General features: G+C 39.3%; 2 protein-coding genes, 1 long non-coding RNA gene, 1 other non-coding gene and 1 pseudogene across 14 annotated transcripts; 2 read left to right on the top strand and 3 right to left on the bottom strand.

The window, feature by feature from the left end:
- Nucleotides 1-29,145: 29,145 nt before the first annotated feature.
- LOC138886945 (uncharacterized) lies at nucleotides 29,146-30,636 on the bottom strand. The gene is made up of 2 exons (XR_011405909.1): nucleotides 30,551-30,636; nucleotides 29,146-29,386 (listed from the first exon to the last, which is right to left on the bottom strand). It is a non-coding gene; the product is annotated as an uncharacterized lncRNA (long non-coding RNA).
- Nucleotides 30,637-32,833: 2,197 nt separating this feature from the next.
- LOC104227513 (uncharacterized) lies at nucleotides 32,834-34,443 on the top strand. Its single transcript, XM_009779774.2, has 2 exons — nucleotides 32,834-33,157; nucleotides 33,894-34,443. The coding sequence occupies exons 1-2, from the start codon at nucleotides 32,950-32,952 to the stop codon at nucleotides 34,076-34,078; spliced, it is 393 nt and encodes a 130-aa protein (XP_009778076.1). The 5' UTR covers nucleotides 32,834-32,949; the 3' UTR covers nucleotides 34,079-34,443.
- Nucleotides 34,444-36,311: 1,868 nt separating this feature from the next.
- On the top strand, nucleotides 36,312-39,471 carry LOC104227532 (uncharacterized; annotated as a pseudogene).
- Nucleotides 39,472-40,677: 1,206 nt separating this feature from the next.
- Nucleotides 40,678-48,209, bottom strand: LOC104227498 (uncharacterized). 11 transcript variants are annotated; one of them, XM_070171211.1, is made up of 8 exons: nucleotides 48,055-48,209; nucleotides 46,382-46,460; nucleotides 45,748-45,929; nucleotides 43,226-43,433; nucleotides 43,054-43,146; nucleotides 42,530-42,882; nucleotides 42,403-42,448; nucleotides 40,678-40,916 (listed from the first exon to the last, which is right to left on the bottom strand). In XM_070171211.1, exons 5-7 carry the CDS (start codon nucleotides 43,102-43,104, stop codon nucleotides 42,418-42,420), a joined length of 435 nt encoding a protein of 144 aa, XP_070027312.1. In that variant the 5' UTR covers nucleotides 43,105-43,146; nucleotides 43,226-43,433; nucleotides 45,748-45,929; nucleotides 46,382-46,460; nucleotides 48,055-48,209; the 3' UTR covers nucleotides 40,678-40,916; nucleotides 42,403-42,417. The 11 variants fall into 11 exon arrangements, 9 of the variants coding, with proteins under 9 accessions (XP_070027312.1, XP_070027311.1, XP_070027304.1 ...); XM_070171210.1 differs by having other exon boundaries at nucleotides 45,842-45,929; nucleotides 48,055-48,197; XM_070171203.1 differs by having other exon boundaries at nucleotides 45,842-45,929; nucleotides 47,482-48,195.
- An 8,526-nt stretch (nucleotides 48,210-56,735) lies between these two features.
- On the bottom strand, nucleotides 56,736-56,816 carry TRNAL-CAG (transfer RNA leucine (anticodon CAG)). Its single transcript has one exon. It is a non-coding gene; the product is annotated as a tRNA-Leu (tRNA).
- Nucleotides 56,817-72,089: the final 15,273 nt, after the last annotated feature.

Raw genomic sequence — 72,089 nt, 5'->3', positions numbered from 1 at the left:
AGAAAAGCATGATGATGTTGATGACTTGTGCGCCATGCTTTCTGAATGCAACCTGGTAGGAAACCCAAAGGAGTGGTGGATTGATTCTGGAGCCACTCGCCATGTTTGTGCTGTGAGGGAAGCATTTTCTACATATGCTTCTGCTGGACCCGAAGAGACGCTCTCTATGGGAAATGCTGCTACAGCAAACATTGAAGGATACGGTAAGATATTTCTCAAGATGACTTCTGGCAAGGTCATGACTTTGAACAACGTCCTTCATGTTCCCGAGATTAGGAAGAACTTAGTCTCTACTGGACTTCTTGTAAAGCACGGTTTCAAGTGCGTTTTTGTATCTGACAAGGTAGTGATTAGTAAGAATGAAATGTTTGTAGGAAAAGGTTACCTTACTGAGGGCCTTTTCAAGCTGAATGTAATAGTTGTTGAAACTAATAATAAAACTTCAGCTTCTTCTTACTTACTTGAGTCAAATGATTTATGGCATGTACGTTTGGGTCATGTCAATTATAAAACCTTGCGAAAAATGATTAACTTGGAAGTATTGCCTAAGTTTGAATGCGAAAAATCAAAATGTCAAATATGTGTGGAATCTAAGTATGTTAAACATCCTTATAAGTCGGTTGAAAGGAATTCAAATCCTTTAGACTTAATTCACACAGATATTTGTGACATGAAGTCAATACCATCTCGCGGTGGAAAGAAGTATTTCATAACTTTTATTGACGATAGTACTCGATATTGCTATGTTTACTTACTTAATAGTAAAGATGAAGCAATAGACGCATTCAAGCAATACAAAAATGAAGTTGAAACGCAACTTAACAAGAAAATCAAAATGATAAGAAGTGATAGGGGTGGTGAATATGAATCTCCTTTTGAACAAATATGTTTAGAATATGGAATTATTCATCAAACAACAGCCCCTTACACGCCCCAATCCAATGGGATTGCGGAAAAGAAAGAATCGTTCATTAAAGGAGATGGTGAACGCATTGTTGATAAGTTCTGGTTTGCCACAGAACTTGTGGGGGAAGCCGTTCTTACGGCCAGCCGAATACTAAATCGAGTACCCCATAGCAAAACACAATCCATTCCATATGAAAAATGGAAAGGAAGGAAGCCCAACTTGAATTATTTTAAAGTGTGGGGGTGTTTGGCAAAAGTGCAAGTTCCAAACCCAAAAGGGTAAAAATAGGACCGAAAACAGTTGATTGTGTTTTCATAGGATATGCGACTAATAGTAAAGCATATCGATTTCTGGTTCATAAATCAGAAAATCCCGACATTCATAATAATACGGTTATAGAATCAGATAATGCTGAGTTCTTTGAAAATATATATCCGTATAAAAAGGAATGCGAGTCGATTGGTGAAGGATCTAAACGACCTCGGGAAGAAACAAAAGAAAGTACATTTAATCAGGGGGATCCAAGACGTAGTAAACGTCAAAGAACGTCTACTTCGTTTGGACCAGATTTTGTGACTTTCTTATTGGAAAATGAGCCTCGAACATTTAAAGAAGCTATGTCTTCTTCGGAATCATTGTTCTGGAAAGAGGCAGTCAATAGTGAAATAGAATCCATATTGAACAACCATACATGGGAATTGGTTGATCTTCCTCCTGGAAATAAACCTTTGGGTTCTAAATGGATTTTTAAGAGAAAAATGAAAGATGATGGCACTATTGATAAATTCAAGGCAAGACTTGTTGTCAAAGGGTATAGACAACGAGAAGGTCTTGACTACTTTGATACATACTCCCCAGTTACAAGGATTACGTCCATACGGATGTTAGTAGCATTAGCTGCAGTGTATGGTCTTGAAATTCATCAAATGGATGTTAAAACGGCCTTCTTAAATGGAGAGTTGGAGGAAGAAATTTACATGGAACAACCTGAAGGGTTTGTGGTTCCAGGTAAAGAAAATAAGGTATGTAGACTTGTTAAGTCCCTTTACGGACTAAAACAAGCACCCAAACAATGGCATGCGAAATTTGACCAAACAATGTTGTCAAATGGTTTTAAGATAAATGAATGTGATAAATGTGTGTACATTAAAAATGTTCCAAATCACATAGTCATTGTTTGCCTATATGTGGATGATATGCTGATAATGAGTAATAACATTGCCAACATAAATGCTACTAAGCGTATGCTAACTAGCAAGTTTGATATGAAGGACTTGGGAATTGCGGATTTAATTCTGGGGATTAAGATCCAAAAGACTCCTCAAGGTCTGGCATTGTCACAATCTCATTATATTAAGACAGTACTTGAAAAATTCAAGCACTTGGGCTTTAAAGTTGCAAAGACTCCAATTGACGTAAATCTTGCACTAGCAAAGAATAAAGGCCAAAGCATATCACAATTGGATTATGCTCGTGTGTTGAGATGCTTAATGTACATCATGAATTGTACACGACCAGATATAGCTTGTGCTATAAGTAAACTAAGTTGATACACGAGCAATCCAGGTCAATCTCATTGGATGGCAAAGAAACGAGTTTTGGGATACTAAGAACATACCCAAAACTTTGATTTGCACTACAATAAATATCCTGCGGTGATTGAAGGATATTGTGATGCAAATTGGATCACCGGTTCAACTGATTCGAAGTCCACAAGTGGATATGTATTCACTATTAGTGGAGGAGTGGTATCTTGGAAGTCATCCAAACAAACAAGTATTGCCCGCTCTACAATGGAGGCTGAGTTCATAGCCTTAGATAAAGCCGGTGAAGAAGCTGAATGGCTCCGGAATTTCTTGGAAGACATTTCATTTTGGCCCAAACCGTTGGCACCAATATGCATACACTGTGATAGCCAAGCGGCAATTAGAAGGGCTGAGAGCATTATGTATAACGGTAAATCTCATCATATACGACGAAGACATAAAACCGTTAGGCAACTTCTTTCTAGAGGAATTATCACGATTGACTATGTAAAGTCAAATGATAATGTGTCAGATCCACTTACAAAAGGCCTAACTAGAGAGGTAGTTGAGAAATCATCGAGGGAAATGGGACTATGACCGAGAACAAGTCATTGTGGCGGTAACTCTACCTAGAAGACTGGAGATCCGAAGATCTAGGTTCAAGGAGATCAAACAAAGTCATTAATGACGGTTCAACATTGTCAACAAAAATTTTTAGTCCATTCTCGTGATGAGACAATGTTCAGTACCAAGGATAAAGTATTAAGGCTTTTTAATGATTTCTAAATTTTATACAGGGTATATTAAATAGTGTATCTACGGGATGACACGTTTAGGAATCACCTATGTAAGTGTGAAGTGTTAGCCGTTTCAAGGAGAATTTTGCAAGGCCAATTCTCTACGCACTTATGAAACTAGGCAGTGTTCATGGCTGAAACGAACACAATAATGAGAACTAAAGACGGTTAAGGGATTGATTGTGTAACTTATGGTTGTCTAGGTATACACTAAAGTTCGACGGTTCAAAGATATCAAATCTACCGATTGACCGAGTATATCCGACATAAGTTCACTACGGAAAGTTCAAAGGAAAACCTACTTATCCAGATACAATTAATTCTTGCTTGCAAATCACACAAGTTTTTCATGCATACTTCCGTGATATAGCTGTCACACCTCCTTTTTCCGCACCCGAGGGGGAACAAGGGAGTTTTTTCCAATTAAAGGACAATCATTTGCTTATTTATTTCAGAGTCGCCACTTGGGAGATTTAGGGTGTCCCAAGTCACCAATTTTAATCCCGCATCGAGGAAAATAATGACTCTATATTATAGTCTGCGTACCAGAAATCCGGATAAGAAATTCTGTTAACCCGGGAGAAGGTGTTAGGCATTCCCGAGTTCCGTGGTTCTAGCACGGTCGCTCAACTGTTATACTCGGCTTATTTATCTGATTTTAAATACAATTATGAGCCATGTGCAAATTTTATCTTTTACCGCTTTATTATCATTATTTTTTAGGAATGTGAACATCGCTTAAAACATATCTTTGGACTGTGTCACATGAAATGCACCCACAATCCGAAACATATTTTATTTGATGTTTTAGGATTTGGACTTGGGTCGCATGAAATACACACCCGAGTTTAAGAAAGTAGATTATTAAACGCGCGCCTAAAGAGACTAGCGTGTTGTTATTTTGGGAAGGCCGTGAAATTTGCTAAACGACCCATCCCGGAATCTAAGTATTTAATACATATATTTTGTGAGGGCCCCGCAATTTGTCCCTTTTATTTGGCGAGGCTCGTCACATTTTTTTTTTATTTATTATTATATATATTTTTTTTATATTTTAAAGGGATGCCATTTTTACGCCTTCAACCATACTAAACCTTACAGCTTCTTTACAACTAAAATCTCATAACTTGTTAGAAGTTTAATAAGAAGAGTTTTAGCGAATGAGTATTTCGGGAGTAGTAATAACATGTACTAATAATTTTGTCCGAATGAACTAAGCAAAGGACCCCGAACAAATTAACGTCAACTTGTGTCATAGAACAACCAGTCAAACTTAATTAAATGACATCAAATAAACAAGAATCATATAACGCAGAATGAGCAAAAATGCATACAATGAAAACATAAGCAGAAAATTATCATACCAATTTCTACATTGCATTTTCGAACATTTGACGTAACATTTTCTTATCTAATACTTGAGGTTTACTAACCTTTGTACCTCAGCAAACTCAGGGCGACAAACACGCTCCCGACGGGACTCAAGTCGAACCTCACTGCACGAGGAACAACGACGAAACCTCGGGACAAACTCGACGTACCGGACCTCGACGAACAACGACGACCTCAATGGAGGCGGAAAGCTCGGCAAAAACAATCAACGCAAGAGATGTTAGCTGCTGGATTTTCTCAACGCAGCATGTTGGCTCGAGAGAATGCAACAGGAGGGGTCGTTCAAGTATGAGGAAGAAGCAGGCTGCGGAAGGTCGTTTGGACAGTGGTCGATGGAGCTGAACGACGAGCAGCAGAGGCTGTTGGGGAGGCTTGGTGGTCGATGGAGCTGAACGACGAGCAGCAGAGGCTGTTGGGGAGGCTTGGTGGTCGACGGACTGGTGGAGCTGGAGTTCTGACGAGGGGGTGGCTGACGGGTCTGCTAGGTTTTTATAGGGTTTGATGGTGCTTTTACGGGAGGGGACTGTTTGTTGGTAGTAATGGAGGAGTGGTCGTTTGGTGGTGGTGTTTGGACAGTGACGGAGGTGGAGGGAGTTAGTAGTTGACGGACGCTTGGTGTGGCAATGTGGTCGTGAGGGAGTAGGGGTTTCGACCGGGGAAGTCACTGGTTTTGGTTCATTTCTGGGGCTCGAGGGGTCGTTTGGGCGGTGTCGATGGAGGCTTCTGGGTGGTGTGGTTGTTTGGTGGTCGTCTGGAACTGACGACGGGGGGGGGGGGGGGGGGGGCTGGTTGCTCGGTGGTTATGGCGTTTGTGAAGGGAGGGGACGGGTGGTCGTTTGGTGGTTTGGGTGAGGGTGGTCCTTGGACGTGGAAGGAGGGTGGTTTACCGGAGAGGTCGTGACGGAGGGGTTCAAGCGTGGGGGGGGGTCCGGTGGTTGAAGGGTTTTTTTTTTCTTTTACAGTAGGTTTTTTCGTTTTTTCAAAGGAGGAAGACGGAGGAACAGTGCTTTTCCAAAACAAAATTTTCAAAATCCCCCCTCTTTCAAAGTTTGTCCGTGTATTTGTATAGTCTTTGCCCAGAAAAATGAGCCCCACACGTGGTGGGGTTCAAGGTTTATGTCCCCCACGCGTGGTGGGGTTCCCCGTGTACGGTGGACTCGGTTTATTATGGGCTAGGTCCGAAAATTAGGCCTAAAACCGGGTAGTTTGAACCCGAATATTATTCTTTCGCCCGGATCCGAGAAATAGGAACACGTTGCTTAATTAGTCCTATGTAAGCAAAATAACTACCAAAAATAAGACTAGTATTTAAACAAAACTATATCTTTTTTTTTAAATATTTTTCAAGATTTAAAATAGCTACAAAATATTAATAAAACTATTTTTTGTAATTTTCGTTTTTATATAAAGATAAAATATAAAATAATACTTTTGCATTTTTTCCAAATTAAAATGACTACAAAACCTTAATAGAATTATATTTTTTTGTAATTTTCGAAATTATATAAAGTAAAAAAAATAAAGTGCAATTTTTTATTTTTTCAAGTTTATGAGGGATATATAAACTAAAATTTATATATTTTTTGTAATTTTTCTTTTGCGAGAAAAATAAAGTAAAAATAGTCAAAATAGCTATATTAGTCCTAAATTAAGTATTTAAGCTTAAGAACGTAAAATTCCCGGGGAGGGTCAAAAATCACGTGCTTACAGCTGCCCTTCTTTGACTGGAAACACGAAGAGTTTTCCGACAAAGAACGACTAGACGTGTTTTTGACCCGACCATTACTTGAACGGACTACACTAAGGAAAGGGAGGGAATGTGACCGAGCCCTGGCATCTGAGCTGCCTACATATCCTTGGTTATACAGGAATCAGGCCACGTGTAGTTTGGAAATGAGAGAGATGGTAGAGGGTACCGAGGTGAGGAGCCGATCGAGGTGTCGTTCCGTTGAGGTTCCGGTCCGCGGTCTTGTCATTACAACAAAAATGAAAACTGAAAAAAGACTAACTAAGCCTATCAGCTACTAGTTACAGGGATTCCTATCTGTAAGTCTTCTGAAACTTGGTCTTGAGTCTTGAATGGTGCTTCATACCGACTTCAGATTTGAACCTTGATACTGCTAGTTGTAGGTGCTAGTTCTTTGAGCGGACCACATCTGTTCTCCACTTCCGTACCTTGGGTTCTTTTCCCCTCTTGTTTCTTGTTGTCTTTTGTGACCAGCCTGCTGGGGATTTTATTGCTTCCTGCTGGAGATTCCTGTTGTATTCTTCTGCTTCACTGATTCTAAGTGTGCTCCTTCCTCATATGAGCGGGATTTTGACTTCAATACTTCAATTGTATTCCCTTATTCTCCAGGTGGGTTCCTGATTTCTATTTCTTTTATCCTTTCTCCAGGTGGATGCCTGATTTCTTCTTTTCTTTATCCTTGTTCTCCAGGTGGACGCCTGATTTCTTCCTTCCTTTGTCCTTATTCTCTAGGTGGACGCCTGATTACTTCTTTTCTTTGTCCTTGTTCTCCAGGTGGACGCCTGATTTCTTTTTTCTTTGTCCTTGTTCTCCAGGTGGACGCCTGATTTCTTATTTTCTTTGTCCTTATTCTCCAGGTGGACGCCTGATTACTTCTTTTCTTTGTCCTTGTTTTCCAGGTGGACGCCTGATTTCTATTTTTCTTTGTCCTTGTTCCCCAGGTGGACGCCTGATTTCTTCTTTTCTTTGTCTTTGTTCTCCAGGTGGACGCCTGATTTCTTCTTTTCTTTGTCCTTGTTCTCCAGGTGGACGCCTGATTTCTTCTTTTCTTTGTCTTTGTTCTCCAGGTGGATGCCTGATTTCTATTTTTCTTTGTCCTTGTTCTCCAGGTGGACGCCTGATTTCTATTTTTCTTTGTCCTACAACAAACTCCGTTCTACAGGCGGGTCTCCTATTGGTAAGATTAAACTTAGGAAGTGCGTCTCCTATGGTGAAACTAAACTGAGGAAGTGCGTCTCCTATTGGTAATGACATGCCTGCATTTATACTTGTGGGCGACCTAGAATATGGAATGAACAGACAAAATGTATTCCCGCATTATACTGGTGGGCGGCCTAGAACTTACAAGTATTCCCCGCATTATACTGGTGGGCGACCTAGAACTTAAATGTATTCCCGCATTTTACTGGTGGGCGACCTAGAACTTAAATGTATTCCCGCATTATACTGGTGGGCGACCTAGAACTTAAATGTATTCCCGCATTATACTGGTGGGCGACCTAGAACTTAAATGTATTCCCGCATTTTACTGGTGGGCGACCTAGAACTTAAATGTATTCCCGCATTTTACTGGTGGGCGACCTAGAACTTAAATGTATTCCCGCATTTTACTGGTGGGCGACCTAGAACTTAAATGTATTCCCGCATTTTACTGGTGGGCGACCTAGAACTTAAATGTATTCCCGCATTTTACTGGTGGGCGACCTAGAACTTAAATGTATTCCCGCATTTTACTGGTGGGCGACCTAGAACTTAAATGTATTCCCGCATTATACTGGTGGGCGACCTAGAACTTAAATGTATTCCCGCATTTTACTGGTGGGCGACCTAGAACTTAAATGTATTCCCGCATTATACTGGTGGGCGACCTAGAACTTAAATGTATTCCCGCATTATACTGGTGGGCGACCTAGAACTTAAATGTATTCCCGCATTATACTGGTGGGCGACCTAGAACTTAAATGTATTCCCGCATTTTACTGGTGGGCGACCTAGAACTTAAATGTATTCCCGCATTTTACTGGTGGGCGACCTAGAACTTAAATGTATTCCCGCATTATACTGGTGGGCGACCTAGAACTTAAAAGTATTCCCGCATTTTACTGGTGGGCGACCTAGAACTTAAATGTATTCCCGCATTTTACTGGTGGGCGACCTAGAACTTAAATGTATTCCCGCATTTTACTGGTGGGCGACCTAGAACTTAAATGTATTCCCGCATTATACTGGTGGGCGACCTAGAACTTAAATGTATTCCCGCATTTTACTGGTGGGCGACCTAGAACTTAAATGTATTCCCGCATTATACTGGTGGGCGACCTAGAACTTAAATGTATTCCCGCATTATACTGGTGGGCGACCTAGAACTTAAATGCATTCCCGCATTATACTGGTGGGCGACCTAGAACTTAAATGTATTCCCGCATTTTACTGGTGGGCGACCTAGAACTTAAATGTATTCCCGCATTTTACTGGTGGGCGACCTAGAACTTAAATGTATTCCCGCATTATACTGGTGGGCGACCTAGAACTTAAAAGTATTCCCGCATTTTACTGGTGGGCGACCTAGAACTTAAATGTATTCCCGCATTTTACTGGTGGGCGACCTAGAACTTAAATGTATTCCCGCATTATACTGGTGGGTGACCTAGAACTTAAAAGTATTCCCGCATTTTACTGGTGGGCGACCTAGAACTTAAAAGTATTCCCGCATTTTACTGGTGGGCGACCTAGAACTTAAATGTATTCCCGCATTATACTGGTGGGCGACCTAGAACTTAAAAGTATTCCCGCATTTTACTGGTGGGCGACCTAGAACTTAAATGTATTCCCGCATTATACTGGTGGGCGACCTAGAACTTAAAGTATTCCCGCATTATACTGGTGGGCGACCTAGAACTTAAATGTATTCCCGCATTTTACTGGTGAGCGACCTAGAACTTAAATGTATTCCCGCATTTTACTGGTGGGCGACCTAGAACTTAAATGTATTCCCGCATTATACTGGTGGGCGACCTAGAATTTAAAAGTATTCCCGCATTTTACTGGTGGGCGACCTAGAACTTAAATGTATTCCCGCATTTTACTGGTGGGCGACCTAGAACTTAAATGTATTCCCGCATTATACTGGTGGGCGACCTAGAACTTAAAAGTATTCCCGCATTTTACTGGTGGGCGACCTAGAACTTAAATGTATTCCCGCATTATACTGGTGGGCGACCTAGAACTTAAATGTATTCCCGCATTATACTGGTGGGCGACCTAGAACTTAAATGTATTCCCGCATTATACTGGTGGGCGACCTAGAACTTAAATGTATTCCCGCATTTTACTGGTGGGCGACCTAGAACTTAAATGTATTCCCGCATTATACTGGTGGGCGACCTAGAACTTAAATGTATTCCCGCATTATACTGGTGGGCGACCTAGAACTTAAATGTATTCCCGCATTATACTGGTGGGCGACCTAGAACTTAAATGTATTGAAATTGCTTCCCCGTTCTTCCGAGAAAATTTTCGATAATCGGCAGAAAATTTTCTGCCCCGTTTTTGGTGACTTCCCTGGCGTTGCCTCTTGCTGCCATCATCAATCCTTTGTTTTCCTGCAGCAGACAAAAGAATTTAATTAGTTTTAATTGTGGTGGTAGAGGGTGCCTTTCCGGCGGATGATTTTTCCTCTCTTCCCCTTTTCTTGCTTCTATGTCCCCATAATTGGTTAGTGGACAAAATTGCCTGCTGGGGGTCTCTAGCCTGCTGGGGATTGGCTTTCAATTAATCCCCTTTTCTGCTTTCTCTTTAAGCACATGCTGTGGGAGTCTGTTTTTAATTCCCGAAACCACTCCCTTTATGAGCTTACTTCCTCCAAAATTGCCGGGCACGATCACTGCATTGCCTGGGATCGGCCTTTAAGACTGTTTGTATTATCCTGCATTGGATGAATTCCCCTCCGGTTTCTGGTAGTAAGCTTTGAAAAATCCTTTCAAGACACATTTTAGGAAAAGAAATAAAAGATAGAAAAAGGAGAAAATCTTTCTGAACCAATATTTTGGTGGGAAGAAGAAACTCAAAAGAACTTATCTGGAGGACATGACTGGTCCCCGTGATCATGACGTGCACCACCGATTCCTGACCCAGTCTATTTGTATCAATCGATTTGCCCGATGGTTTGATTTGCTGGGGCTGATAAAGGAGTGTCCATTTCGAATGTTGTAGCTTTTGTTGATCTGTCTTGTCGCCTCATAGTGCCCTTCGAGGGGTTTTCACTAATGAGACTCTCTCTTTTCTCTCATCTCCCGGCGCCTTATGGTGCTTGTGAAGGTTTTCACCAATAAGACTCTCTCATTTCATGTCCCTCATCTTACATCGCCTCTCGGTGCCTGCGAAGGTTTTCACCGATAAGACTCTCTCATTTTATTTCTTTCGGGGAATCGGGGTGTTGTAGATACGACCCTCTTTTCTGGAGATTCCCTTGACCATCAATTCATTCCCAGTCTTACGATCCTCTTCCTTGCTTGGGATGTATCATTCTCGGCCTTATTTGCCGGACTTGGCATCTCTTGGACATTGATCGGGAGGTCTTTTGGACGTTGATGTTGGCACTGGTGTGGGGTTAAAGAAAGGCTATAAAAATGAAAATAATTTGATGGGTGATGTGCTACAACTTTTGGAATCAAACCTTTGTTGGAACTTAAAACATAACCTCTGCCCCAGTTTTCTTGCTTGGGGAATTTATTTTTTACACTTATGTTGCGCTATGTGCGTTACGCACACTGTGCCTATTATGCACACTATGTACATTATGCATCCTATATTCACTATGATGCATACTATGACCGAGCCGTGAGGCGCCTACGTATCCTCTTCGAGGAATCAGGTCAAACGTAATTCCCATCGGTTTTGTATTTTCTTATGATTTTATCTTCTTCTTTTTTTTTCTTTTTCTCTCTTTTTTCATGTCTTTTCCATTAGTGATTCCAAAAGAGGGGTATGAAAGAATTACTTAAGGCTCAAAGGGGGAAGCAAGGGTTAAAAGTGTTTGGATAGAAGAAAGAATTGCCTCCGTCATCTCATTATCCAACAAATGCCAAATACAAACAAATAAACCAAAAATTGCCATAATTAAAGAAATTACGCATAATATCTCTTGACTGCATCTGAATTGATAGCCATGTCGACACATCTACCCTCGACATCTGTCAAACACAAAGCACCGTTGGACAATACTCTGGTCACGATATAAGGCCCTTGCCAATTTGGGGCGAATTTGCCTTTTGCCTCGACCTGATGCGGGAGGATCTTCTTCAATACCTGCTGCCCTACTTCAAACTTCCTGGGGCGCACCTTCTTATTATATGTTCTTGCCATTCTCTTCTGGTACAGCTGACCATGACACACTGCTGCCAATCTTTTCTCATCTATCAGGCTCAACTGTTCCAATCGAGCTTTGACCCATTCATCATCATTAATCCCGGCTTCAGCGACAATTCGGAGGGACGGAATTTCGACCTCCGCTGGTATTACGGCCTCAGTTCCATACACCAACAAATAAGGAGTTGTGCCTATGGAAGTTCGGACGGTAGTGCGGTAACCCAACAAAGCAAAGGGTAATCTCTCGTGCCATTGTCTGGACCCTTCCACCATTTTTCGCAGTATCTTCTTGATATTCTTATTGGCTGCTTCGACTGCTCCATTCGCCTTGGGACGATATGGGGTGGAATTGCGGTGTGTAATCTTGAATTGTTGGCATACCTCTCTCATCAAGCTGCTATTAAGATTCGCACCGTTATCCGTGATGATCACTTTTGGGATCCCAAATCTGCAAATGATATGGGAGTGAACAAAGTCCACCACTGCCTTCTTGGTTACTGATTTGAAGGTTTTAGCCTCAACCCATTTGGTGAAGTAATCAATGGTCACTAGAATGAACCTATGACCGTTGGATGCTGCCGGCTCGATGGGCCCAATGACATCCATGCCCCATGCCACAAACGGCCAGGGTGCTGACATCGTATGTAACTCTGTTGGCGGAGAATGAATCAAATCTCCATGTATCTGGCACTGATGGCATTTCCTCACAAAAGTGATACAGTCGTGTTCCATGGTGAGCCAATAACACCCTGTTCGAAGGATCTTTCTTGCCAATACATATCCGCTCATGTGTGGCCCACAAACTCCAGCATGTACCTCTGCCATAACCGTCGTTGCTTGACTGGCATCTATGCATCTCAACAATCCCAAATCCGGGGTTCTTTTGTACAATACTCCTCCACTGAGGAAGAAACCATTCGACAAATGCCGAAGGGCTCTTTTTTGGTCTCTAGAGGCATGTTCTGGATATATCCCCATTCTGAGGTATTCCTTGATATCATGAAACCAGGGTTCGCCATCTGCTTCTTCTTCTATGGCATTGCAGTAGGCGTGCTGATCACGGACCTGGATGTGTAGAGGATCAACATACATTTTGTCAGGGTGGTGCAACATTGATGCTAAGGTGGCCAAGGCATCCGCAACCTCATTGTGAACTCTCGGGATGTGTTTGAACTTCACCGATCGAAATTGCTTGCTCAGATCATGCAAGCATTGTCGGTATGGTATGAGCTTTAGATCTCGTGTTTCCCATTCACCCTGAATTTGATGTACCAAGAGGTCCGAGTCTCCCAAGACCAAGACGTCTTGGACATCCATGTCAGCAGCCAAGCGCAGACCCAGAATGCAAGCCTCATACTCGGCCATATTGTTGGTGCAATAGAAGCGTAGTTGAGCCGTAACAGGATAATGCCGTCCTGTTTCAGAAATGAGTACTGCTCCTATTCCAACCCCTTTCGCGTTTGCAGCTCCATCGAAGAAAAGCTTCCAACCCGGTTCCTCAGGCAATTCCAACTCATTTGTATGCATTACCTCTTCGTCAGGAAAATACGTTCTTAAGGGCTCGTATTTTTCATCAACGGGATTCTCTGCCAAATGGTCTGCCAGCGCCTGGGCTTTCATGGCCGTCCTCGTTACATAGACGATATCAAACTCTGTGAGCAGAATTTGCCATTTTGCCAACCTTCCCGTGGGCATAGGTTTCTGAAAGATATACTTCAATGGGTCCAAACGGGATATGAGATAAGTAGTATACGAAGACAGGTAGTGTTTCAACTTCTGAGCTACCCAAGTTAGGGCGCAACATGTTTTCTCGAGTTGAGTGTACTTGACCTCATGTACTGTGAATTTCTTGCTAAGATAGTAGATGGCTTGCTCCTTCCTTCCTGTGTCATCATGTTGCCCCAATACACAACCAAATGAATTTTCCAAGACCGTCAGGTAAAGAATTAGGGGCTTCCCGGGCTTAGGCGGGACCAATACGGGTGGATTAGACAGATACCCTTTGATTTGGTCGAAAGCCTCCTGACACTCTGCCGTCCAACCTACCGCAGCATCCTTTCTCAGCAGCCGAAATATGGGCTCACAAGTTGCTGTGAGTTGAGCGATGAACCTGCTGATGTAATTGAGTCTACCCAGCAAACTCATTACCTCTGTTTTGTTCCTTGGCGGTGGCAAATCTCGGATGGATTCAATTTTGGATGGGTCTAACTCAATCCCCCGTCGACTGACGATGAATCCTAGCAACTTTCCTGATGGAACCCCGAATGCGCATTTGGCCGGGTTAAGCTTGATATCATACCTTCGGAGTCTTTGGAAAAATCTCCTTAGGTCTGCCACATGGTCCTCCTGACGCCAAGATTTGATGATCACATCATCGACGTACACCTCGATTTCTTTGTGTATCATGTCATGAAACACGGCAGTCATTGCTCGCATGTACGTTGCCCCGGCGTTCTTTAACCCGAACGGCATTACCCGATAGCAGTAGGTTCCCCATGGCGTAATAAACGCTGTCTTCTCAGCATCCTCTTCGTCCATTAGGATCTGATGATAACCCGCATAGCAATCCACAAAGGATCCGATCTCGCGCCCAGCGCAATTATCGATCAGGATATGAATGTTGGGTAACGGAAAATTGTCCTTGGGACTTGCTTTGTTGAGGTTGCGGTAGTCGACGCACACCCTGATTTTTCCATCCTTCTTTGGGACTGGTACCACATTGGCCAACCACTCGGGATATCGAGTGACCCGAATGACCTTTGCCTGCAACTGCTTAATCACCTCTTCTTTGATTTTTACACTCATTTCTGTTTTAAATTTCCTTAGTTTTTGCTTGACCGGAGGGTATGCCGGGTCAGTGGGCAATTTGTGAACCACTAAATTGGTGCTTAATCCAGGCATATCGTCATATGACCATGCAAAAACATCTTTGAATTCCATGAGGGTTTTGATCAATTCTTCTCTGACATTCGGCTCAATGTGGATACTAATTTTGGTCTCTTGGACGTTATCAGCGTCTCCTAGATTCACAGCCTCGGTGTCATTTAGGTTAGGCTTGGGTTTCTCTTCAAATTGGCACAGTTCTCGGTTTATCTCTTCGAAGGCTTCCCCTTCGTCACATTCAGATTCATCGTCACAAACGACCTCTTGCATCATTGAGTCAGATTCAGATTGATTTATTAGACTAGGTCGAAGATCCGCTGTGCACGCCATGTCATTAGAACCAGTAAAAAGAGAACTGTTCAGAAAGACAAAAGAACGAAACAAAATTAAAATGTGCAAAAGAAGAGAAGTTTATTAAACTTGCGGGATAAAAGGGTTCACACTTTTACAAAAACGAAAGTAAAATTTGGATTACACCCTGGGATAATCCGAACAAAACAAAACACACAAAACATAAATCAAAGCCTACTACCAAGACTCCCCTCGGACAGGAAGAGGAGCAACTGTCCAATTGTTGGTCTTGGCCTCAGGTCCCACAAACTGTATCTCTATTCTGCTGGAACCTTCCCCAGCTTCTACCACGCTGACATCAGCGAAGAGCCTCTCAAAACTCTGATTCAGGTCTTCATTTATACCGATCAAAGTTCCTAGAATCTTTGGGACCGGTGACCCCTTGGCACTTGCTTTGACAAAAGACCTTGAGAGGCGTGGCACTGGTTTAGGCAGAAACCAGACCATCTTCTTCATTTTTCGCGCTTGCTTCCTGTCTGCTGCGGTTGGTTTGAACCCCAATCCGAAAGTTTCCAGATTTTTAGGAAGGGAGACAGGTTGGACAATCCCTTGAAGCTCGACTCCCAGGCCTTTTCCCGGCACAAATCCATTACCCAGCATTTCTGAGACCATCATGACTGTTGCGGCAGCTACCCTAGGGTGCGGGATGATTTCTCCTTCAGAAATTTTGTTGGCCGACCCTGTATCGAAAATCTGGTAGACCCAAGGACCTTTGTCATCAGCGGTCTCTATGAAAGGTACAATGGTTCCGCCCATGGTGCACGTTGTATCCTCGCCGTGTAACACGACCTCTTGTCTTTCCCACTCGAACTTCACCATCTGATGTAGGGTGGAAGGCACCGCTTTGGCTGCATGAATCCATGGTCGACCTAACAGCAGGTTGTAAGATACCGTGGCGTCTAATACCTGGAATTCCATGGTAAACAGGACCGGACCGATGGTCAGTTCAAGTACAACATCCCCTACAGTGGCCGTTCCGTTTCCGTCAAACCCTCGGACACAGATATTGTTCTTGTGGATCCTTCCGTGGTCGATCTTCAACTGGTTCAAAGTAGATAGTGGGCAAATATTGGCGCTTGAGCCGTTATCCACCAATACTCGAGTTACCACCGAGTCTTCACATTTGACAGCTAGGTATAGAGCTTTATTATGCTCCGTACCTTCCACCGGCAGGTCATCATCTGAGAATGTTACCCTGTTCACCTCGAAAATCTTGCTGGCAATGGTTTCCAGGTGGTTTACAGAAATCTCACTGGGTACATGAGCTTCGTTCAATATCTTCAGCAGGGCCCGACGATGCTCCTCAGAATGGATCAGTAACGACAACAGTGAGATCTGGGCCGGTGTTTTTCTCAGCTGTTCGACCACAGAATAGTCCTGTACTTTCATCTTCCTCAGGAACTCTTCAGCCTCTTCTTCGGACACAGGTTTCTTGGTTGCAACTGGGTTGGTTCTTCTTAGCTCCACCGGAGCAAAACATCGACCTGATCGAGTCAGCCCTTGCGCTTCACAACTGACTTCTTCCACCTGTTTTCCTTTGTACATCACCACCGCCTTTTCATATTTCCAAGGCACAGCCCTGCTGTCAATCATCGGCAGCTGGACCACAGGCTTTATGGTCACCCGTTCTCTACATACCCCTTTCAACACGACCGCCGGTGTGGGCGGGATCCCTGGTATTACCAACTTGCTTGGCTCGGGTTTGCTTGTTATGGCGGACGGGCTCTTTCCCAATATCACTACCGGCTTGACGCCTTCTCCCTGCGACTGTACACTCGTTCCTCCACTGGTTGAGACTTCTTTCGGGGCGGCTTGGATCATCATCACTGTTTGTGAGGGTTTTCTCAATTCTCCTCCCTCACACACCAACTCAATCATGTGAGTTTCGTGGTGCGCTGGCAGTGGGTTTTGGTTGATGTTAGGAGCTTCTGGTGTCTGGACCTCGATCTTATTGGTGTCGATAAGATCCTGTATGGCATGCCTTAATTTCCAGCACTTCTCGGTATCATGCCCGAGCATCCCTGAACAGTATTCACAACTGATTGATTCGATCCAAGTTCTGAGGTGGGGGATTTGGTTCTCGAGTCTGGACAGGACTAACCAAACCCAATTGCCTCAGCTTGTGGAACAAAGCGGTGTAGGTTTCTCCCAACTCCGTGAAAGTTCTCTGCTTCCGCAACCTGTCATTCCTAGCATCTGGATTTCCCCGGAAGCCTGCCCCTGAAGGGTTTCTATACGCCCTCGGTGGAGGATAGGTGTTTTGTGGTGGTGCATATATGTTCTGGGGAGCCGGCGCGCGCCATTGTGGGCGAACCGGAGGCTGAGTGTATGCTTGGGCCTGGTGTACGGAACAATGTGGTTCTCGAGGCGGATATAAATTTTGTGGTGGGTTGTATGGGTAGTTTGACCTGTGAGGTCTGGGTTGGTTGTAGTGCGGCCTGCCAGCCCTGGACCAACTGCCTGCCTCGATCGTGGCAACCTCTTCTTTCTTTCTTCTCAGCGCACCTCCCGTGCCGCTTTGAATAGCCTGGGTTGTGGCTTTGAGTGCCGAATAGTTCAAGATTTTGTCAGACCTCAGACCCTCTTCTATCATGACCCCTATCTTGACCACCTCGTTGAAAGATTTTCCAACTGTTGTCACCAAGTGACCAAAATAGGTTGGATCCAGTGTCTGCAAGAAATAGTCCACCATCTCTCCCTCTCTCATGGGAGGATCGACTCTAGCTGCTTGCTCTCTCCAGCGGAACCCGAACTCGCGAAAACTTTCCCCGGGTTTCTTCCCAGTTCTCAATAATGTGAGACGGTCAGGGACTATCTCGAGATTGTACTGGAAATGACCTGCAAAAGCCTGCGCCAGATCATCCCACGTGTACCACCTGCTGGAATCCTGCCTGGTATACCATTCTAGTGCAGATCCGCTCAGACTTTGGCCGAAATAAGCTATCAGCAGCTCATCCTTGCCGCCTGCCCCCCTCATTTTGCTACAGAATCCCCGCAAATGTGCCATGGGATCACCGTGCCCTTCATATAAATCAAACTTAGGCATCTTGAACCCAGCCGGGAGTTGGACGTCCGGGAAAGGGCACAGATCTTTGTATGCTACGCTGACTTGATTGCCCAGCCCGTGCAAGTTCCTGAAGGACTGCTCCAGGCTTTTGAACTTTCTCAATACTTCATCCTGTTCAGGGGCCTTAGCCGGCTTCTCAATCTCTGCCGGCACTTCCAAATGTGGATTGTAAGCCTGTGGTTCGGGGGCATGAAACGTAGGCTCGGGGGGGTAGTATTGTGTATCGTGAGCCTGAAACAATGGCTCACTGGTCGTTCTTTGCAAAGGGGCTGATGTTGGTCCCACAAAAATGGGAATATTGGGTGTTGGGAGAGGTTGATGGGGTGGTGGAGCTTGGGAATCATGAGGGCTTCTTTCTTGATGATAAAGGGGATTTGGGCGGCTTGTGGAAGGGCCAGAGTGAGGGTATTCCGGCATGTGCCCCAGTGTTTCAGGGCTCTTTTGTGTTTTGGCTATGGCTAGCTGCATTGCATTCATCTCTAGTCCCATCCTTTCAATCTTTTCCATCGCTTCTTTTAGCAACTGGCTCATCGGCCTCTCTTCCTCATTACTATTCTCTGAAGTAGTCATGTTGGTTGCTATCGGTCCTTTGGATCTGGTTTGATAGGAGTGTGTTGCCAGAGTTCTTTAACAACTTTTTTATTTGATTCAGACAACAACAAACTTTGTTAGCGTTAGAGTTTAACAGATTTGATCATAACACATAGAGGATGCAATGCACCTAGGCAGTTAATCGTTTCTACATGCTTTGCTTCAAACAACATGCGTCATCCCGGTTTGCTCATTCGTCCCCTTTTAAAGTACTTTGGGAAACCCTGTGTTTTATTTTATTTTGTATTTTCTTTTCTTTCTTTATTAAAAGCGGTCGAATCTTATGGGGATTGCCTACGTATCACGTCCCCGCGTGAATCAGACCAGGCGTAGTTCTGCCTTAAAGTAAAGAAACACAAAATTCTTGTGAAATCGTTAAATTCATTCTCAAAATTTTGCTATTACAAATTACTTCAAGCAAGGAATAGCAATAGTACAGACTCCACAGTTCTTAACCCGTTTTGACTAAAAGAAAAGAAAACAACATATGGAAAAACAACAAAGCCAAATAAACAAGACTCAACCAAAGATTAATTTTCCAACTTAGGGGCCCGCGAGGCATCATTCGGCCTTTCCGCGGCCCTTGGTGTGAGGTCCCTCTGCAGGCTTTTCAACTCATTCATGATTCGGTGGACGCAACCCATGATGGAAACAAGGAGGGTCTTCCGAGGCATTTGCTCGCATGCCAGGCATCTCATGTAGATGTAATGCCCAATCTCGTCGATCCTTCCTCGAATGTTGTCCCTTTCTGCGAACAAATGCCTTATCTGTCGGTTCTTCAATCCCAGTGTTTGCGCATTGTTGGCAAGCTGATCCTGGAACATCTCCATTTGTCTTTCCATTCTGGTCATTGCATCGTAACATCGCCTTCTGTCGGCTTGGGCATCTCGTGCTTGTTTGACGATCCGATCATGTAGAGTGGAGTTCGTCTCCCTTAATATTCCGACGCTCATCTCATAATCCCTTATGACCTGTTGCAAACGCTGCTTCCGGGCCATTGTGTACCTTGCCCATCTGACCTTCATCCTTGCTATGCAAGCTTCTGATTGTTCTAATTCTTCTTGGCTCTGGATGACCTGACTTCTCAAACTTGCTATCAATCTTTCGTCAGAGCGACGCTTCTGTCGGTCAACGTTACTCTTACTGGCTTGGCGAAGGCGGGCCTTCAAGGTTTGGTTTTCTTGGGCTAGCTTGTTTCTTTCAGCCTGCTCCGAGGCGACTTGCACATTGTTCTCAAATACAAGCCTTTTGACTTGTTGCTTTAGCTTCCCGATTTCAACCCGGTAACCTTCCTCCCTTTTTAACCATCCACATTGCTCTTGTGAATCATCTGTGAAGTGTTGGACGTGTGCCCTTTTAGCAGGTCTTTGCCGAATCTGAAACCTTCTTTCGAACCAAGCATCGTACTTTGGGTCTACCTCACCTTTAGCTAGTTCTCGCACCATGGTCTTGGGCTCCAAGAATCTACATTCATGCCACAGTTTTCTAATCTTCCCCTCGGGGAATATGACTCCCGGGCTTAATTCCAAGGCATGCTTGCTCAGATCTTCATCAGTAGGGACTACTTGAAACCTGCCCAGTTGTCGTAATACCCGATGAGGGGCATATGGCTGGATGCTGCGAAGCCCCATTAAGAGAACATGACATTCTTCAGCCGACATGTAGATCACCTCAGTATCAGTCAACCAACCGAATGCCCATTCAATTTGGTCAGCTGTTGTTGACCTTAACCGTGTAAACCATGCTTCGACACCTTCAGGAAATCTGGCGCCTGTCATGCGCTTCTTGAATCCGCTGATACAATTCCTCTCGGTCAACCCGTGGTTCATGTATCCTACTCGGTGATGGAGATGTTCCTGCATCCATAGCTGAAGTAACAGGTTGCAACCTTGGAAGAACTTGCCTCCTTCTCGGCATATAGTCAGAGCCCGGTAGATTTCGGACAAAATCAAAGGAACCACAGTACTATTGGTTCTTTTGATTGCCACGTCGGCCATCCCTACCAGACCTATCTCTATCTTTTTATCCTTCCTTGGACAGACCATGACTCCCAAGAATGCTGTGATAAAAGCCAAAGTACGTCTTGCTTCCCATTTGTTTCTGTTCCCGCCGTGAGTTAGCCCAAGGTTCGGTTCCTCGAAACCCTGCGGGGTTCCGTACCGCTGATACAAGAAATGGAGATCACAATATCCTCTCGATAAATCGTCATGTTGTACCTTCCGACTAATGCTTAGTAGATCCAGAAACGCATGCGGAGACACTGGCCTTGGCGAAAGCAAATATTGCCCTCTTAACCTCTCATTCAATCCCGCATATCCGGCGACTTCCTCAAGTGTTGGTGAAAGTTCAAAGTCAACAAAACGGAATACATTGCGGGTTGGGTCCCAAAATGGTATTAGAGCTTCAAGAATATCTGTCCTTGGCCTAACGCCCAACAAATTTACAAAACCTCCCAATATTCTTCCTACTACCTCTTTGCCATTGGCTTCCAAATCATTCCACCACATGTGGAGTTGTAGGGGGACCTCGCTGAGGGCCGAGAATGGTTCATTTTGCTCTGTGCTCATCCTGCACATTTATTAAGGTGACCTTTTAGGCGAAAACAGAAACCTTTATTTTGACTCTAAACAAAAATCTTGGAAAACAAAACAAACAGTATACGTATTTATATACATGTGTATATGTACATATATGCTTTATGGTATATCATTATTGGTAAAATGAAAAAGGGAGTTGGACCCGATGAGGGTTGCCTACGTATCTCACATCCGGTGAGAATCAAACCGACGTAGTTCGGGTTATAAACTAACTAGCTTATTATTTTATTTTATTTATTTATTTTCCTTTTTCTCTTTTTTTTTGAAAATAGAGTAAAAATAAAATAAAAACTCATTCCTCATTCCCAGCTTGCCATTTGTTTGTTTTTTCTCTTTTCCTTTTTCCTTTCTTTTTTTTCATTCTTTTTTTTCATTCTCTTTTTCGTTTCCTTTTTTTTTGTGGTCGAATCTTATGGAGATTGCCTACGTATCATGACTCCGCATGAATCAGGCCTTGCGTAGTTCGGACCAATAAGAGATAAACAATAACAAACAATTTTTTCAATTTTCATATTAAAACAAACTGGGTTTCAAGGATTTAAAGATGACCCGCAAACTTGAAAATCAAACAAACCGCATGTTCTGATCAAAAGATTGGTAGACTCAAAAACAAAATTCCAGCTCCCTTTCTCTGTTAGACAAATGCAACCAAATGGTTATTTTTTACAAATGTGGCCCCTTCCAAATTTCACATGAATTTTGAGGTCGGGGAAGATTATTTTGACACTTTACAAACTTGTCCATTCTTTTACGAAAATAACCGTTCGACAACTGAAAGATACTCTAAGGCTATTTCGGCAAGAACGGTTTAAGACGCGGCCGAAGCTGGCTCGGCTTATTTTATTCTTTCATTTTTTTTATTTTTTTTGACTAAACATCCAAACGGCATTCACCTGACCGTTTACTCTTTGTTTTTTTTTCAAATTACGACAAAACCCTTGTGTTGCAAACACGGCCTTTCGACGTCTCGGGGACGAAGCTTTTTAAGGCTGTGTGGGTCAACTGGACCAAACTCCCAGACACGACCCAAAAGGTGGCTGTTTACGCAAAGTCAGCCTTCCGGCGTCCCTTTCGGGAACGTTCGGCTATGTCTTGATAAAACAGCGTCACCCGATCTCTTTATGACAAGAACTAAAATTTGACATGTATATATTTTTTTTTATTATTATTATTATTATTTGTTTTTTTTTTGGCTTTTTTAGCAAAAGATGGGGTTGGACCCGATGAGGGTTGCCTACGTATCTCACATCCAGTGAGAATCAAACCCGCATAGTTCGGGCCAAAGAACTACTTTAAAAGAAGAAAGGAAGCATTTTTTTATTGATTTTCTTTTTAAAAGAAACACTTCTAAGATATATTTTTTGAATTTTAATTTGCCTTTTTATTCTAAAGAAGAAGAAGAAAATATTTTTTCGGAATTTTACTTTTAATAAAAGAAATGCTTCTCAAAATGTTTTTTTTTTTGAATTTTGAATTTTCTTTTCAATTTTTGAAAAAAGAATCAAATATTTTCGGATTTTGTTTTTTTTTTTTTAATTTTATATTATATTATTTTTTGAAAACAATTAGAAAGACTTCCTAGAGAAGCCAATAATGGAGAAAATATTTTTGGATTATTTTAATTTTGTCATTTTCGTAAACAAATAAATAACACATATTTTAAAAACAAGACTCTTTTTTTTTTATGGCAAGACAAACAATTTTCTTTTCTATTAATGCTTTTTTTTTATAAAACAAACTAATAAGACATATATTTTTTATTTTATATTCTCAAAATTTCGGCAGAGTTTCGACACTACTTGGACATTTGTTTTTTTCTTTCTAAAAATAAGTAGTTATATCTCTACACTGTCATTTCCTCATCTTTTCACGATTTTCTAATTTGTGGAAAATGATGACAACATACAAAATCTTTTGAATTTTCATGCCTTGTTTTTATATGTATTTTTATTTTTTTATATTTATTGTTATTTTCAAAATGTGGCATGGGAAACATAAGGATTTCCAAGACATCTTGGATTTCGCAAATGTTCCCCATGCGCTTTTTCCAACATATGAAGCGTGGGGGACATATGGGAATTCCAAGACTTCTTGGATTCCACAAATGTTCCCCATGTGTTTTCCCAAAAAGCAAGCGTGGGGGACATAGGGAATTCCAAGGCTTCTTGGATTCCACAAATGTTCCCCATGCTTTGATTAAAATAACATCATGCTGGAAATGACCAAATGACCCATTCGCCCTTGACTGAATACAACATGTAGCACATAGGATGCCATAAGATGGTCTATTATTTTCAGGTTGCTTGTCCTAGACGGACCCAACCCCTGTGTTGAGTCCCCTAAGTCAAATGCACATGATGCAAATAAACGTTCCTACTAGGGATCCGGCATGTGGCTTTGTTATACTAGGTTCAGACCTGGGTGTTTGTTCTAGACCTGGCTTACCCGAGCGGACAACTCGAGCCGAGGGGCAGCGTACCGGGAATACAGAAGCTTCACCGGCTTAGCAACTTGTCTGAACCTCGTTCTAAATTGGGATTTGACACTATACAGAAAAGAAGTCGTACGAAGTACACCCTTCTTCATGATTTAGAAGACTCAGAAAGGATATGGGTTTCAGCACAGTTTATATACAGTTCAAATAATATCAAAGCGGTAAAAGCAGCATTTAACACATTAGGCTCAAACATGTAAAAATCAGATAATAGATAAAGTCAAATAATAACAATTATTTTAAGCTCGAATTCTTAACCCTGAACCAGTGGTTCTGGGTAGAAGTCCCCAGCAGAGTCGCCAGAGCTGTCACACCTCCTTTTTCCGCACCCGAGGGGGCACAAGGGAGTTTTTTCCAATTAAAGGACAATCGAAACGGGATTTGCTTATTTATTTCAGAGTCGCCACTTGGGAGATTTAGGGTGTCCCAAGTCACCAATTTTAATCCCGTATCGAGGAAAATAATGACTCTATATTATAGTCTGCGTACCAGAAATCCGGATAAGGAATTCTGTTAACCCGGGAGAAGGTGTTAGGCATTCCCGAGTTCCGTGGTTCTAGCACGGTCGCTCAACTGTTATATTCGGCTTATTTATCTGATTTTTAATACAATTATGAACCATGTGCAAATTTTATCTTTTACCGCTTTATTATCATTATTTTTTAGGAATGTGAACATCGCTTAAAACATATCTTTGGACTGTGTCACATGAAATGCACCCACAATCCGAAACATATTTTATTTGATGTTTTAGGATTTGGACTTGGGTCGCATGAAATACACACCCGAGTTTAAGAAAGTAGATTATTAAACGCGCGCCTAAAGAGACTAGCGTGTTGTTATTTTGGGAAGGTCGTGAAATTTGCTAAACGACCCATCCCGGAATCTAAGTATTTAATACATATATTTTGTGAGGGCCCCGCAATTTGTCCCTTTTATTTGGCGAGGCTCGTCACATTTTTTTTTTATTTATTATTATATTTTTTTTATTTTTTATATTTTAAAGGGATGCCATTTTTACGCCTTTAACCATACTAAACCTTACAGCTTCTTTACAACTAAAATCTCATAACTTGTTAGAAGTTTAATAAGAAGAGTTTTAGCGAATGAGTATTTCGGGAGTAGTAATAACATGTACTAATAATTTTGTCCAAATGAACTAAGCAAAGGACCCCGAACAAATTAACGTCAACTTGTGTCATAGAACAACCAGTCAAACTTAATTAAATGGCATCAAATAAACAAGAATCATATAACGCAGAATGAGCAAAAATGCATACAATGAAAACATAAGCAGAAAATTATCATACCAATTTCTACATTGCATTTTCGAACATTTGACGTAACATTTTCTTATCTAATACTTGAGGTTTACTAACCTTTGTACCTCGGCAAACTCAGGGCGACAAACATGCTCCCGACGGGACTCAAGCCGAACCTCACTGCACGAGGAACAACGACGAAACCTCGGGACAAACTCGACGTACCGGACCTCGACGAACAACGACGACCTCAATGGAGGCGGAAAGCTCGGCAAAAACAATCAACGCAAGAGATGTTAGCTGCTGGATTTTCTCAACGCAGCATGTTGGCTCGAGAGAATGCAACAGGAGGGGTCGTTCAAGTATGAGGAAGAAGCAGGCTGCGGAAGGTCGTTTGGACAGTGGTCGATGGAGCTGAACGACGAGCAGCAGAGGCTGTTGGGGAGGCTTGGTGGTCGACGGACTGGTGGAGCTGGAGTTCCGACGAGGGGGTGGCTGACGGGTCTGCTAGGTTTTTATAGGGTTTGATGGTGGTTTTACGGGAGGGGACTGTTTGTTGGTAGTAATGGAGGAGTGGTCGTTTGGTGGTGGTGTTTGGACAGTGACGGAGGTGGAGGGAGTTAGTAGTTGATGGACGCTTGGTGTGGCGTTGTGGTCGTGAAGGAGTAGGGGTTTCGACTGGGGGAGTCACTGGTTTTGGTTCATTTCTGGGGCTCGAGGGGTCGTTTGGGCGGTGTCGATGGAGGCTTCTGGGTGGTGTGGTTGTTTGGTGGTCGTCTGGAACTGACGACAGGGGGGGGCTGGTTGCTCGGTGGTTATGGCGTTCGTGAAGGGAGGGGACGGGTGGTCGTTTGGTGGTTTGGGTGAGGGTGGTCCTTGGACGTGGAAGGAGGGTGGTTTACCGGAGAGGTCGTGACGGAGGGGTTCAAGCGTGGGGGGGGGGTCCGGTGGTTGAAGGGTTTTTTTTTTCTTTTACAGTAGGTTTTTTCGTTTTTTCAAAGGAGGAAGACGGAGGAACAGTGCTTTTCCAAAACAAAATTTTCAAAATCCCCCCTCTTTCAAAGTTTGTTCGTGTATTTGTATAGTATTTGCCCAGAAAAATGAGCCCCACGCGTGGTGGGGTTCAAGGTTTATGTCCCCCACGCGTGGTGGGGTTCCTCGTGTACGGTGGACTCGGTTTATTATGGGCTAGGTCCGAAAATTAGGCCTAAAACCGGGTAGTTTGAACCCGAATATTATTCTTTCGCCCGGACCCGAGAAATAGGAACACGTTGCTTAATTAGTCCTATGTAAGCAAAATAACTACCAAAAATAAGACTAGTATTTAAACAAAACTATATCCTTTTTTTTTTAAGTATTTTTCAAGATTTAAAATAGCTACAAAATATTAATAAAACTATTTTTTGTAATTTTCGTTTTTATATAAAGATAAAATATAAAATAATACTTTTGCATTTTTTCCAAATTAAAATGACTACAAAACCTTAATAGAATTATATTTTTTTGTAATTTTCGAAATTATATAAAGTAAAAAAAATAAAGTGCAATTTTTGATTTTTTCAAGTTTATGAGGGATATATAAACTAAAATTTATATATTTTTTGTAATTTTTCTTTTGCGAGAAAAATAAAGTAAAAATAGTCAAAATAGCTATATTAGTCCTAAATTAAGTATTTAAGCTTAAGAACGTAAAATTCCCGGGGAGGGTCAAAAATCACGTGCTTACAATAGCCATTCCCCATTCATATGAGGGATTGTTGAGTTTTGGATTGTTGAGTTTTTGTTTAAGATGAAATAGTCTTAAAATGAGAGTGAATGGGAAATGGGATTTGGATTTGGATTCGGATTTGATCAAATGATCGATCGATTGATTAATTATTTGGACCAAATTTATTTGTTAATAGTGAATATTAACGTGATATAATCCGTGTTTGTAACGGATGTTTTCCAATCCGTGTATTGTGTTGCACCAAGAAAGCAACAAGATGCCTAGTGCACCTCCCACCATGGCCAAGTGCTCCTCCCACCAAGCAAGTGTTCATTCCACCATGTAAGTGCTTCCTCCATGATATCCTAATGCTTGTTCCATCATGGAGGGGGCGAATTTCTCTCACATGACTGCTATAAATAGAGCAGAAGTTGTAGAGAAAGAAGAACACACCGGAAAAAAAACACTCGAAACACTCAGTATACAATTGATATACACTCTGTATATAATTGATATACACTCAGTATACACTCAAACTACACTCTGTATACACTGTGTATACACTGGAAAAACGAATTGCAATCTGATATCCTTTTCGGTAAGAATTCAACATCGGCTATACATTGCATTCCTTCCTCTCAGAATTATCATTCGACTTCTGAGTTCTCCTCCCTTGTTCTGCATTGTTTTAACAAATAAATTCATGGAACTCAACAGTTCGAACTTCATATGTGAAGCAGAGACTCAAAGCAAATCCTGCATTCATGGTAAGGCTGCGTGCAAAAACCATGAAGCTAAAAGAATCTAGCTTGCTGCATGCATGACATAAGCTCTTTCCAGCTGGCATTTTCTTGTAGAAGATAAAGGAGAGGTTATTGATGTGCCTTCTCTTTGATATTTTAGAACGTTTTTCCACATTCACAATTAGTACAGGTTTGCAAGGGCAACTCTTACATGGTCTGGTGCGAAAGAATTATCAGTTACTTTTGGTGGCATCTTCTTAAAAACAAAGTTCTTTCCTTCATTACATGGAAGCACTTCATATCTGACTTGTGCTTCTCCATTAACATCCATATATTGGCAGAAGCTCGAATTATGATAGCCTGGCCGAATAGAAAGACTGATCGCTCAACTATGCTTGCTTTTTCCTGATTTGAACTCCTTGAAATTTTGTTTCGGTGATAGCATAGGTTCAAGTTTTCAACATGTTTTATCTAGCTAGGCTTTGATAACTTTAGATACCTTCGGACAAGTGACTTGATATATGTGGTTTTACTCTTAAATCATAGAGGTCATCTTGACCTTTTAATCCAGTTTGTATGAAATTAATCTATTTGCTCTATGTTTGAAATTCCCTGCAGAAATTAGAAGTGGAGCCTGCTCTCTCTTTCCGGATTGTCATTTGCAACAGCCAACCATCCATGAGTATTAGTTGCTGTCATGTTTGTATGTGTATGTGCCAATCACTGAAACACAATACTAAAAGATCCAATCTTTGGGGTGAACAAATTTGTAAATGCCTGATTGTCTGTGAAATTGTTGTTAGTGAGAACATCTTCCTTGACAATTTTATTTCAACAGATATAGCCTGAATCACTCTTATTTGTTACTACTAGTTATTCTTCTAAGCATCTATCTTTGGACATAAAGCAGACAATTTCAATGTAAAAGTGAAGGATTAGGAACTCAAGATAAGATGTATATCTAAGTGTGGCAATCAACTTGAAGCCATATGACCTCTGCAAGGCTACCTGAAAAAATGAAGCCTCTAAAAATGAAAAAATGAACTAATTCTATTCCATCATCCTTTTACCCTCTTGAGTCTTCTTAGTGATTACTAATTACATCCTTACTTAGGTATTTCATTAGTTATTTCTTTTTAGTTAACTGAATAGAACATCAATATAGAGATTTGATCGCTTGCAAAAATTTTCATCGGATTGCTTTGCCTTAAGTCGGCCTTCTAAAACATCTCAAGAAGTCCATATTTCTTTTGATTAGTTAAAACATTAACATTTATTAGATTTTAGATAAAATGTTTTCTTACGTTATTTTCTATTCTCAAGTGCTTTTCAGACACAACTTATAATTTAATCTTTTTCTCTAATTTTTCCTATATCTAATTTTAAGAATTCCAAAAGATACCTTTTTTGCAATTTGTGGTATCTTTTTTATTCATAGCAAATGTCATTTACATTTCTTTTCTTAAGTGGAGAATTACCACATTTAAGCTTCTAATTCAACCTCCGCTAAGAGCCATAGTTTTTCGAGAAAAACACGTGTATACACTCACCATGGCGGCTCAATCTTCCTACCACCAGATTTGTGTGTGTGTATATATATATTCAAGCAAAATTAATGAATTATCATAATCTTTTAATCGATGCCTTTTTCAATTGGTTTAAGAGATATGGAAGAACTTTCTTCAACAAAAAAAAAAATAATCAAATATGTGCAATAATGGAGTAGAAATAAAACTCTCTTTTCTTATTCACAACAAACTCCAGCATAAACCCCCAACTTCTTTACAATAATTTGCAGTTTTACTTCACTATCACAACAGCAAAAACTTCCATCTGTAGCAGTATTTTTATTGCTTCCATGGGGAATGTAGGAGAAGAAGGGAGAGACAATGTATATCAACTTCTTCTACACCAATGGGACTTCTCTTGACTAATTCCTAATGAATGGCATGACCTATTCACCAAAAGATATCCACATATATTACAACACTTGTCATGTAAATATAACAATATCAAACAAAAGCTCACAAGAAAAGAGAAATAACTTATATTGTTGAAATTTCCTGAATCCTGTGGGTGTAGAAAAAATAGCCATTAATATAGGAAAAAATAATTCCAACTAAAGCTGGATTTGATTAGTAACTAAATTAACCAAGAGTAAAATTGTATCCTTAAAGATAAATTTTCTTTGTGTTATGGTGTCCCGTTTTAGTCTATCATGTCAAATATAGAGCCTCTCACAATTTTTATATACAACAATTATCTCTGCCTTACCACAAAAGAAATAAGTTATTACATAGGCAAAGGACTACATATCTTGAATAGTAGCTTCATGTCATACTCTGGTTCTTAGCAACTTTTTGCATCAAATATAGAACTCTTGAACTTGTGATTAAAAAAATCTAAGACATTATATTTTCAATCTTTCATTTCAAAGTAGTTTGGCTTCTAATGCAACTGCGCATTCTTGCCAACAAAGTCATAAATGCTTCTTGCGTTCATATCAAAGATAATGAAAGCTTATTCAAGTTTAATATTCTATCTATGAATAATATCTTTAACAAATTTTATAACCTATTTTTTCCTATGTATATTAATTACACGTATATAGATATATCCAGTTTTAGTCTTATTGTAAGAGTCAAATTTACTATTTTAAAATTTGATTAAAGAAGGTAACCAAAATTAGAGAATGTCCCAAAAGTCAATTATGTCATAGCCATAGTAAGAATTGATAGTCGAGTAACTCTAAGAAGCTAGAGAAAATACAAAAAATCGATCAATATGAAGGACCATACAGTCAAAAGAAACATAGACCAAATATAAATAGAAGCGTCGCACAAAGAACGAACTAACATAGAAATCGAGCAAAGCCGGAAATGTGAAGGGAACAAATGAAAAACGGACGAAGATGCAAAGTGTACACAACTAATCATCAGAAAATCAATTTGAGTAAAAGGAAAGTAAAATAGTTATTATTAAACATACCAAAGAAAATGAAGCACACTGATAATTACCCAAATGAATCTAAAATCCAACCGAAATTCAATATACTGGAAATAAAGATACACTAAATACCAACAAAATAAATTTCAAAAGACAGAAAGAGGATATTTACCTTGATTATTGCCTGTGGAGAAAGGAGGAAGAAGAGGTAAAGTGATAAGGAAAAAGGAGATAAAGAAATGGAGGCCTAATTAAGAGAATTAAAGGAAGCAAAGGTTCTTTTTGGAAGAAGAAAATGGAGGAAGAGAATGGAGGTCTAATTAAGAGAGTTAAAGGAAGTAACCGTTTTTTTAGGGAGAAGAAGTGACTGTTGAATTTTCTTTAGTGAAACATTTTTTAAATAATTTCACAAAGGAGAAAAGACTAAAAATTGACAAAATAGATAAATAGAAATACTAGCTATAGAGGCACGCCACCTCAGTTTTCCTATTTATATATATATATAGTCCCTGAAATATTTTAAAAAATTATTTTGGTTCTTATAAATATCTGCCAAGCATATTCAACCTTCACCTAATTAAGATATACACTTTTGATCCCTCCACTAGTAAATTTTACAAATTTAACGAATTATTAAATTTTAAACTACTCAATTATGTTAAATTTGTAATGTTACTCCATATTTAAAGATAATACAATTTTATAAATAATCTAAATATAATATATTTCTTATATAAAGTATTCCTTTTTAATTAGGGATCTTTACACAAATAGTCGACAATATTCATTGTTTACTTTTTCTAATCATATACATATATTATACATTAATCATACATATAATACATTAATTATGCATATATTATACCTCCATCGATTATTTTTAGTTTAATTAGTTGGGTGGACAGCTATTGTGTTAACTCTTCTTTTAATTACATCTAGGCCCAAATAATATAAACGATTGGTAAATCACATATTACATCTTATCATGCGTTGAAATGAAGTTTTCACTGGTTGTACCTTTTCGTATTAATTATTTAGTAAATACATTGACTTTCTTTTTATTTATCTTATCATTAATGGATCTTTAAATTATGGTCTAAATATCTGTTTTGCAAACTAAAAATCTTATGAGAAAACGTTAGACCACGTCTACAATTTTGTAAGATATAGCAAATGCTAGTCCACAGCCTAATATTGTGTGAGCAAACTGAAAATTATATGAGCAAATATTCTACTTGAGTCTAATATTGTCGGAGAAATAATTATTCAAGGCTATATTTGCACCATATTTAAAAATAAAAACACAATCTAAACGCCCAAAAAGGGATATTTACGGAAATCAGCCTGCGGGGGATTTGCATGTATACCCGTTTTTTGGGTTACGTTTTAGCTTGTGCCCGTTTTGCAAAAAATATTACAAGCATATCCACTTTTTCGCGAACTTCAGCATACGGGGCTAAAGTAGCAAAGGCAATCACGCAAAACTTCAGCATTCTAGTAGACGGACCTGAAGTAGCAAGTGTGCTGAACTTTTTGTTCGTAATTGCTGAACTTAAGCATAGTAGCTGAAGTTTTGTTCTCTATTTGCTGAAGTTTTTGTTTGTAATTGTTGAACTTAAGCATAGTGGCTGAAGTTTTATTCTCTATTTGCTGAAGTTTTTATTTGTAATTGCACTAAATAAGCTAAAGTTTTTTTTGTCCCTGATTTATTAGTTTTGTCATTAAGCTTTTTCAAAAACTTCAGCAGAAGATGCTGAAGTTATTTAGTTCATTTATAAAAACTTCAGCACTAAATAAGCTGACGTTTTTTTGTCATGGAAAAACTTTTTCAAAAACTTCAGCAAAAGATGCTGAAGTTATTTAGTTCATTTGTAAAAACTTCAGCACTAAAAGCTGAAGTTTTTTTTGTCATGGATGCATTAGCTTTATCGTAAAAGTTTTTTCAAAAACTTCAGCAGAAGATGCTGAAGTTATTTAGTTCATTTGTAAAAACTTCAGCACTATAATCTATATAACATATTAGATAAATAATTAGATTGTCAACAGTATCTAAATCATAAATTTTGGAAACAATAAATGTTAAAAGAACATAATTATCATTATCTACTAACTTACGTACGTGGAAATATTCACAAATTATTGTCTACTAACTTACGTAATTATTTATAATTTGTTATTAAATAATCTAATAAACATATTTATGACAATTATCCCATGAACTGAGGTTTCATAGCAGCACCAACATCAGTAGAAGAAGAAAGAAGAAGAAGAAAAAAAGAAAACAAAGGAGGAGAAGGAAGAGGAAAAATGGGGCTGAAATTGTTTAAAATATGGGTACAAATTAAAACTTTAAAAAAAAGTGAGATATAGGTTAAATGGGGGCGATCAAATAGGGCGACCCGTGCAATTTTTATCTGCGTGCGCCACAATCAGATTGGGCTTTTATCCAAATGGCCTTCTATGTAAATTCTTCATTTTTGGTGAAGAACCGAACGAGAAACTAAACTGTTGAACCGGTAAGGAAATTTGCAAAAGCTGAAGAACAAAAACCCTAACGCGAAGAAGATCGAGATGAAACCATCCGTTGCAAGAAATGTTTACCTCTATTCGCGCAGTTTGTTAATGCCGAATCCTTGCCCTGCTACCACTTCATTTTGGTCCAACTATAGACTTTTCTCTTCCAAAAGCCCTAATCAACCTCTTGCTGGATCAAACTCGGGTCATACTCGTGATAGCAATGATAATAGCCTTCACGATGAAGATGATATCAGCAATAAAGGTGATTCATTAGTTCCAAAAAAGAAGTTAATAGTTTAGCTTGTTTCGAGATCGTAATTTTGTGTTTCAATTGTCAGAAAATTTGATTTTCACGACTCTATTCATCTTTCATTATTGGGAACACTTCCGTGTTTTCATTTTGAATTTCCTCCCCTTCTCCCGGAAAATTTGAGTTTACTAAATCTTGAAATATGAGTTGTTTGAGAGTAAAGTTGTCAAATTTCTACCAAAATAACTGGATTGACAAAAGAAAAATGGAAGTTCCAACTGAAGCATTGAGTAAAGAGGATAAAGGCTAAGCAGAAATTACTTTATTCGATTAATTGTATTGATATTTATATTTGACTTCAGTTTTTTTTCTTTATTGGAAGTAATTGTCATTAACACTAGTTTGAGGTGAATTAGCAGGGGCGTAGGTTGAGTACGGGATGCGGGTTCGGCCGAATTCAGTAACTTTTGTTCAAATTATGTATTTATCTTAAGAAATTCATTGAATATGTACTAATTATTAATTTAGAACCCAGTAACTTAACATGATTACAATTCCGAACCCATAAGGTTCAAATCCTGGCTCCGCCTATGTGAATTAGCACTAGTTAGATATCAACCTTTACATGTAACTCATAGCTTTCCCAGTTAATGGTCCTCCCCATTAGGTATTGTCTCAGTTACAGACATATGGTTGAAACAAGGATGGAATTTATATCTAAAATTGATTTCTTGTCCTATTATTGCAGCGCTGAAGAGGCAGATAGATAAGTTCTTTGAAGGAGATGAAGAAGCATTCCCATCAATATTTGAAGCCATACTGAAAAGAAAGTTGGCTGGAAAAAGTGAGGAATCAGATGAGGAATTGATGAATGACCTTCAAGCCCAACCCCGACAGCATGATGCTGCTGATAAAGGGTCCAACTCCGATTGAATTGAAGCACAGAGTAATTTGTACCTGTATGAGTACTGCAATTGATTAACCATTGAGAATACAAGGTTATAGATCCATGATTGTCATCGAGCGAGTTTTTAGAGTATTAATTTTTTGTATTTTCATGTTTTTGTCGATGTAATTCCATCTTTATATATCTTGCTGTTTTTTCTCTTTTCTATAAAGATCACCATTGTGGTGGGAGTTAACCAAAAGGAGAATACATAAGAAAGAGGACCAAATAATTCTAAGTTCCTCAACTGTACTGTGCATTGAACAGGCTCAATCCAATGTAAGATGTTATAAAATACAGATGACTTGTACATGTTCTATAGCCGAGAACATGGTGGTGTATTATGTCCAAATTGCAGACACTTGTTATTTCCTTTTTTTTTTTTTTTTCATTAGTCCATTTGGGCTAATGATAGAAATTGAAATACTTTTGGAGCTTTGCGTCTATCATACTTACCCGCACGGATGTTTATACCAATGTTAACTTACAATAATTTAGGAAAATGCAACATAGTCATTAGTCCTACTTTTTAGCAGTTAGAAAGAAAGTTATGTGAAAGAGGATTGCAATCTTTTCAAATAACCATTCACATTCTACAGTCTAGATGAAGGTTATTGGGTTAACTATTCTTGAAATTAAGCTAGCGTTTGGCCATAGATCTCAAATTTATTTTGAAAAATCTGATTTGGGTGAAGTTTGGTTTGAAGATGAAAATGTGTTTGGACATATGTTTTCAAAATATATTTTTCAACTTTATTTTGGAAAAACACATATATAATTCCAAGTTTTAGGATTTTGGCCCAAAATCATGGGATTTAGGATTTGGAATTTGGCCAAAATGTGGGAAAAATTTATGGTCAAACATGAGTTTTGAAAATAAATCCCAAATTTATTTTGGCAAAACTCATGGCCAAAACGGGCCTAAGTTGGGTGCGCTTGTTGCTTGTTGAGTGGAAAGCAAATTATACTTGGATAGTATAAAGACTCTGGTCTATTTTTAAACTAGATGGCATGTGCCCGACCTAACTATTTACTCTAGTTGTTCCTACAAAATTCTCATAAGGTTTTGGATGTCACAAATAAAATGTCTATATGGGACCAAATCACTATACTTGAATCCTCAATGATACTATAAGAACTCAACCACATAAAATGTCACATCATATACATTATTCATGTTCATGGCATGGAGGGCAGAAACCAAGCACCTCATAGTGCAATATTACAAGTTCCTTCTAGTTCCAAAACATATGCGATTAGAGTTTGTCTAAGTGTTGAAACATCAGCATCATGCATCATGCATCCTTCCATCAATCGTAAAAGCATAAGCTTACTGCTTGGAAGAAATATTTACATTTATTTTTTCTTTAAAAGGCTTCATCTGAAAACTGATACAAAGTAAAGACAAAAAGCTAAAATCATCTACTGCAAAAATAATGGAAGTGAATTAAGTGCCAGCATAGAAACAAAGCAAAGGCAAAATCATGTATCTGTTAATTGTGTAGGTGCAACTTGACAACTTAAAAGATACGTCAAAGTTCAGGATATAGTATCTGCGAAAGCGTTTTAATTGTTGCTGGAAGTAAATTCAAATAGTCCCTGACACCATATAAGACCCTGGGCAGTGCTATGAATTAAGTTAAACCACATTATGGCATTGGCATATTTACTAGAGTAGAACATCGAAAGTTCTTTCCATACATATGTTGATTATATTGAGCATCTCTGTACAAATTAACAAGGGGACATGCCCAAATGAAAGCCTCATTCTATTAGTGTTTTTAGTATTCTAAGAAAAGTAGTTATCTAAGAAGCTAAAGATGGCATTCTAGTAAAACAAGAACAAAATGCATTTTTTGATCTTTGGCTTCCTGTCAGGTAGAGGACAAATCACAAGGTAATTACTTTCTCTTATATAATATTTTATACAATCATTGGTTGCATTTCAGAACTACCTGACCTTAAGTGAATTTGAAGTGCAATTTTTTCAGTTCAGACTTATTTGACATTAAGTACATCTTACGTGCAATTTTTTTACTTCAGACCTCTCTGACCTTAAGTGCATAAAAATATTTGTTGCACTTCATACTTATTTGGCCTTAAGTACATCTTAAGTGCAAAAATTAACTTTAGATTTAGTTGGCCTTAAGTGAATTATACTTAGACTCGATAAGTTTGAAGTTGATCGTAAAATGATTAGGCTTGCAAATTTTTTACAAAATGGGTATAGCTCCAATTGTAACCCCAAAATCGGGTATAGATGCAAAAGCTCCGTTGCAATCAGATTGGGCTTTTATCCAAATGGCCTTCACTGAAATTCTTCATTTTTGCTGAAGAACCAAACGAGAGACGAAACTGTTAGATGTGAGGAAATTCGGAAAAGGTGAAGAACAAAAACCCCTCCTAAAACCCGAGAAAAAGCTGAAACTTAGAGAGAGACGCTAAACCCTAAAGCCATGAGACGAGCTCTTTCTCTGTGCTCTCGCAACTTCCATCTCTCTCATAACTTCAAATCAAATCTGAATTATATCAACAGTAGCAGCTAGAATCATACACTCCCCAGTTATTTCTCATTTCCCCCTCAAAGTTTAGATTCTTCTCATCATCAGAAAATGATTCATCGAATCAGAACTCATCTGAACCAAGCCCTCAGCCCGAGACTAGCTTGGTTGAATCCACAAAGAAAGAGGTCTCTCTCAATGTTGAAGATATCAACAACAAAGGTGAGAAACCTTGTATTTTCTGATCTTCATATTTTTTTGGGGGTTCAGCGGTAATTTCTGAAATATGAGAAAATGGGGTTGTGGGGTTAATTTCCTCGCTGAAAAAAGTATGGACGAAATTAGTTTTTGGTCTATGATGCATGTAGTATACTAGGAAACTGCATTATTTAGCGATTTTGCTGGTTAAATTTTTTAAAAAGAGTGATTTTTCTGGTTAATCAGTAATTTAATGGATCTCTCTTGCTAGGATTGATGATTAGTTACCCGATAAGTGTTGGTGGGAGGTAATAGGTACTTGGTGGAATAGTTGAGATGCGTAAGCTGCTGTTATTGAAAAAAAGAAAATAATTGATTCTGATTGCTGACAATAAGATATTGGAGACAGTTTAAAGGATAGAATTCTGGGTTCTAGTTTATTATCGTCTCTATGTTTGTTATTCCAATTGCAATGTCCCAGAAAAAAAAAGTTGTTTTTCAACTTTCATGGCGTTCTGTCCAATGGATATTCCTTTAGGAGTACTTTGTTGTATAAGATCGGGGATTATATATTTTAAATTTAAATCGGTATCTTTGTTTTCATATTAAGTAATCTCGTTTGTTATATCTGCTGTAGAGTTGAAGACGCGGATTGAGGAGTACTTCAACAAAGGCAATGAAGAGGCGCCTCCGTCAATTCTTGAAGCAATTTTAAAGAGGAAATTAACGAGAAAGCATGAGCATACAGATGATGAGTTAATGGAGGAGCTTCAAATGAAACCCTGGATGATGTAAATGACCAAGAGATTGAATCGGATTTCGAGGACGCTCACTCCACTGATGAAGAGATTGAAGATTTGTATGACACAACGGATTTAGTGAAAAAGAGAATGGCGTCTGATCAATTCTTCAACATGGGTGACAGAAAGTGGGATGATATGATAAAAGAGGCTACGAGCATGGGTATCTTAGGGATACGAAGGAGTGTGTGGAAATTTTGCAGGAGATGCTTAGCTGGGATAAAATTCTACCTGGTACTACTTTTGAATGCTCTATTGACTTCTTGAAAAGTTTTTCATATTAGGCAGGTGCATAATTTCCTTGCTCCAGTTAACAATTAAAAATAATATCTATGCTCCAATTCAGCTATCCTACTGATAATGCCGAAACTTTGATGGGCCCAGGGTAAGATTTCCACAGTAAGTTTTATAGTTATATAAATTTTCGTTTTCTAATTTTTTCCCACTAGGCTTATGAAATTGGTGTAGTTAAGAAAAGAATGGTTAAATCTCAAAGAGGTGTGGTAGAACAATGAAAAAGTAAATTAAAATTTCTTGATTGAGCAAATTACATGTTACCTTCATAACAAAATTCTTTAACTCTTCAGTCAGCTATATATATATCCTTGCTTCCTAATTTTTTGATAGCTTGTATGAAGTTGCAACCTTTATATTATTTCAGTTTCACCTAATGTTGTCTCTTTAGGACAATACCTGAACTTGTCTTTTACAGATTGTAGAGTCAGTTTTTGTTGATCTATTTGACATCCCAATCTATTTTGTATTTGGATTCCTTGACTCATTGGATGTTTTATTTTACCCAGACGAAATTAAGAAGAAGGTGGAAGTTAAGTTTGATGAGATAGGTGAAAGGGTTGAAAAAGGTGAGATTACCCTTGAAGAAGGCTATGCATTGTTCAAGGAGTTCGAGGATGGGGTGGTCGTGGAGTGCGCAAAACTGATGGAGAAGGATGCTCCACAGTTTGACGAGACTACTTTGCCAGATAAGAATAAGAATTTGTATGACCCGCCAGGTGAAGGGCCAGTTCTTAGATGGCAAACAAGGGTGGTCTTTGCTCCTGGTGGTGATGCATGGCATCCAAAAAATAGGAAAGTCAAATTGGCTGTTACGGTGAAGGAGTTGGGTTTGTCAAAGCATCAATTTCGTCACTTAAGAGAATTGGTTGAAAACCGCTATCATCCTGGGAGAGACGAGCTTACCATAACCAGTGAAAGGTAAAGTCACATTGTAGATGCATCTAGATTACTAGTGTCTGATCTTGTTATGGGTTTGTTGTATGTTTAGGCTTAGCTTCCAACTGAGTATTATTGTGTAACTATCTGTTGAAACAGTTACTTAAGGAAGTATTTGACTGCTGCTTATTGGTGCTCCTTTATACGCCCATTTGAAGTTTGTGAAACTTACCATGAATCAAATGTTTCTTTTTCCTCAGATTTGAACACCGTGAGGAGAATAGAAAGGACTGCCTAAGGACTCTATTTGGTCTCATTGAAGAGGCTGGAAAGGCTAACAAAATGGTAGAGGATGTTCGAACTTCATATGTGAAGCAGAGGCTCAAAGCAAATCCTGCATTCATGGAAAGGCTGCATGCAAAAACCATGAAATTAAAAGAATCTAGCTTGCTGCATGCATGACATAAGCTCTTTCCAGCTGGCATTTTCTTGTAGAAGATAAATGGAAGGTTATTGATCTGCCTTCTCTTTGGCATTTCAAAATGTTTTTCCACATTCATAATTAATACAGGTTCGCAAGGGAAACTCTTACATGGTATTTTGCATAAGAATTGTCAGTTACTTTGGTCGCATGGTGACGTATTAGCTATCCTTGTTCTCAAACCATATCAAAAACCATGTTAATGAGATGACCTATTCGTATTTTAACAGCTGCTTCTCATCCCCCCTGCACCCCACCCCCTGAAAGAAAAGGAAAACAAAATGAGTCTCTTCTTTGAGAGAATAGTACCAACTTCAAACTTTTTGAAGCTGCTTTTGCCATCTATATTCTAGTTCTTAAAGCCCTATAAGTTGTCTGCTAATCTAGGCTGTGGGGTGTGAACTGTGGCAATAAAATGAATTATCTTCCTTTAATTATCATTTGTTTGTTAAGTACTCAGTTGTGTTAAGTGATTAACACAAGATAGCACACAATTTGTGACAAATCGATTGAAATTAATGTTTTTTCTTTGCGGCAGCTAATTTTGTTGCATCTTCCTTGCATGAGCATGACATTTATTATGTTTCTATAAGGTCAATATATACATAGTAAATGCTAAAAGAGCAAAGCATATCACATAAGGCTGACACTATAGGACATGTTGCACTGTTAGCATGGTTGGAAAAGTTTCTAAATCAAGGTTATCTTAACATCAGCATTCTCCTCCTAGTTCTCCTCATAATTTCCATGATCAACCACCGGTGGTGGCCGCCTGCAGCTGCCACGACTTGATGGATTTTGCATGTAACATGTCTGTGATCTGTCTGCTGTTCATTAGAGTCGGTGAATTCTTCTCTTTGTGTATGTACCAAGTTTTTTGACACAGTCTGAGTTAGAGGTAGGGAGTTATGTCAAACCAATTGGAGCGGAGACTAATGCAGTGATGCTTACTACAAGAAAATAGGCCTTTAGCGAGGGAAAATTTGGTCGTTAAAAATCCAAATCCGATCGTTATAGGTTGTTAACGGCCAAAAAAAATCCGGTCGTCACCGGTCGTTAAAAGCCCAGACGTTAAAAGTTAACGACCGAATTACAGGCCGGTCGTAAAATATCCTTTAGTGGCGACATAATTTTCCGGTCGTTATACATCCCTTTTAACGACCGGATTTTCCCTTCACTAATTTGTTATCTAGTCGTTAAAAGTCTTTAATGACAACAACTAATTCAATCATTACAAGTGCTTTAGCGACTGATATTCCCTTCGTTAGAGGTATAACTACTTTTAAGAACCAAACTGCCCTTCGTTAATGTCCATTTATCTGTTTGAGAAACTTATAGTTAAAGAGTTTTGATTGACCACATCTTCCTTATCTAATGTAAAATTATAGTAAATATAATTACGAAAATTTATATGCTTTCATACACACCCAACAACACTCAAAAATAACCAAATACTTGATATCTTTGTTAATACAAGAACTAAAGTATCATATTTACCAAAAACCAATCTAAATTGTATGACATCATTTTTTATAATTCTTAAAAGAGAAGCATAAAATTGCATCATATGTACAGTGTCTTTAAATCATCCCTAACAAAATATAAATCTCTTGTACTTCACCTTGCTAACACTTTCTTCAAGGATAGGTTCTTCGGACTTCAAATATTTGATCTGTTAACATAACAAATGTATGCTAGTTTAGTAACAAAGAATAAATAACTAAAAAAGAAAGAGCAAATGTATGCCAGTTAATAAAGAAAAATCAGATCTGTTAACATAACAAATGCATGACAACTTAATAATTCCATTAAAGGCTTCATTGAAAGGCTTCATTAAATTTTCTCTGTTTGTGTACAATGATCATAAGACTGACTAATGACATATAATTTTACATCACTAAATCCTATTACATTAAAACCTGCACGACGACACTTTTTGGAAAGCAAATCCTGTATCCAGCTTCTTGCAATTCTACAGATCACGGGGATAGGCGATTGAGATACAAAAAATGAGTTAATTTTCCTAATTAAACTTTTTAATGGGCACATGAAAAAAGCTATTTTTGATGCAGCAACAACAATATCAACACATTTAGATTTCATAAGACATCCTACAGTTGTATTAACTCCATCTCTATTAGTGGAATGATCTTTTCCATATGCCAATGATGCTGAATTGATGAATTTCTATTATATATAAAATTGTTTTTATGTTTTCTTGCAGAAGGTATTATATATAAAATTGTTTTTATGTTTTCTTGCAGAAGGTAGTAACCAGATGACTAATCTATACTTCTTCAAGATAGTGTACGAGGTACAACCATGTTGTTCCTTTTGCAACTTAGTAGTTTCCTAAATTACTTTAGTGATGATTTTATTCTTTTTTTATTTCGGTTCTTGGAACCACACTTTACAGAATGTGAGCAACTAATGTAAAGGAATCCTCCACTTCAAAAAATATGGACACTAAAGCTTTTCCATCAAAAGGATGATACTAAAGCTGTGACTAAAGTACGATATTGACAAGTGTGATTGGAACTCCACATGTACTTGGTGACAATCATATATACTTCCTATCAACATTTTCATCATCATACCCAATATCCACTTATTTTCGTCTGTCATTTTCAAGTCCTAATTAAAGCTAGGATTTTCAAAAAGTCATTCTTTTTTTGGCTACTTTATCAACGAATTTCCAGAAGAATAAAGGATGCATGAAATTTATTGATGTAGAGAAAAAACGAAAAAGAAGGATTAGACAATCCAGAGTTTCAGTTCGGGTCATTTTTGTACAATTGGAACTTGACTGCAACTGTACCACTTCATCTCCCAACGGTCCGTACCTTTTCATAGGACCGCATCAAGGCACAGAGTCTTGGACATGAAAATATGGCAAGATTTATACCACTTTATGCAGCAGTTTATAGCGTTAGAACAATATCAAAGTCATGTAATAAAGCTGGCTGAAACTAACATTTCTTTAAAATTGTAGTGCATGCAAGGTTAAGCTAGCGCGCACCTCGACTAGAGGCGGACGCGGCTCTAAGATTTTTATAACATGGGTTTATCACTAAACAAAGGATAAAAATAAAGTACTTAATGGGAAACAGATTGTTATGGAAGTTTAGGGGAAAAGTATGTAATTGTATGTGACTTACTTAAATTCACTTGTTTCAATGACTATAAATTTGTTTATTCATAAACCTGAACAACATAAGAAGAAAATTTCACATGAACATTGCAATAATTTTATCACAGAATACAATAGGACTTCAATCTACTAACCTGTTAAATGCTTCAATATATTGCTCAATTGAAGATGGTGATGAAGTCTGATCAAATACAACACTTGCAAGCTGTGCATATTTACTCTCTAACACATCATATTTACTCTCTAACACATCATATTTACTCTCTAGCCCTTCCATGCGTCCTTTTAGTGATTCGTTTTCTTTTTCAGTAGCATTCGACATCTCTAGTAATGCAGTTTTCGAGGAGTTACCACCTTTCAACTCCTTAGCGGTTATCCCAGCACCTAATCCAACTACATAACTCTTGCATTGAGGTTCAAAGCACCTCTCTACAACCTGAATGTTTGTAAGAGATGATTCAGATTGCACCACTTCTTGGATTTTAACCTATAAAATGAAAGATAATTTAATTAAATACTGCAACAACGTAAACTAATGATGTAAAATAAAAATTATCAATAAATATACATATTTTTCATTGGTTTCAGGTTCAACAAACTTGTTGTCCTTCTTACGAGTTTCAAAAAATATAGTTGCCACATCTGGAGGATTACTCACCAATTCATAAATGATCTCTCTAATTGGCTTCCTACCCGTACGATGAGACATACTCAACTTAGACCTATTGACTGAATTTCTTGCACTTTTTTCCTAAATTGAAAATACATTGAAAAATTATGGCCAGCCACTTAATATTACAAGATGTTAATAAATAGCTACGATATCATACCTAAAAAATTTCAGTTAAAAAATTGCTCCTTGACAAACCATTCCCAATCACTCTTGTCTACCTCATTTGGCACATCTTTTAGAGCATCACGAAATGGCTTCGACTTAACATCCTTGCGCAACAATCCTCTCCAATTGTTCCATAATTTTCTCATATGTTTCAAGACATGATCTCATTGATCATTTATGTCATCGCTGTCAAATTTGTTCTACAATGTTCAAAAGTATCAAAAAAACATGAAACTTATCTAGTAAACTAGAAAATAAAAGTTTAACCACCTGTGAGTATCAAAAGAGATGAAAAAATAAAAATTTAACCAGCTATGCTATAAGGATTGCAATGCCTCATCTATTTTGCAGGGAACATTACTGTGGCTATGCCTCATCTATTGACGAACCTTCAAATGGTGGTATTAGCACATTGTACTCATTCCACTGAAGGGAAATCATGGATGAGCACAAGCATAGCAGCAAGGAAAGGAAGGAGCACACTGCTGATCAGATTTTCTGTGGTATGCAGGTGCTATTACCAAATAATCCTAGGATCAAATGGGGCTTCATGGGAGGAGATACAAATACATATAGACAACTCAAAGGCACATGAACTGGAATACATCAGAGTTCACTCTAATCAGCACTGGAAAATACATGCATTCATTGAAATATTTTTCTTCAGCTGTATACACAACTGGTGTATAGTGGAAACTGTTAAGCATGCACGTGGAATTTGGGGTTTGTGGAATTTGGGGTTTGTGGATCGTAATCACGTTCCAGTCTACAACTTCAACAAATCATATCGGGGGCCAGGCAATATACAAGGAAGAACAATGTGTTTCTGAAGGAAATGTCACAGTCATCTATCATGCTCAAGTCCTTAGGGAGGAGAACAAGGTGATGAAAATTTTCACTAACGAAGTTTTCTTTTTTGCAGGGGACGTTACTGTGGCTATGCCTTATCTCATGAGGAATCTTCACCTGGTGGTATTAGTACTAGGTACTCGGTCCATTGAGGGGGAATCATGGATGAGCACAAACATAACAGAGAGGATAAGAAGGGGCAGTTCTGATGCCCATTTTTTTCACATAAATAATCATGCATACTACTGGAGTTGGCGATGGTCTCTTGATAAAATAAATATTGCACGTTGAAAAATCACAGTGCAGCAAAATAATCTACCAACCCAGCTGGCAAATCATGCAAAGATATCAAGAAAATGCAAAAGGAATACACGCGATTTTGGGCACAAAAACAGCAAGGTGGTGCAACTTTGGACAGGACATGCGACATGGCAATTTTGGCAACATATTTTGGATGCATTAGATACAAACTGGGCGTATATCTCATTGCGATGTAATAATATGACAATCCAGGAGGGATTATATGCAAGAATATCAATAGAATGCAGATTGATATCAAGCAAAAGTGAAGGCAAAGACAGCGTCAGTCAACAGTTAAGGGCAGTACTTCTTGGTAACAATATAAGCCGCTTGGATCATTGGAATACATGCTATTGTTACTGGGAGGACATATTGGATAATTGGAATGGTAAGTCAATAGAAATGGTATCACGAGATCATAAAATGGAGCTTCATATCAATGCAATACGGGCAGTGCTAAATATGCAAGGAATTGGGGGCTATATATGCAATCAGCGCAGTTGGACTGTAATTTTTCAATGGCTAGTTTTTATAATTCATTTTCTTAGTCTTTTTATTATGCAATTTGTGATACCAGTGACGAGTTCACAGCTCAACACTGGTAATAGGATTCATGTAATTGTCAAGTTTTATTTCTTTCATCATTTAAGATCTCTTGACAATATATTTTGATTTTTTTTTATTTTCTATATATATAAAAACTAGCGCTAGGCACATCGCCTAGTGAATTCGCTAAAAAAAGGACTGCAATGGTGTGTCACCCACGACGAACCGGATGATGACTGTGATAATAGAGACAGACTATATGATTCTAGTGAATTTTATTAAAGGAGACACCAAGGTTTTGTGGCCAGTCAGAGAGCAGATCACTCAATTGCTTACCAGAGGCTGATTTCATATAAGATTTTTCTACAGGGAAGACAATTGTGTAGCAGATGCTCTAGCTAATATTGGAGTAAAGGAGAAACAAGAGATATTCTTCATTGAGGTTATTTCGTTGCCAAGGCAAGCCAAAGCCATATTGAAGAATGATCAAGATCTATATCCAAACTTCAGAATTAGAACTAAGAAGGACCAGTTTAACTTTGATCATGGATAGTAGCTTTCTATTTTTTATGACTTCTGTTTATTGATAATCCTGCTTATCGCCACTTAATGACCATGCATATGCAATGGTGAGAGTAGAAGTTAGATAAATCAGAAAACTAGGACTTGATGAAATGTGAAAGGGAGACATTTATTCATACAGAGAAATAACAAGATCTTAAGTGCACACACATACCGGATCAAAATAACCACAAACTTAGTCTTAAGTACAAACTTAAAGAAACTTCAACGAGCAATACACTTAACATACTAAATTACCTCTAGAAGAACTCTCAGTTCATCAATTTTATTTTGCAAACATTAGTACTCTTGATAATTGAAGAAGAAAAGGAAGCCATATCAGTTTCATCACCTTTCTTGTCTGGCACCAAGTCCCGCCTTTTTCCAGATATATTAGATAACTTAAAAATTCCAATCGAATTCCAAGAACTTTTCTCTGCCTGTAAGAATGAGAAAAGCATGTTTCAAGAGCTTTAATCTACTCTAACTCAAATGGTGAGAGCAAATTTTGGGTTTTCACTTTCATTTTCCCTACTAATTGAAAGAGGAATTCTATACTATACACGAAGAAACAGTGACATTAGTTAACAATTAAGTTTTCTTTATAAGGCTGACATTAGTAAGCAAATATGTCGTATAACTAACTACAACTTGGTTACAAAAAAATCTGAAAAATGAGTGGAAGACAGCAATTAAAACAAAAGGAATTTCTGCAATGTACAAAAAATTAGTAATTACTTTTGCTTATAAAAAAAAGGTTGCTACAACGTATAGAACTGATCCTCCTTCTCATATTATAAGAAATCTAAATGGCAGCGGCTCTTGACTTAAAATAATCAGCATTCATGATATTTCTATCCAAAAACAACTGAAGCAATAAAAAAGAGCTTACTTGTGTTCCTGCTACACAATATACATTGTGTGGAAACTCAGTTTGCACCAAGCCCAGCGAGTCACGCAGCACATCAAAACTGCCTCATTCAAAACCACAAGAAATTGCAAGAAATATATTACATTCAAACAAAATATATAACATAACTAATATCAACAATTGGTACAGTTATTTATGTCGTATACTTAACACAAATGATATGGACTCTTGTTAACCCAAATCATAAAAAGGAAGCCTCTGTATATTTGACAAACATGTAATTCTAAGAAGAAAATCCAGAATACTTGAGACACTACCTTTTGAAAAAATCAATAATCAATATCTTTAAACAGAGAAATCACTGAAACAGTAAAAGAATACCAATTCCACAATTAATTTTCACAAGTTCTTATTTTGCTATTAACACTACCAGCATAAAGGACATAAAATTCTTAGGTAGGGGCATATAAAGACATTTAACTGACATGAAACACATGAGTACAGCGAATGAAGAGACTAAAGCATGATAAGCTCACAATGATTGCACAACTCCAAATTTAGAGGTGGAAGAAATCTAGCAGGGAAGATAAGGAAATACTTGACCCAGTTAAGTTGTGAGTTCACAGGTTACTACACTAGCATTTGGATTTAGCAAACAGAGAATACATATTTAAACTAGCACCTACTATAAATATATTATATTAATGTTCGTAGCTACAGAGCAGCATCAACAATCATTGAACTGTTAGGAATTAGAACCAGCAGTTAATCCACAGAAATTCACCTCCTTGAACTAGGTAACAAAATGTTAATTCAGTACCAAACCAGAAGCACCCAATACGGCTCTAATCAAAAGCGAAATCCAACAACATACTGTTTTAGTGAAGAAAGACTTTCCAACTAATTCGTTATCAAGATATTCTCTTAAAGGGCAACTCTAAAACAAATCCATAGAGTCAACAAGAAAGCTTTACTTAATTTTAAATGAATGGATTCGTAAAGAAATCAATTATCTAACTAAACAATTTATACCCCAAACTCGGCTTATCCTTAAACGGCTCATTTTGAAGTTCGATTCACAATTAGTTAGTTAAAATAGAAAGGGAGTGATAGAAATTGACCTGTTAAGCCAAAACTTTCCTTAATAGAAATTGAAGAATCAACAACTACACATATTTTGACTCCAAAATTCAAGCGAGGAAAAAAGCGACTAACTGAACTCGGAATCGTGAACTTCGTTCTCGAACAATCACGTCCGAACCCGTGAAACACCAACCAAGCTCAAGCAAGATCCATGAATGAAGAACAACATGGCAGAAACTAAAATAATTTTTTTTTGTTTTATACCTATGTATATAAAAGAAACTTAACTCCAAAATGAGAGGAGTAATAGCCGAAAATCAGAGAAGAAAACTTAATATCTTTGTACATCTCTTTTTGTATTTTTTTTCTTTCTAAAATTTGAAATGCGAACAGAAAATCGAAGAAGAAAACTCAAGAGTAGAGAATAAATTTTGCACTTAAAACCCTAGATTTTCACTCACTTTTTCTGTTCAAAACATAATAATTGAATTTGAACATCCATGGTTTAGAACTGAGTTTCATCTAAACGAAAATTAAGTAGGAGTTCATCTAAACGAAAATTAAGTGTAGGAGTTCTCCACTCTTTCTTGGACAAGTATGTACGGCAGTACCGTAGAGAGGTGTTGCATAGACAGTTTGAGTGGCTGAAGTAGGGGGATATGACTGTGTCACAGTATGAGTCAAGGTTTTGTGAGTTGGCTTGTCGTGCCGTCTGGATGGTTCCGATAGATCGCGAGAGGATCGGGAGATTTGTTGATGGCCTTAACTACCATCTTCTTATTCTTATAACCAGGGAGAAAATATTGGGTGCTACGTGAGGTGGTGGATATCGCTCGCGAGATTGAGACGGTTCGCCGTCAGGATCGAGAGGAGAGGGAGGCCAAGAGGCCTCGAGGATCTGGCAGTTACAGTGGTTCTCCTTTGAGGGGTCAATTCCAGCATGGTAGAGGTCATCCTTTCAGGCCTGCTCAGTCGGCCCGTCCAGAGTATCGCGGGGCATCTTCAGGTTGTGGTTATCATGGGACTCAGCAGGGTCAGTCATCACTCAGCGCCCTTCCAGCCCAGAGTCATCTCGTGCCCCGTCAGCTCAGGGTTCTTCTATGCCGAGTGCATCAGCTGGTCACTCCGGTGCGAGGGGTTCCCTTCAGTCCCCTTCTCCAGCACCTGGGAGTTGTTTTGAGTATGGAGAGTTTGGGCATGTGTGGAGGCAGTGTCCTCGTCGCATTGCTAGTTCATCCCAGTAGAGGGGTCAGCCCTCGACTTCTGCTCCAATTACTTCATCACCCGCCCAGCCAGCTAGGGGTGGAGGTCAGGCAGCCAGGGGTCGCCCCAGAGGGGGAGGTCGATCAGGCGGTGGCTAGGCTCGTTTCTATGCTATTCCAGGCAGGACAAATGCCATTGCTTCAGATGCTGTCATTACAGGTATTGTTTCAGTCTGCCACAGAGATGCCTCTGTATTATTTGATCCTGGTTCCACATATTCCTATGTGTCCTCATATTTTGCTCATTATTTGGGTATGCCCCGGGAGTTTCTTGCTTTACCTATTCATGTGTCCACCCCGGTGGGCGATACTGTTGTTGTAGACCATGTGTACCGGTCATGTGTGGTAACTATTGGGGGTTTGGAGACCCGAGTAGACCTATTGATATTGAGCATGGTGGATTTTGATGTCATTTTGGGAATGGATTGGTTATCTCTGTGTCGTGCTATTCTAGATTGTCATGCTAAGACAGTCACTTTGGCTATGCTGGGTGTACCGCGGATCGAGTGGCGTGGTATGACTGATTATCTTCCTAGTAGAGTGATCTTTTTCTTGAAGGTCCAACGTATGGTTGGGAAGGGTTGCCTTTCATATCTAGCGTTTGTGAGAGATGTTGGAGCTGAGACTCCTAGCATTGATTATGTTCCAGTTGTGGGGGATTTTCCCCATGTTTTTCCTGCAGACCTGTCGAGCATGCCACCGGACATGGATATTGATTTTGGTATTGATCTGGTGTCGGGCACTCAGCCCATTTCTATTCCGCCGTATCATATGGCACCAAAAGAGTTGAAAGAATTGAAGGAGCAGCTTCAGGAATTCCTAGATCAGGGGTTCATTCGGCCTACTGTGTCACCTTGGGGTGTGCCGGTTCTGTTTGTGAAAAAGAAGGATGGCACAATGAGAATGTGCATCGATTATAGGCAATTGAACAAGGTAACAATTAAGAACAAGTATCCTTTGCCTCGCATTGATGATTTATTTGACCAGCTTCAGGGAGCTAGGGCGTTCTCCAAGATTGATCTCCGTTCGGGCTATCACCAGTTGAAGATCAGGGATTCAGATATTCTTAAGACTAGTTTCAGGACCAGATATGGTCATTATGAGTTTCTTGTTATGTCTTTCGGGATGACCAATGCCCCAGCAGCGTTCATGCATTTGATGAACAGTGTATTTCGGCCTTATCTGGATTCGTTCGTTATTGTATTCATTGATGATATTCTGGTGTACTCGCGTAGTCAAGAGGAGCACGCGGAGCATTTACGAGTTATATTGCAGAGATTGAGGGAGGAGAAGCTTTATGCAAAATTCTCCAAGTGTAAGTTTTTGCTCAGTTCAGTGGCTTTCTTGGGACACGTGGTGTCCAACGAGGGTATTAAGGTTGATCCGAAGAAGATAGAGGCGGTTCAGAGTTGTCCTAGACCGTCCTCAGCCACGGAGATTTGTAGCTTTCTTGGATTGGCAGGCTATTATCGCCGGTTTGTTCAGGGATTCTCATCCATTGCATCGCCCTTGACCAAGTTGACTCAGAAGGGTGCTCCATTTGTAAGGTCGGACGAGTGTGAGGAGAGCTTTCAGAAGCTCAAGACAGCTTTGACCACAACTCCAGTATTGGTTTTGCCATCAGCTTCAGGTTCATATACCGTATATTGTGATGCTTTGAGAGTTGGGATTGGTTGTGTATTGATGTAGGAGAGTAGAGTTATAGCTTATGCTTCTCGTCAATTGAAGCCCCATGAGAAGAACTACCCCGTTCATAATTTGGAGTTAGCTGCCATAGTTCATGCATTGAAGATTTGGAGGCATTACTTGTATGGCGTATCTTGTGAGGTATTCACTGAACATCGCAGTCTTCAACATTTGTTCAAACAAAAGGATATTAATTTGAGGCAGCGGAGATGGTTAGAGTTTCTTAAGGATTATGATATCACCATATTGTATCATCCGGGAAAGGCCAATTGGCCGATGCTTTGAGCCGAAAGGCAGTGTGCATGGGGAGTTTGGCATATATTCTAGTTGGGGAGAGACCCCTTGCAGTTGATGTTCAGGCCTTGGCCAATCGGTTTGTGAGATTAGATATTTCGGATCTCAGTCGGGTGTTGGCTTGTGTGGTTTCTCGGTCTTCCTTATATGATCGCATCAGAGAGCGTCAGTATGATGATCCGCATTTCCTTGTCCTTAAGGACATAGTTCATCATGATAATTCCAAAGATGTGACCATCGGTAATGATAGGGTATTGAGGATGCATGGCCGGATTTGTGTCCCAATATGGATGGGCTTAGAGAGTTGATTCTGGAGGAGGCTCATAGCTCGCAGTATTCTATTCATCCGGGTGCCGCGAAGATGTACCAGGATTTGAGGCAGCAATATTAGTGGAGAAGAATGAAGAAAGATATTGTGGGATTTGTAGCTCGGTGTCTCAATTGTCAGCAGGTGTAATATGAGCATCAGAGACAGGGTGGCTTGCTTCAGCAGATGGTTATTCCCGAGTGGAAGTGGGAGAGGATCACTATGGACTTTGTTGTTGGACTTCCACGGACTTTGAAGAAGTTTGATGCTATTTGGGTGATTGTGGATCGGCTGACCAAGTCCGCGCATTTCATTCCTATCTGTACTACTTATTCTTCAGAGCGGCTGGCAGAGATATATATTCGAGAGATTGTTCGGTTTCATAGTGTCCCAGTTTCCATCATTTCAAATTGGGGCACTTAGTTTACTTCCCAGTTTTGAAAGTTTATTCAGCGAGAGTTGGGTACTCAGGTGGAGTTGAGCACAACATTTCATCCTCAGACGGACGGGCAGTCCGAGCGTACTATTCAGATATCGGAGGACATGTTGCGTGCTTGTGTTATTGATTTCGGAGGTTCATGGGATTAGTTTCTACTGCTTATAGAGTTTGCCTACAATAACAGCTACCAGTCGAGTATTCAGATAGCTCTGTATGAGGCTTTGTATGGGAGGCGATGTAGATCTCCAGTTGGTTGGTTCGAGTCCGGCGAGGCTAGACTATTGGGGACAGATTTAGTTCGGGATGCCTTAGAGAAGGTGAAGGTGATTTAGGAGAGGCTTCGTACAACACAATCACAATATAAGAGTTATGCGGACCGGAAGGTTCGGGATGTGTCCTATATGGTGGGTGAGAAGGTCTTGCTGAAGGTTTCGCCCATGAAGGGTGTTATGAGATTTGGAAAGAAAAGGAAGTTGAGTTCGCAGTTCATTGGGCCTTTTGAGGTGCTTCGGGGGATTGAAGAGTTGACTTATGAACTTGCTTTGCCACCCAGCTTGTCGAGTGTGCATCCGATATTTCATGTTTCTATGCTCCGAAAGTATATTGGGGATCCTTCTCATGTTTTGGACTTCAGCACGGTTCAGTCGGATGATAATTTGACCTTTGATGTAGAGCCAGTAGCTATTTTGGGTCGTCAGGTTCGGAAGTTGAGGTCAAAGGATATAGCTTCAGTGAAAGTGCAGTGGAGAAGTCGGCCTATGGAGGAGGCTACCTGGGAGACCGAGTGGGAGATGCGGAGTAGATATCCTTACCTATTTGAGGCTTCAGGTATGTTTCTTGACTCGTTCGAGGACGAACGTTTGTTTAAGTTGGGGAGGATGTGACGACACGGCTAGTCGTCTCATGAGTTACCGCTCTGTTTCCCCCATTTCTACTTCTTTATGCTTTGTTATCCGTGTTTTATGGGATCGAGTTGAGTAGTTTGCGTTCGGAGTGGACTTGGTAAGAAATGATACACTTAGTCTCTTTTAAGAAGGTTCAAGTTGAAAAAGTCAACCGGATGTTGACTTATGAGTTAGAGGGCTCGGATGTGAGTTCTGAAGGTTCAGTTAGCTTCGGGAGGTGATTTATGACTTAGGAGTGTGATCGGAATTGGTTTTGGAGGTCCGGTGTAGAATTAGGCTTGAATTGGCGAAGTTAGTATTTTGGCGACATTCGGTTGGTAGGTGAGATTTTAATCAGGGGGTCGGAATGGAATTCGGAGAGTTGTTGTAGCTTCGTTATGTCATTTGGGATGCGTGTGTAAAATTTCAGGTCATTCGGACGTGGTTTGGTGGGCTTTTGATCGAAAGCGTATTTCAGAGGTTTTTAGAAAACTTAGGCTTGAATTCGATGTGAATTGGTGGATTTGGTGTTGTTCGAGGTGTTTTGATGATTGGAGCAAGTTTGAATGAGGTTTAGGATATGTTGGTGCTTTTGGTTGAGGTCCCGGGGGCCTCGGGTGAGTTTCGGGTGGTCAATCAGACTATTTTTGACTTTGAGAAGTTGCAGATTTGCTGTTCAGATGTTGCAGAAACTTTGGCTTTCGCGATCGCGTAAGTTGTGTCGCGATCGCGTAGAAGAAATTTGTAAGGTCAGGATTTAGACTTTCGCGTTCGCGTCTGAGGGATCACGTTCGTGGAAGGTTAGAAGTTTGTGTTTCGCGTTCGTATGAGGATGTCACGTTCACGTATAAGGATTTGGGGGTCCAGTGGAATTGCTCTTCGCGTTCGCGCTATAAGTCTCGCGTTCGCATAGTTTGGAGAGAGGAAGCATCGCGTTCGCAGCAGAAGTATCGCGTTCGCACAGGGTTATTTTGGGAAGTTGAAAATCGTGCTTCGCGATCGCGAGGCTTGGGTCGCGATCGCGATTAAGAGAAACCAGAACTGGGCAGAAAGTTTATAAGTTATTTCATCTGCGATTTTGGGTCATTTTTACTCCATAGTTAATCATTTTGAGAGCTCTTTGAGGGATATTGAAGAGGGATTCAAGGAGAATTGATTGGAGGTAAGATTTTTGAACCTAAAACGTGATTCTATTGTGAAATTAACCTAGAAATTCATGGAAATTAAACTAAAAATGGAAGAACTAGGGCTTGGGATTTTGAACTTTTGAATTGGGATTTGAAGGACCCTTTGAGGTCAGATTTGAGAACTTTTGATATGTATGAACTCGTGGAAGGATAAAGAACCCATTGATGTAAAAATTTCTGAGTTTCGAGAAGTGGACCATGGGCTTGGATTTTGCTAATTTCGGGATTTTTGATATTTTTCGATTGTTTCGCTTGGGTTTTGTTCCCCTAGCATATTGTGACGTATTCGTTCTAATTTTGGATAGATTCGACGCGCGTGGAGGCCGATTCGAGGGGCATAGGCATCGCGAGCTAGTATCGTAGCCGGTTTGAGGTGAGTAGTGATTGTAAATGATATCCTGAGGGTTTGAAACCCCATTGCACATCGTAGTACTATATTGAGGTGAGACACGAGCTCGATGATGAGCATTGGGTCATTTACTACTGGGGATTGTGACTTGGTCTGTCCCGATTGATGATCTTACCGCATATTTGACTGAAACTTATTTTTTATCATCATGATTTGAGTTGATTGCCATATTTGGGCTTCGTGCCAATTATTTGAACCCTTCGGGGATTTTTATCACTATTTTCTCATTATTTTGACTTATTATTTGAACTCAGTCCTATTGATATCTACTGTTTTACAAACTCAGCCACTTTTACTCAGATTTGAAACTTAAATACTATTTCTAAATGTTGTTTTGGGCTGAGAACTACTGTTTTACTAATGCCCGAGGGGCTTGTGATGATTTTCGGACTGAGTGAGGCCAAGGGCCATATGTGACGATATACTGAGTGATATGAGGTCGAGGGCCTGAGATACTTCTATACGCCACGAGGTGGCTTGACTGATGCGAGGCCGAGTGCCGAGTGATGTGAGGCCGAGTGCCGAGAGATGATGCCACGAGGTAGCTTGATATAGCGCTTGGTCCGTAAGGGGCCCTCCGGAGTCTGCATACCCACAGTGAGCGCGAGTACCTATTTGATCTGACAGTGAGCCCGAGAGGTTGATACTATACTGAGAGTGAGCCCGAGGGGCTTATACTGTTTTGAGTGATTGATACTGTGCCCGAGGGGCGGATTTCTACTTGTTATTTACCTGCCAAACTACCTATTTTACTTGTTTAAAAGGGATTTAACTTGATTTATTCACTGATTTACTGCTTTAAGTGATTTTACTGCTTTGATATAGAATTGCCTTGTGCTTTTACGTGTTTTCATGCTTTCAACCATTATTTATAATTATTACTCACTAGGTCAGAGTACTCACATTACTCCCTGCACCATGTGTGCAGATTCAGGCATCGCAGAGTCCGCTCCTGAGTGTTGATCCTCCCAGACCAGGCAGTATTTCGGTAACTACAAGGTAGTTGTTGGCGTCCGCAGCCCCCGTGCCTCCCTTATCTTATTATTTCCTTGTTCTTGAACTATTGTATCAGATATCGTAACTAGTGGACTTGTATCAGGTTATTAGTGCTCATGAATTGTGACACCCCAGTTTGGGCTGTGTCGGGATGGTTTCTTCTATTGTCATCGTTATTTTTGCAAATTATGGCTATTTTATCATGTTTTGAGCTGTTTATGATATTTAACTGCTTAAAAGAAGTGTTCTGTTTTGGTCTGGCTGGCCTTGTCTTCACGAGAGGCGCCATCACGATCGGGTTCGGGAATTGGGTCGTGACATTCTCTAATACGATTATATTAGCATTTGAAGACCAGCAGTTTCGTCACATTTTACTTTGCAGTTGCAAGTTTAGGAAAATAATGTTTACAATAGAGGTGTTGGAGAAGTCTTAGGGTTTTTTGGGGGAAGGTTGGCGGATCCAGGTGTGGTTCTGGGGAAAAAGAGGGAAAAGTTAGCGCCACTTTTTATTAATTAATTGTTTAATAATGGGAATACTATTCCTTTGTTAATATTGAGCTAATAATTAGTTTCAACGACTGGAAAAAAATTTGGTTGCTATAAGTACACTTATAACGACCAGATTTATGTCCCCTCGTTAAGAAATGGTCGTTAAAAATCAAATTTCTTTATATAATTAGAATAGTCTGAGAAGATCACTAAGGTAGCCATTATCTTCAAGGTTTTTAAATGATATATGTGCCTCGGTGGTGGATCTGGATTGTAGTTGTTTAAAGGGCAGCCTAGTGTATAAAGCATCTCACGTTCACGCAGGATCCGAGAAAGGGTCGCCCAAGGAATGTGATGTAGATAGCCTACCCTAATGCAAGCACTAGGGCTATTCATAAAAACCCGAAAAATCGAACCAAATCGAAAACCAAACCAAACCAACCAAAAAAACTAATACTTTGGTTTGGTTTTGGTTTTGAATTTTAAAAACCGATCAAATTTGGTTTGGTTTTGGTTTTAACCAGGAAAAAAATCGAGCCAAACCGACTATAGGAATAGCTATTTCAAATTTGTTATTACACCTATATATATGTATTATACAAAGTTTCAAAAATTCAATGGTAAATGTTAATAGTTTGCACTTTTAGTATAGTTCTTTATATTTACATTCTAGTTTGATTGGTAGTTTTCTTTTGTCAAGTGTAAGAATCCATTTCGTGTTAAAAATAGTATATTTTTAATTGAGTCCTTAAATTATTTATCACTATTTGATCCAATTATCGTCAATATATCTTGGTAAATAATATATTTCTCAAACGATAATTGATTTGATAGTGTTATGTTGAAAATATGATCTCCGGAATATGTGTTTGGTAGTATATGTCTTATATTTAAGAAAAAACCGACAAAAAATCGAAAAAACCGACAAAACCCGACATAAACCAAATCGAGAAAAAATCGACTTAATTGGTTTGGTTTGGTTTTAATATTTGAAAAAATGACTTACTTGGTTTGGTTTCTTTTAAGAGAAAAAATAATCCAAACCGAACTATGAACACCCCTAACAAGCACTAATGGCTCTTTCCACGGCTTGAACCACTTTGACTTGTACGGTCGGGATAGTAGTTGTTTCTGTTACCTAAACTAGCAATGATGGTTAATTCGAAAGAACATGTACTTTTAACCATTGGGTTTAATGTTTCTTGGGAATGTAGAGCGAATAATATCCTGTTTGTACTTGTCTGGATAGATTTTGCATACCTCGGATTATTTCTTGAATAGTATATTTTCAAATTAAAATAAAGTTTGGTACAATATACAACAAAAAGTTTGAATTCTTTGTCAAGAATGGGATTTGAACCCATGCCCTTTCGGACCAGTACCTGAAACTGGAGCCTTAGACCAACTCGGCCATCTTGACAATGGATTTATCTTGCTCAAGTTACTTCCAGGAAGCAATAAATCTTATGTCAAAATAACATGAGCTCTATTATAACTTTCTTTTTCTAATCAGCAAATGCAGAATTCAAACTCCTTTGTCACCTTTAGTTTGAGCGCTTGACCTCAAACATATAACATCACTTCATTGATAACTTTTTCTTGCCCATGTGTTCAGATGGAATAGTAACTTGAGTATAAAGGAAAAAGAAAGAAAGGAAAAAACTTAAGTAGAACAGAAAGAAAGAGTAAAGCTTGAGCCTCGAGCATAATTATTGTTTATTTTTCTTTCCCATCATTGATTATTTGAGAATGCTATCCTTTTCTTAAAGGATGACGAATGCAGTGTAGATTATTTAAAAAGAAAACTAGTAGAAGAATACAGAAAAACCAAAATCAACTAGATAAAGTCAAAACTACTGCATCAGCATTAACATCAGTGGTTTTTGCTTCTCTGCATGCTTTCTAGTTAATTCTAGGCTTCTAACTTAAGAGGATTTCTATATTAACTTTCATCTTTAGCATGAGTACAAGAGATTGTTTATGACTAGAAAAACACAGCCAGGCGGATTTAGGGTGGATTCTATGATTCAAATGAATTCCTTATTTTTTATTGAACTATCTATATATATGCAAAAAATTTAATATATGCATATGTTAAAATCACATTCGTTTTCAAGTCACTGACTCTAAATTCTAAATTCAGTTGTGTATCAAGCACCACATCTTCCACCATAACCTGCACCACAGCATGCTGCACATCTTGCGCCTCCATAGGCTTGCTACTGATTTATCTCTTGGCACTTCCCCTTGTGCACATGACAATATTATGAACGTTACGACGAAAACCGCAGCCAATATTCCCAAGAATGTTACCAAAATGTTAGTTCCAATATTACCAAAGCCTTCACTATCAATCAAACTCCTCAATTCCCTTGCCATCTTTTCTCTTCAATCTTTATGTGTGATGGTTTTCTACTTGTTTTTTCTTGGAAATGAAGGCAGGGTAGGAGAATCTATAGTTGTTCCAAAGGCCAAATTCACTAATATTGACCCTTCTTTTCTTTGCTAAATATGTCTTTCTAAGTCATGTCTAAACATTTTATAACTTTATATATATGTGATGTTTCTCTATTTCAAGACTTAAGATGGTGGGTCAACACAACCCACTATCAAGATTTGGAGTTTTCAGATCCCACTCTACTTTGTCACTTTCTATGATGTGTGAGAAAGATAGCATCACAGCTATAAGCCCATTAATTTGACAACTCAAATCCAAATTAAGTGTGAAAATAGCACGGCCTATCCAGTTTTCGAATTGGTAATCAAAAAATAGCAAGTGTTTGCTAAGTCATTGAAAAATAGCCATTGTTTTGCTGAAATACGGAAAGTTCTAGCATAATATGTTGGATTATGGAACTCTTGCATATAAACTTCCAGCATATTATGTTGGAACTCCAGCACGGAAAATTTCAGCATAATATCCTGGATTATGAAGCTCCTCCATTTAAACTTCCCGCATATTATGTTAGACCTCCAGCACATTATAAAATTCCAGCATATTATACTGAAATCTCATATGTAAAAAAATTCGAACTCCAGCATATTATGCTGAAATTTTATCAAAATTTTAAGGGTGTTTTTGTTTCAATTATTTCTTTACATGAAAAAGTGACTAAATTTCAATTACTTTTAAAACTATGTCTATTTTTCAATTATTAGTAGTAAATTTGGCTATTTCTGATTTCCCCCCAAATTAACTAGAGTCAGACTATATGAATTTTCTATATTTATTCTGGTTTATTTGGACGGTTTAAATCAAATCTCCCACTTTCTTAGCATAAGGATAATACTTAAAATTTAATCTCGCTATATGCCATTGTAACGACCCGACCGGTCATTTTGAGCTTTTGCACTTTGATCCCCAGTTCTCGGGCATGTCTTGCCCCGTGTGATGTATTACGACTTATGTAAATCGTTGGTTTTGGTTTTCAGGGTAATCGGAATGAATCTAGATGAAAACAGTTCTCAGTTGGACTTGAAATTTGAAAGGTTTAACCAAGAGTTGACTTGTTTGTATATGATCTCGGATCAGAATTTTTATGATTTAGCTAGTTCCGTTAGGTGATTTGGGACTTAGGAGCATGATCGGAATGCATTTTGGAAGTCCGTGGAAGGTTTAGGCTTGAATTGGCGAAATTGAGATTTCGGCGTTTTCCGGTTGATAGGTGAGATTTTGATCCAGGGGTCGAAATGGAATTCCGAGAGTGTTGTAGCTTTGTTATATCATTTGGGATGTGTCTGCAAAATTTCAAGTCATTCGGACGTGGTTTGATTGGGTTTTTGATCAAAAGCGTGTTTCGGAAGTTTTTAGAAAACTTAGGCTTGAATTCGATGTGAATTGATATTTTGATGTTGTTTTGAGTATTACGAAGGTTGGAACAAGTTTGAATGATGTTATGGGATATGTTGACATATTTGGTTGAGGTCCCGAAGGCCCCGGGTGAGTTTCGAGTGGTCAATCGAACCATTTCTTGTTTTGAATTATTGCAAAAAACTGCTAAAGGATTTCAGGAAAATTGGCCTTCCCGTTCGCGGGCAGGTCCTCGCGTTCGCGAAGGGTTAGCTAGTGAGGTTGAGTAATTGGCCTTCGCAATCGTAATGAGGGCTACACGTTCGTGAAGGGGTGGAGTCTCATGCATCGCGTTCGCGAGGTCCATGCCGCGTTCGCATAGAAGAAAAATGGTCAACTGGGTTTGAGAAGTTATTCATCGCGTTCGCGAGCATTGGGCCGCGTTCGCGTAGTTCTGTATCAAGTGTGCATCGCATTCGCGAAGCTGGTGCTGCGAACGCATAGAGCAATTTTTGGATGGTTGGTTTTTGTTCATCGCGAACGCGATGGTCATCCCGCGTTCGCGAAGAAGGCTTTTAAAGCCTGGGCAGAATGTTTTAATAGCCCTTTGAGGGGATTTGAAGAGGGATTCAAGAGATAACACCTGGAGGTAAGATTTTTGAACTCAATACTCGATTCATATGTGAACTCCACCTAATTAATCATGGAACTAAGCCTAAAATTGAAGAACTAGGGCTTGAGAAATTGGACTTTTGATTTGGGATTTGAAGGACCATTTGGGGTCGGATTTGAGAAATTTTGATATGTATTAACTCGTGGGGAGATAAGGAACCTAATGATGTAAGAAATTCTGAGTTTCGAGAAGTGGGCTTGAGGCTCGGGTTTTGGTAATTTCGGGATTTGTGCCCGATATTGATTGTTTCGCTTGGGCTTTGTTCCCTTAGCATATTGTGATGTATTCGTTCTGATTTTGGATAGATTCAACACTCGTGGAGGACAATTTGAGGGGAAAAGGTGTCGCGAGCTAGAGATTTTGCCGGCTCGAGGTAAGTAATGATTGTAAATATTGTCCTGAGGCTTTGAAACCCCGGATTTATACATCGCTGTGTTATTTTGAGGTGACTTACACGCTAGATGACGAGCGTGGGATAGAGAACCACTGGGGATTGTGACCTAGTCCATCCCGAACGACTATTTTAATGCGTATTTGATAGTTAACTGTTTGATGTTATTATAATTTGGGTTGTATGCAATGTTTGGGGCCTTGTGCCGACTTGTTGAGACCCTTAGGGGTATTTTTACTATCTTTCCTCACTCTATTTGTTTGAAAGCATTCTCAGTCATGTTTTACCTATTTAATGCTCAAATCTGGCTTTATCACTATATTCTTAAAAGTGTGGAAACTGTTTTGGGCTGAGATCCCTATTTTATTGAGATAGACCGAGGGTCTAATTGTGAGATTGATGACTGAGATAGACTGAGAGTATGATGGTGAAGTTAATGACTGAGAGTTTGATGGTGAAGTTAATGACTAAGAGAGGCCGAGGGCCTAGTTGTGAGGATTATATATCTATGGATCGGGCTGCACGCCGCAATAATATATATATATATATATATATATATATATATATATATACGGATCGGGCTGCACGCCACAGCGATACTTATATGGATCGGGTTGCACGCCACATCGATATGTTGGATCGGGCTGCACGCCGCAACGATATAGCGCTTGGGCTATAGGAGCCACTCCGGAGTCTGCACACCCCCAGTGAGCGCCATCGACGAGATATATGGATCGGGCTTCACGCCGCAGCGGATACTATTTGGTACCTATTAAGCATGAGTGCTAAGTGTGAGTCCTGATTGGTAGGAGTTGAGTCACGAGTGACTAAGAGGCTAGCCCGAGGGGCGATGGCTATATACATGCACATGAGTGATGTTTGCCTGAAGGGCCTGATTATGAACTTATTGATTTTCACTTCTCCTTAGAGTGAGTTTCTATCGAATATGTTGATTTAAATGGCTGTTTTCACTCATCTTTACACTAATCCTCTGTCGAAAATGCTAGATAAATGTTTTTTAAAACAACTTTCCTTTAAATTGGGGTTTATGAGATATTCAGAATTTAATCACTGATTTGGCATTGGTTATTTCCACTGAAATTTTCAAGTTATGAGGTGTTTATGAATACTGTTTTGCCCGAGGGGCTGTTTTACGAACTATATTTTGCCCGAGGGGCCGATTATGGTTTTCATCTCTTTTATTACAAATGGTATTGAACCCTTACTGAAATTGCTGGAAGGTATTTTAAATGATTTTTACCAAAAGCTGGATTTTAAATGAGACGACTGACTCGTATTCTGAATTGAAAGCCTGTTGTGCTTATTGGGTTAACATAAATGTGAATTTATTATTTCCTACTGCTCAGTCTTTATTTACTCTTATTACTTACTAGGTTGGAGTACTCACATTATTCCCTGCACCTCGTGTGCAGATTCAGGTATTTCGGAACCCGATAGCAGGTGTTGATTGTTCAGACGCGGAGTCATCAGAGTTAGCAAGGTGGCTGCACGACGTTCGCAGCACCAGTTCCTTCCTCTCATTTCTATTACTGTATTTAGTACATTCTCAGACTTTTGTTATATTTAGACCTTGATAGATGCTCATGACTAGTGACACCCCGATGTTGGGCTTGTATATTATTTTCGCACTGTTCATGTAGACTTATATTATGAAATATTGTTTAATTAAAGGTTTAGAAATGACTCTTAATGATAAAAGGGTTAATGTGAGTGTTGTATCGGCTGGCCTTGTCTTCACGAGAGGCACCATCATAACCGGGCCGGTTTAGGGTCGTGGCAAGTTGGTATCAGAGCCTAGGTTATATAGGTCTCACAAGTCATGAGCAGGTTTAGTAGAGTCTCGCGGATCGGTACAGAGACGTCTATATTTATCCTCGAGAGGCTGCAGAACCCTTAGGAAAACTTTACATTCTTGAATTCTTATCGTGCGTCCTTGATTTAGCTTGAAAAGTAACTCTTGAAATTCCTTCCACGCATTCGCATGCGCGTATGAGCGCTCAGTATCAGATGTGCCTTGATGGCTTGTGATTCTCTGATCGAGTGGCGAGATGTGGCCTCTGTGAGTTTGATGTTTGGGGCCAGTCTAGAGGACTTGAGGCCGGATCTTTGCCTATGGCTTGAGCACTGAGGTGTTGATTGTGCGAGCAAGTATTTTTGAACTTATATGCTCGGTATTGTCCATATTAGTGGAAGCGACGGCTGGATAGCTACGTGATGAGTATGTTTGGAAACAACAAGAAGGGTCTGTTGGAGGGTAGATGAACTATTAAGTGTTTGATTTCCATGGTGATTGGATATGTAGCCCCGAGTTATGGGTGCGTGAAGAATCTTTTCATGTCTCCTAGTTGGGAGCGAAGTAAATTTCATGTTGCGGTATGTGTTCAGAGTCAGGAAGTCTAAGTGACTAGGTAATGTGTATGACGGTGGAAGGTATACAGAAATGTTAGATTTAGGCGAAGCAGGTGGATTATCTCCTGCGGAGTGTTCTGAAGTGGTGTGATCCTTATGTTGTCTGTTAGAAGATCTCATTTACAAGTGAAATATATGTGTTGGAATTTAAGTTTTGGGTCGTTTAAGAGAGTGGATTTAGCTGCTATGATAATGAATGCGAGATTTGAAGAAGATATGGAGTACCAGATGGTCTGTGTTCCACAATCTTATGAAGGGTTGAGTTAATATCACTATGGTATTATGGCAACAATAAAGTATATGCGTTATGAGTTATTGTGTGTGTTTTGATCTATAGCTTCGAGCCAAGTGGGGGAGTTTGCTATTGATTAGTTGGTTGCACAATTATATGTTATGTTGGTTCCGGTTTGAGGCGTGTGGTGAAATCAGTTCTGGTTTGCGAAGATTGAGCCCGAGGATGGCTCGAGTAAAGAAATTTTTTTGACTAAGGTAAGGTTATATGTTGCAGTGTCAGAAGTGCTAATGAGGCACTGGTTGTTCGGTTCTGTTGATCGGGTTAATTGCAATTTGAATGGCGTGAATGACTCTCGAGAATAGTTCTAATGTGTTCAAGATGCTACATGTAACAATTGGGTATCTCAAAGTTGTATATGTGGTTAGAAATCGAGTTTTCATTAGAAGGGTTCAAGACTTATGGTATTTCTATGTTAATTATGGGATTCTATATATCAGTATCACGAAGGTAAAGGTAACAGATTTAGATTCGCAGGAAGTCTCTTCAGAGTAAAGTGTTTTGATCGTGTTGCTCGTAGAAGTATTTGAGAAAGTATTCGGCGGATTATGAGCCTTAAACGATGCGACTTTATGCTTGGGTCCGGTGTGGGAAGTCTGGGTTGAGGAATTGTGATGTTATAGCAAGAATGAGTATCAAGTTGAAGGTAAATCGGAAGGAAATTCGGATAGATGAGGTAGTTGGGTAGTAGGCTGAGTTAGTATGGTAAGAATATGATTAGCTCTTTGGATACTTACGAGATAATGAGTTTCTACAGGTGTTTCGCGGCAATTCTCTTGGGTTTTAGTGACCTGCATAGTTCGGTCAAGTTAGAAGGAACCAGTCCTAACGATTTAGATTTGTGCAAATGGGATTTGGAGAGTTCTTAATGGTTTTTACCGCGGTTTGGGGATGTATATCTTCTATGGGCATGCGAAGCATGGGATGTATAGTGATTTTCTTCTAGATGGGACCAATGGAAAGTCCTTGACTAGTTGAGTACGTAGATGTTTGTGGCTCGGAAGGGATATGAAGTTCTCCCGGTTATCCTAAAGTGGTACAGTTTATGCGATATGTTGTGTAAGATTGAGATTTGCATGTGTAAGGTCACAGTTTAGATTTGAATGGAAGATCATAAATTCTTAAGCAACGCGGGCAGTTTCAGATAATTAGAGAAATGAACTTCAGATGATTTGATAGGGGATCTCCAGATGATTAAGGAAATGGTAATGCCAATTGAGGTGATTTGATGAGGGTATATGTTCCAGAAAGAGGCAATGTGATTGAGTTGATGGTACTTCGGTAGTATTGCAGCACTTCTCGTCAGGTTAGCTACTGATATTCAAGTTTGCTTGGCAGTACAGAAGAATCTTAGAGTATCTCTCATGGAAAGATTGAGTTCTAGAGGTAAGTTATGCATGTGAGTGGCAGAATTGGGACCAGATATGGAAATTCGTGTGTTCTATGGACTTGGAGACTGTAAGTTCTCATATACAGGTTAGCTCGTGGTTGCGGATGGAAAAATGTGGGTAAGTTAGTCAGATGTTAGTATGTACTATGATTCAGTCATTGTGAACCTTCGAAGGATTATTTATCTGTTGTATAACTAGAGTTTATGTGTGGTCCATTGGTAGACCTATATGGATATGTGTCCGGCATCGAGACAGTTTTGTTGACTTCGAGTTGCTATTGGTGAAGGATGTGTTGATTCAGTTATTTTGGAGCTATTAGCAATTAGGGGGATCTATGAGTTACCTTTCTATGTTGCGAGACGTTACGATCTGTTGGTTATAGGCACCTATAGTGCGGTTCTATCGGAGTTTCATAATGGAAGTCGAGCGGGAAGAGTAATTGGGAGTTGCTCGGTGAATGGTGTATCGGTTATGTCCTATCGGTTTTACGTGGTGTATGTTATTTGTTTCATCGTGGGTGTAATGATTTGCTTTGGTTCCAGACATCAATTGAGCGTGGTTATCGATTTCGAGCATAGTGACCTGAGGTGTTTCATGTGGAGCAGTGTTTAGATAGGATCGCGAGTGGTAGCGAAGCTATGTAGAAATATGACCTTGCAGGTTAGATTCGTGTGTTCTATTTCTATGATGTGAAATGGGTTCTCAGCCGTGTGTTGTGATGGTACTGGTGAGTTTGAGGTACAACTCTTTCATTTGAGTCAGTTTCATGATGTGAGTATGTTCGGATTGTTGCTTATTGGTGCGCGGACTGCACAAGTTGTGGTTTTAGCCTGTTTTGATGTGTCATGTCACCATAGTAACTGTGTTGGATGAGATGAGATCATTGGGGTTTTTAATGAATACAAACAGATTCGATTTCAGCATGTTTGACGGATAAATATCGAGGTTCGGCTCAAAAATTTTCTATGGTTCTTGCCAAAGGAGAAGTAGCCTTATGGATGGTTGATCTGAGAAATGGTTATGGTTTATTGCGTGCTTCATTTACCATTGGCAGTATATGGAAGTGTTGGAATGATACTTTAGTTGTTAAGAGGTTTTCTATCGGTATTCAGTTGTTATGTGCAACTGCTGTGATTAGAAGTTATCGCTGCGAGTGTTTGAGTTATGTGGTATATCATGTGATTGTGCCTGAAATAGCAGATATGGTTTGTTACATCTTGTTTGGACTCATTCACAGCATAAATGTGGGATTCTAATTGTATTGAGGATTTTAGAAGCAGAAATGTGGTTCTATGGTTTATGGACTAGGATGGATTGTGAAATTTCAGTTATATTGTGTTATCGAACCTATGTGAGATAGGGTGACGCGGGATCACCCCCGGGTATGCGTATGGTAAGGTTAGTCAGCGATTGGTTGGCTTTTGGAACGACTCCGGGTACGTTCGAGGACGAATGTATGTTTAAGTGGGGGAGGATGTTACGACCCGATCGGTCGTTTTGAGCTTTTGCACTTTAATCCCAGTTCTCGGGCATGTCTTGTCCCGTGTGATATATTACGACTTATGTAAATCGTTGGTTTTGGTTTTCAGGGTAATCGAAATGAATCTAGATGAAAACAGTTCTCAGTTGGACTTGAAATTTGAAAGGTTTGACCAAGAGTTGACTTGTTTGTATATGATCTCGGATCGGATTTTTTATGATTTGGCTAGCTCCGTTAGGTGATTTGGGACTTAGGAGCATGATCGGAATGCATTTTGAAAGTCTGTGGAAGGTTTAGGCTTGAATTGGCGAAATTGAGATTTCGGCGCTTTCCGGTTGATAGGTGAGATTTTGATCCGTGGGTCAGAATGGAATTCCGAGAGTTGTTGTAGCTTAGTTATGTCATTTGGGATGCGTGTACAAAATTTCAGGTCATTCGGACGTGTTTTGGTTGGTTTTTTTATCAAAAGCGTGTTTCGGAAGTTTTTAGAAAACTTAGGCTTGAATTCGATGTAAATTGATATTTTGATATTGTTTTGAGTGTTCCGAAGGTTGGAACAAGTTCGAATGATGTTATGGGATGTGTTGACATGTTTTGTTGAGGTCCCGAGGGCCCCGGGTGAGTTTCAAGTGGTCAATCGGACCATTTCTTGTTTTGAAAATTTGCAGAAAACTGCTGAAGGATTTCAGGAAAATTAGCCTTCGTGTTCGCGGGCAGGTCCTCGCGTTTGCGAAGGGTTAGCTGGTGAGGTTGAGTAATTGGCCTTCACGATCGCGATGAGGGATACGCGTTCGTGAAGGGGTAGAGTCTCGTGTATTGCATTCGCGAGGTCCATGCCGCATTCGCATAGAAAGAAAATGGTCAACTGGGTTTGAGAAGTTATTCATCGCGTTCGCGAGCATTGGGCCGCGTTCGCGTAGTTCTGTATCAAGTGTGCATCGCGTTCGTGAGGCTGGTGTCGTGAACGTATAGAGAAATTTTTGGATGGTTGGTTTTTGTTCATCGTGAATGCGATGGTCATCCCGCGTTCGCGAAGAAGCCTTTTAAAGCCTGGGCAGAATGTTTTAATAGCCCTTGTCCGCAATTTTGGAGCTAACTTTCACCATTTTTGGGCGATTTTGGAGCTTCTTGAGGGGATTTGCAGAGGGATTCAAAAGATAACACCTGGAGGTAACATTTTTGAACTCAATACTCGATTCATGTGTGAATTTCACCTAATTAATCATGGAACTAAGCCTAAAATTGAAGAACTAGGGCTTGAGAAATTGGACTTTTGATTTGGGATTTGAAGAACCATTTGGGGTCGGATTTGAGAACTTTTGATATGTATGAACTCGTGGGGAGATAAGGAACCTAATGATGCGAAAAATTTTGAGTTTCGAGAAGTGGGCCCGGGGCTCAGGTTTTGGTAATTTCGGGATTTGTGCCAGATATTGATTGTTTTCGCTTGGGCTTTGTTCCCTTAGCATATTGTGATGTATTCGTTCGGATTTTGGATAGATTCGACGCTCGTGGAGGCCAATTTGAGGGGCAAAGGCGTCGCGAGCTAGAGATTTCGCCGGTTCGAGGTAAGTAATGATTGTAAATACTGTCCTGAGGCTTTGAAACCCCGGATTTACACATCGATGTGTTATTTTGAGGTGACTTACACGCTAGATGATGAGCGTGGGGTAGAGCACCGCTGGGGATTGTGACCTAGTCCATCCCGAACAACTATTTTAATGCGTTTTTGATAGTTAACTGTTTGATATTATTATAATTTGGGTTGTATGCCATGTTTGGGGCCTTGTGCCGACTTGTTGAGACCCTTAGGGGTATTTTTACTATCTTTCCTCACTCTATTTGTTTGAAAGCATATTCTCAGTCATGTTTTACCTGTTTAATGTTCAAATCTGGCTTTATCACTATATTCTTAAAAATGTGGAAACTGTTTTGGGCTGAGTTCCCTATTTTACTGAGATAGACCGAGGGTCTGATTGTGAGATTGATAACTGAGATAGACTGAGAGTCTGATGGTGAGGTTAATGACTGAGAGGGGCCGAGGGCCTAGTTGTGAGGATTATATATCTATAGATCGGGCTGCATGCCGCAGCGGATACTATTTGGTACCTGTTAAGCGTGAGTGCTGAGTGTGAGTCCTGATTGGTAGGAGTTGAGTCACGAGTGACTGAGAGGCTAGCGCGAGAAGCGATAGATATATACATGCACATGAGTGATGTTTGCTTGAATGGTCTGATTATGAACTTATTGATTTTCACTTCTCCTTAGAGTGAGTTTCTATCGAATATGTTGATTTAAATGGTTGTTTTCACTCATCTTTACACTGATCCTCTGTCAAAAATGCTAGATAAATGTTTTTTAAAACAACTTTCCTTTAAACTGGGATTTATGAGATGTTCAGAATTTAATCATTGATTTGGCATTGGTTATTTCCACTGAGATTTTCAAGTTATGAGGTGTTTATGATTATTATTTTACCCGAGGGGCTGTTTTACGAACTATGTTTTGCCCGAGGGGCCGATTATGGTTTTCATCTTTTTTATTACAAATGGCATTTAACCCCTACTGAAATTGCTGGAAGGTATTTTAAATGATTTTTACCAAAAGCTGAATTTTAAATGAGACGACTGACACGTATTCTGAATTGAAAGCGTGTTGTGCTTATTGGGTTAACATAAATGTGAATTCATTATTTCCTACTGCTCAGTCTTTATTCACTCTTATTACTTGCTGGGTTAGAGTACACACATTATTTCCTGCACCTCGTGTGCAGATTCAGGTATTTCGGAACCCGGTAGCAGGTGTTGATTGTTCAGACGCGGAGTCATCAGAGTTAGCAAGGTGGTTGCACGACGTTCGCAGCACCAGTTCCTTCCTCTCATTTCTATTACTGTGTTTAGTACATTCTCAGACTCTTGTTGTATTCAGACCTTGATAGATACTCATGACTAGTGACACCCCGATGTCGAGCTTGTATATTATTTCCGCACTGTTCATGTAGACTTATATTATGAAATATTTTTTAATTAAAGTTTTAGAAATGACTCTTAATGATAAAAGGGTTAATGTGAGTATTGTGTCGGCTGGCCTTGTCTTCATGAGAGGCGCCATCACGACCGGGCCGGTTTGGGGTCGTGACAGCCATGAATGTATTCATATTTTTTTTAATTAATATAATTTTTGTATTCAAATGTATTATATAATTTCTCTGAATATTGCTATATTTTTGGGGTATTTTTCGGTTGAGAATCTTTTTTATAACTGAAAATATAAAATTTGTGTGTTATAATTGAGTTTATTGAGTTATATTAGGAGTCTATTATATTAATTGATTAACTTTCCGTTTTAAAAATAGTGTAATCCCCTATTTCACGCCGTTAATACAGTCGAATACAATAGTCTGTCCAGCTGTAATCCCATGTTTCACTCCGTGAATACAGTCGAATACACTCGAATACAACAACTGAATAGTTGGACTTCCCTGATTTACGCCTATTTTTGCTACTGTATTCATGAATACAATAGCTTAAATACATCAAATACATCTTATAACCACAAAAAAGGTATCTATAATCCGTAATATAGCAAATGGTATCTATAGATGGCTAATTACTACTAAAAGATAGTGCTTTATGAAAATTTCTCAATTTTATACTCCCTCCGGTCCAAAATGAGTGATTTTTTGGCTTTTTTCTTGTGGTCCAAAATAAGTGATTTTCCAGATTTCAAGAATGAATTAATTATTTTTTTCCTACATTGTCTTTGGAGTAAATATTGTTGGAATGTGTGTTAGGAGTATTTATGTGAGATAGTAAATGTTAATATGGTCAATTCCATTGCTAATTAATGCTATTTTGACACCGTTCTAACCCCGATTTTAACATTCTTTTCAATCTACCCCGTTTTCTTTTTCTTTTAGTAAAAATGTAATTTTTTTATCATTCCTATGTTATTTCCTTGTATAATATCTACTTACCACTAGGGGTGGCAAATAGGCGGGTTGGGCTGAATTTGGGCGGGTCATGTTGGGTTAGGTCAATAAATCGGTCATTGTCCAACCTAGCCCAAAGTGTACTTGGGTTAAGATGGGTTGGGTTAAGATGGTCTAAACAATGGATCATAACCCAACCCGCCCAACTTGACCCATGTTTTAGAACCATGCCCTTCTTGCATAAATTTTTTTTTTTACCTTAAACATGTAAGTTGAAAAATATTTTAAGGGTGGGGGCGGGGATTGGGGTGGGTGAGTGCCTCAGAAAAACACATAAAACAGAAAATTGAAATTATAAAAAAAAGTTTTAAAAAAAATTTGAGGGGGTTTGCGGGGGGGGGGGGGGTGCAGAAAACCAAAAAAAAAAAATGGAAAATACCAAAAAAAAGTAAAAATATTTTTTGGGAGTTTGCGGGGGCGGGGGGAGGGGAGGTGCAGAAAAATAAAAATACAAATTTTTTTTGAGGGGGTTTGCGCTCGGGGGTGGGGGTAGAGGGTGGCTGTAACGACCCGACCAGTCATCTTGAGCTTTTGCACCTTGATCGCCAGTTCTGGGGCATGACTTTCCACGTGTAATGTATTATGACTAGTGTAGATCGTTGGTTTTGGTTTTCAGGAAAATCGGAATGAATTTGAAAGAACAGTCTTAGTTGAAAGCTTTGAATTTGAAAGGTTTGACCAAGAGTTGACTTATTTGTATATGAGCTCGGATCGAAATTTTTATGATTTGGTTAGCTCCATTAGGTGATTTGGGTCGTGAGAGCGTGATCGAAATGCATTATGGAAGTTCGTGGAAGATTTAGGCTTGAATTGGCGAAGTTAGTATTTTGGCGATTTTCGGTTGATAGGTGAGATTTTGATCTGAGGAACGGAATGGAATTCCGAGAGTTGAGCTTCGTTATGTCATTTGTGATACATGTGCAAAATTTCAGGTCATTCGGACGTGGTTTGGTTGGGTTTTTTATCGAAAACGTATTTTGGAAATTTTTAGAAAACTTAGGCTTGAATTCGATGGGAATTGATGGATTTGGTGTTGTTTGAGGTGTTTAGATGATTAGAACAAGTTTGAATGAGGTTTTAGGATGTGTTGGTGGCTTTGGTTGAGGTTCTGGGGGCCTCGGGTGAGTTTCAGATGGTCAATCAGACCATTTTTTGCCTTGAGAAGTTGCAGAAATAGTAAGATCCTGAAATAGTAAGATAATTGAAGAAATGTATAACCAAATTAACTATTCCTTTTTGTCACATTTAATTTATCCACCCACCAGAAAGCAAGTTCTTTTGTATCTCATCTTTTTTAACTAAGAAATCCCCGAGATAAATGTCGCAAGGTTCAAAACACGATGGATAATGGGCTCACCCTTTACCATTTTCACTTAAAGGAAGAATTCAATACCATATTACATGTGCCTAATGAGTTGTGCTCTCACCACTAAATCAAAGTCATGTAGGGTTTTTTCTCTCTCAATATTAAATGGATTTTATAAAAAAAGTTTCAGGGTCTTTTTAATATATTTTGTTTTTAGGCCACCAGTTATGTTGAGTCGCTCTTCATTGACGATCGACAATTATTTATAAACTATTGCTCCATCATGAACGTACTGTTCCACCAGCTTCATTCACATTTGATAACTGAATGACACACTCACTTCCATTAATGTTCTTGTCATTGTTGACTTATCTTAAGTGAGACTCTATGAATCTTATTGAGAATGTCAAGGATGGACAAGTGGCTCTAGCAGGAGACTAGTAAAGCCTTGATTTAGGTCTCCCGAAATTTTTAATAATGGATTTTATAATTTTATTTCAAATTAGACAATATTAATGTTTGTAGAAAAATAAAAAAGTACAAATTTTTTTTTTTTTAAAAAAGAAAGGTGTCTACTCTTTAACAGTAAAAAAAATTTCAAAACTTTGAATTAAACTACTTAAATCATATTAGTAAATACATTTTTTACAACAATATCAAAGATAACATATTGCAAATACATGTCTAACATCTCATTTATTTAAATTATCCTTTTCTAATATAAATAATAATATTACTATATGAAGTTAAAGACTTTATGTCATTTAAGAATATATAGTATAAACAACAAGTATGAAAAAATGACAAAATTAACCTTTTTCATATATGTGTGTGTACGTACTTATAAAAAAGTATAAGGCCTCTTTTTAAAATTTAACTTTAGGCCACTAATTTTATGGAGCCTCCGTTGCTTATAGTTATAATATTAATTACAACTTGATTGGGTATT

This window comes from Nicotiana sylvestris, chromosome 3 (assembly GCF_000393655.2).
Source record: "Nicotiana sylvestris chromosome 3, ASM39365v2, whole genome shotgun sequence".
Taxonomy (NCBI): domain Eukaryota; kingdom Viridiplantae; phylum Streptophyta; class Magnoliopsida; order Solanales; family Solanaceae; genus Nicotiana; species Nicotiana sylvestris.
Note: the sequence above shows the minus strand (reverse complement) of the source record. Positions and strands in the feature narration are given on the sequence as shown.

What these genes read in the sequence shown, in the direction of transcription:
- LOC104227513 (XM_009779774.2), top strand. Translation starts at nt 32,950, where the DNA reads ATGAAACCATCCGTTGCAAGAAATGTTTACCTCTATTCGCGCAGTTTG. An exon ending in AGATGATATCAGCAATAAAG is followed by an intron (nt 33,158 to 33,893) that starts GTGATTCATTAG and finishes CTATTATTGCAG; the next exon opens with CGCTGAAGAGGCAGATAGAT.
- LOC104227498 (XM_070171211.1), bottom strand. Translation starts at nt 43,104, where the DNA reads ATGTCTCATCGTACGGGTAGGAAGCCAATTAGAGAGATCATTTATGAA. An exon ending in GAGAGATCATTTATGAATTG is followed by an intron (nt 42,883 to 43,053) that starts GTGAGTAATCCT and finishes TTCATTTTATAG; the next exon opens with GTTAAAATCCAAGAAGTGGT. An exon ending in TATATTGAAGCATTTAACAG is followed by an intron (nt 42,449 to 42,529) that starts GTTAGTAGATTG and finishes TATGTTGTTCAG; the next exon opens with GTTTATGAATAAACAAATTT.